Raw genomic sequence first — 72,089 nt, 5'->3', positions numbered from 1 at the left:
TATAGTCAATAATTTTTGATAATAGTGTCAAGAATACAAAAATGTAAATGGAACAGTCTCTTCAATAAATGGTTTTAGGAAAACTGAATACATGCAAAAAAAATGAAACTGGACCCACTCTACACAAAATCAATTTGAAATGGGTTCAAGACTTGAACATAAGACCTGAAACTAGATTTCCTAGGAAAAAAAAAACATAGGGAGTAGGTTCTTTGACCCTAAACTTGTAAATGATGATTTGAATTTGCCAGCAAATTCCAAGGAAAAACAAACACAAAAAAAAGCAAAAATAAAAATATGGGGGCGTATCCAACTAAAATGTTTCTGGCACAGCAAAGGAAACTATCAACAAAATGAAAAGGCAACCTACCAAATGGGAAAAAATATTTTCAAAACGCATATCCAATAAGTGGTTAATATCCAAGATGTATAAATAATTCATACAACTCCGTGGCAAAAATAAAGAAATAAAAAATAAATAAATAGCCCAATTAAAAAAGGACTTGAATAGATCCAGATGGCCAACTGGTACATGAAAAGCGGGTCAACGTCACTCACCATCAGGGAAATGCAGATCAAAACCACAGTGAGATATCACCTCCTCCCTATCAGAATGGCATTATCAAACAGACAAGACAGAATAAATGTTGGTGAGGAGAAAACGGTTCCCTTTTTTTTTTTTCAGTACCCTTGTGTACTGTTAGAGGGAATGTAAATTGGTGCAGCCACTATGGAAAAAAAATATGGCATTCCTCAATAAGTTCAAAGTAGAACTACTATGTGGTCCAGGAATCCTGCTTCTGTGTATATCTCCGGAGGAAATAATATCATCATAACGAAGTGCTGTCTGAACAACTATGTTTAGGCAGTATTATTCACCATAGCTAAGGTAGGAAATAACTGAAGTGCCAGTCAATGTATGAATGGATATGTAAAATTATATACATATATAATATATAGAAATATATGAAATATATTAATATTAAGCATTAAATAGTAAATGTTAAAGTAAATTATAAATTAATGAAAATTAAATATTAAATAATATAGTATATATACGATTATATTAATAATAATATTAATAATATATTGATCTATTTTATATATAATATATTATATAATATATAATATAATATATAATATAATATATAATATATTATATATAATATAATATATAATATATAATATAATATATAATATAATATAATATATAATATATATTATATAATATATAATATATTATATAATATATTATATAATATAATATATATTAATTATTTAATTAATATGATACTTAATTATATAATATATTAATAATATACTATATATTCTATTATATATATATATAATAGAATTATTATTCAACATTGAAAAAGAAGATAATCCCGTTCTTTGCAGCAACGTGGATGAAACTGGAGGGGATTGTACTAAATGAAATATGACATAAAAAGAAAAAGACATGATATCACTTCTATGTGGAATCCAAATAAAAATCTAACTTATAGAAACAGGAAGTAGAAATGTGGTGGCCAGGGGTTGGAGCTACAGGAAAATAGGGAGAGATTGGTAAAAGGGTACAGCTCTCAGTTATAAAATGAATACAGTCTGAGGATAATGTATAACATGGAGACTATGGTTGACAATACGGTTTTTTACAATTAAAACTTGTTAGGAAAATAGAACCTAAGTATTCTCACCAGAAAAAAAAGGTAATAAGTGATTTATGTGTTAATCAACTTAATTGAACAAATCCTTCTGCAATGTGTGCATATACAGAACCTTCATGTTGTACACTAAATATATTCTAATTTTGGGGCGCCTGGGTGGCTCAGTCGGTTAAGCGTCCAACCTCAGCTCAGGTCATGATCTCACGTCTCCTGAGTCCGAGCCCCGAGTTGGGCTTTGTGCTAACAGCTCAGAGCTTGGAGCCTGTTTCAGATTGCGTGTCACCCCCTCTCTCTGCCCCTTCCCTTCTCGTGCTCTGTCTCTGTCTGTCTCTCAATAATAAATAAATGTTAAAAAAATTTAAATATATTCCATTTTTTTTTCAGTTATACCTCAATAAGATTGAAAGAAGAAAATCATTACCCTTTGACATGGCAACTTCTTTCTTCTATTATCCAATAAACAACAGGAAAATCAGGAGATTGTTGCCATATGGGTTCCAAAGAGCCTCGTGGGTCAGGTGTGCTAAGACTGGTCAATTTGGGAAGAATCCTATTTCAGATTGTTTTTGTTACTGTTTTGATTTTTGATTTTGGAAATTCTTGTCAAAGCTACAAAAATCAATTTAACTTTCACTGTAAAAACACATTAAGAGGGTGAAAGTAACGCTTAAAGAGACAGATAATTATTTAAAGATCATTAAATCAGACAGATTATTTCCTATCACAATTAAACTTTCAATCTCTTTTGTGTACCTGGTGATCACGTGAACACACACACATACACACTACTGTGTGCAGAATACGAAATTTTATCAGGTGCTACACAAATACTCCGAAATGATAAGAGTTGGACGTGTTCTCTTCCATTCTTAATAGACCAAATAGGTAAAGAAACAAAAACCAGTGACTTTCCTTGGACTCAGAGAATGTCAGTGTCAGAGCAAATCAAAATACTAAAATCTGGAGAAATATAGGAATATGAGGAGGCCCAGATTCACTTGTCTAGAGCACAAGTCTGAAGCCATATGCTGGTGAGAACACGTAAATGATGATTTCGGCAAATTCCTAGAGGCTGACTCATCCGAGAGTAAGAAATTTCCAGGGGTCTTCAGTCAGAGGGACAACAAGATATTTATGGCTTTTACCTCCAGGACACTCACTGGGTTCTCACATTAAAAAGTCAGGAAAAATTTACTCATGCCTTTGGCAGGGAGGGAAGATAACTATTTTGAATTATGCCCAGTACATTCTCAAAACAAAGGCCTACTCTCCAGTGAAAAATACTTCACCAGAATCATAGCTCATGTAGTCAGAAGGGAAATTACCAATTCTAGCTCCCCTGCACCTTCCTGAGTCACTCAAGGGTAAGAAAGATTTACGAAGGTCACATTCTGGGAATGTAGCCTTCCTAAAAGACCCAGATTTAACCATAAAAATTATAACCTGCTTCCCCCCCACTCCTTACCACACATTAACTCTGGCGTAATAACCGTGGCCTGCAGCCAAAAGCCAAAAGAGATGCAGATATTACTTAAGAAGGAGTTCTTAGGGAAATCCAAAGAAAACAAGGAAGACAAAAACAAAGACACCAAAGGAATGGGAAGCCTCTGGTATCAAAAGCTGCGGCAAATGTTAAAGGCAACGCAACTCCCAGCCAGACGAATATAAAATCTCACACTAAAGAACGATCCCTGCTTTCCAATATATCATAGCTAGCTTTTCATTAAAAAAGAAGATTACAAGTTATACCAAAAGGAAAGAAAACTAGCATGGAGAGACCAAGCATGCATCAGAAAAATACTACATGTGATATAGAGTTCAGTATTAACATACCAGGAAGTTAGAATAACTGTGAATAATATCTAAAGAATGCAATGGAAAAAGTTGACAACATGCAAAAACAGATACGGAAGGTAAGCAGATACATGGAAACTATTTGAAATCTAAAGGGACGTCTGGGTGGCGCAGTCAGTTAAGCATCTGATTCCTGATTTTGGCTCAGGTCGTGATCTCATGACCTGATCTCATGTGAGTTCGAGCCCCGCGTAGGGCTCGGCTCTGGCAGTGGGGAGCCTGCTTGGAATTCTTTCTCTCTCTGCCCCTCCTCTGCTCATTTTCTCTCCCTCCCTCCCTCCCTCTCTCTCTCTGAAAATAAATAAATAATTACATAAATAAATACATAAATAAATAATCATTTTTTAAAAAAAAAAGATAACCTAAGGAGAGGCACCCAGCTGGTTCAGTCAGCAGAACATGCAACTCTGGATCTCTGGGTCCTGAGTTTGAACCCCTTGTTGGCTGTACAGAATCAAAAGAAACATGACAGAAAACAAAATCACTGGAGCAGAAAGGAGGAATGCATCTCATAGGCTTATTAATAGACGAGGAAAGCCTAGAAAAGAATCCATGAAGTGGAATAAAGGACAAAAGAAGGTTACCAAACTGAAATAAGTGGAGGAAAAAATTCAAAAGAAGAGAACAGATTATGGGATACTTGCAGCCAATTACAAATGGTATATTAATACTTGGAATATCAGGAAAAAAAGAAAGACACAATGAAGCAGAAATAATCAAAATAATAATGGCCAAGTAGTGGTGAAAGTTAGTGGCAGATAGCAACCTACAGAACCAGATAGCCCAGAAAATAGGAAACAAGAGAAACACTCCATACTCAACACCTGGGAATATCATAATCCAACCCCAGAAAACCAAAGACAAAGAAAAGTCTTAGAAAATCAGTTTGCTGGGGAGGGGAGATCTTACCTCTAGAAGAAAAAAAAAAATGAATTGCAGCAGGCTTCTTTTTTTTTAATTTTTAACAAAGGTTTATTTGTTTTTGAGAGAGAGACAGAGTGCGAGTGGGGCTTGAACTCACGAACTGTGAGATCATGACTTGAGACAAAGTTGGACGCTTAACCGACTGAGTCACCCAGGCGCCCCTACAGCAGACTTCTCATCAGAAAGCACGCCAGTGAGAACAGAGCAGGGTAAAATATTTCGAGTGTTAGTAGAAAAAAAAAAAACTCCTCAATCATAAAATTCTATATCCAGTGAAATTATCTTTCCAAACCAGAGGAGAAATAAAAGCTTTCTCAGCAAACAAAAAACTGAGGGAAATCATAATCTGCAGGCCAGCCCTATGGGAAAATAGTAGAAATTTTTCAGTGAGATGGAAAATGGATCTACATTAAAAAGAAGAAGAAGAAAAGAAAGAAAGAAAGAAAGAAAGAAAGAAAGAAAGAAAAAGAAAGAAAGAAAGAAAGAAAGAAAGAAAGAAAGAAAGAAAGAAAGAAAGAAAGAAAGAAAGAAAAAGAAAGAAAGAAAGAAAGAAAGAAAGAAAGAAAGAAAGAAAGAAAGAAAAGAAAGAAAGAAAGAAGGAAAAAAAGAAAGAAAATGTTTTGGAGAAATAATACAGGATGGTAAAATAAAACATCTTATTTTTCTTATTCAGTTGATCTAATCTAAGAGATAATGTTTAATCCAAGTAATGATAGTAAGGGATTGTGTGATCGATGCTGATGAATAAGGGAACTAAATTATAGTACCTAATAAGAGAAGAGATGGAGGGATTTGGAATGTTCTTTTAAAATGCACCCACACTACCTGTTAGTTGTTACAGTGTTCTTTGAATGCAGACACAGATGAGTTGTAAATATATCCAGTAAAACTTTGGGTTGGGAGTAACTTGTTTAATGAGTGTTCCACAAGACAAGCAAATATTTCTAATAAATGTTAACTTAATAAACGAGCGATGTCTTGCAATATGAGTTGTACGTGACACCGAACATCACATGATCACAGCTGAGCCAATGGTTCTTGAAATTCGCTCTGATATACACTTTTGGATTACAAGCATGTTTCGGAAATGAATTATGCTCACAAACCAAGGTTTTACTGTATTTGCAAAGTCTAGGGAAAGTACTAGGAAAACTAACTGGTTTCCTTCAGAGCCAAGAAAGTTACCGGTGATAAAGAGGGCGTCTTATCCAACAACAGCAGATTACACACGTTTCTCACCCTTACATCATTCACCAAGATGAACCACATTCTGGGCCATAAAACACACTTTAACAAATATAAAAGAAAAGAAATCATACAATGGCTGATCTCAGACCATAATGGAATTAAGCCAGAATTCAACAAAGATAGCTAGAAAATCCTCAAATACTTGGAGATTAAAAAACACACGTCTAAACCAGACTTGAGTCAAAGAAGAAATCTTAAGAGAAATTAAAAATGTTTTGAGGGCCGCTTGGGTGGCTCAGTCCGTTGAGCGTCTGACTTGATTTTGGCTTCGGTCACGATCCCAGGATCATGGGATTGAGCTTGGCATTGGGCTCCTTGCTGAGCATGGAGCTTGACTGAGACTCTCTCTCTCTCTCTCTCTCTCTCTCTCTCTCTCTCTCTCTCTCCCTCTCCCCTGCACCACTCATGCTCATGTTCTCTCTCTCTCTCTCTCTCTCTCTCTCTCTCTCTCCCCCTGCACCACTCATGCCCATGTTCTCTCTCTCTCTCTCTCTCTCTCTCTGCCCCTGCACCACTCATGCCCATGTTCTCTCTCTCTCTCCCCCTGCACCACTCATGCCCATGTTCTCTCTCTCTCTCTCTCTCTCTCTCTCTCAAATAAAAAAAATCTTTTGAAATAAATAAACATAAAAATACAAAAGCAGTACTTAGAGGGAAATTTGTATCATTGAAATCCATGTGCCAGACACATGAAGACCCCAAATTCGTAATCTAAGCCTCTACTTTAGGAATTAGAGAAAGAAAAACAAGCTTTCAGTTGTACAATTTTTGTTCAGCTTTTCTTCCTAGCTTCTATTTATTTTCGGAGAGGACTTATTTCTTTTCTGAAACTTTTTTTTTTTCATTTGTTTCAAGGGCATTGGCAACTGCTCAATGAAGCATTTTTATTACGGCTGCTTTAAATTCAGTGTCAAGATAGTTCTAGCAACCTCATCATTTCAGTGTTGGCTTCTGTTGTCTTTTTTTTTTTTTTTTTTATTCTGTTTGAGATCTTCCTGGTTGTTGGTAGATGAGAGAGTTTCTGTTGAAACCTGGAAAGTCTTGTATTCCGTTTTGGGGCTCTGGGTAGTAGTTACACGTTCAGTTTTAGGTGGCTTGTCTGACACATCTCTGCCAGGAGAAAGGGGGGGCGGTCTCCTCGCTGCTGGATGGTCCTGGAAATCTGGGTTCCCCATTCAGTCTTCTTGGGCACCCAAGGAAGGGGGTCTCCCTTACTGCCGGGCAAGGCTGAGTGTCCCAGCTCCACGCACTGTCTCCACAGACACTGCAGTGCAGGTGGCCTCATGGCGGTGACTTCCTTGGCTCACCACTTGGCCTTCTCCAAGACCACTCCAGCAGGGTGAGAATTCCAGGCTCTCCACTTGGTCCCCACTGACACTGCGGGCGTAGGAGGGGCCTCATTACTGCCTGGGCTGTGAACATCACCTTCTCTGACCCCAGCTGAGCAGGGATTTGGGGATGCTTCATTGCTGCCCACTTAGCCCTAGTGTATGCGGGTGGGGTTGGGAGGGCACAGCTTCATCTGTGACGTTGGCTGAGGTAGACTTATTAACGTCCAGAAGTTTTTCTGTCTTTTTCAGCGGCCCTTTTCCAGGTCCTTTGGTTAGGAGTAGCAGACTTGGGGTGCCCGGGTGGCTCAGTCTGGTTTAGCAACCGACTCTTGATCTCAGCTCACGTCTTGATCCGTGGTTCGTGGGATTGAGCCCCACGTCGGGCTCTGTACTGACAGCGCGGAGCCTGCTTGGGATTCTGTCTCTCTTCCTCTCTCTCTGCCCCTCCCCCACTCTCAGTCTGTCTCTCAAAATAAATAAACATTAAAGAAAAGAGGAGGAAAGAGCAGTGCTGAGTCTGCATCCATTGATGGTTCTGGGTGACTGGTTCCTTCAGTTCCAAGTCTGAAATACATGAGGCAAAACAGAAAAATCTGAGGCTACTCACCACTACACCATTCTTTGGGACCCAAGGCCCCTGGAAAGCCTGCCTCTTCTGTTCCAACTTTTCAGGTCTTGCAATGTTTGCTATATCTGTAATGTTTAAGGACTGTAGTTGTGTTTAGCAGGAAGCGTGAGGACAGACAGAAAGCAGAAATCCTCCTCTGATGTTTTTCTCTCTAACTTAAAAGAAAAAAAACAGTAATATCCTGACATAGTGCAGAACTGTGTGTTATGGGAAAGGTTTGTGACTTAGAAGCTTAATGCCCAGAAAAGTCCGTTTCAGTTCTGAGAAAACCCTGAGTACATTCCTAAACATATTGCAATCCATGTTAAATCCAGAAAAACTTACCGAAAGTATTATTTAGTGGTGGAACTCAAAACAACATTTAACATAATAATGAAAAGTGGAGACTATTATCCATGACATGTATTCTGTAAAAGTACTGTGACTAGGGGCACCTGCGTGGCTCAGTCCATTGAGCATCTGACTGTTGATTTCAGCTCGGGTCAAGATCCCAGGGTCGTGGGATTGAGCCCTGAGTTGGGCTTCAGGCTGACAGCACGGAGCCTGCTTGGGATTCTCTCTCTCTCCCCTTTCCCCTTTGTCTAAAATAAAAACATGAAAAATAAAAACACTGTAACTATAACTAGCATTCCATTATCAATGTCAGCATAAAAGTGAGGATAAAATTCCTCATGTTGAAACTACAAGACATTAAAATTGAAATGTATAGAAATTTGCAGACTAAAATAAGAAAAAAGCTAAATATATGATCAGTTATTATCGAATACATATAGAAAATGTGAAGAAGTTTCTTAGCACTAACCATGACTTCGGGGAAAAACGAAAAGTGTTAAACTACCGTTTTGGAGCAAAACATTTTTTTCCAACAGGATATCACTTCATTCCACATAAAAAGTCAATCATGATGCAGGTTTGCTGATTTTTGAGATTGGCTCTGTGTGAAATCTCTTGAGTTCTTATAAATGAATTACATAAATATATGTGATGCTGGTGTGTTTGCCTCTTTGAAGATTAACATCCAGGGTTCATCAGGACTGGCACTTGCCCCGGGGGCCCACGCGGGCTGGGCTGTGACCCTCTCACTGCATCAGGCAGCTTCCTTCTGAATCAGGCAGTTCACGAGAAATGGTGTCTCTAATATCTTGATAAATTGCTTCTTGTAGTTTTGCTTTAATCCCACGCGCTTTTTTCTCCATTCACATTTGGCCACAGAACAGAGTCTTGAAAAGTGTGCGATGATCAGGTTTGCCTAGAAAGGCCCTGGAATAGAGATGGCTTCTGTTATCAGAACTACAGAAACTTGGGGCGCCTGGGTGGCGCAGTCGGTTAAGCGGCCGACTTCAGCCAGGTCACGATCTCGAGGTCCGTGAGTTCGAGCCCCGCGTCAGGCTCTGGGCTGATGGCTCGGAGCCTGGAGCCTGTTTCCGATTCTGTGTCTCCCTCTCTCTCTGCCCCTCCCCCATTCATGCTCTGTCTCTCTCTGTCCCAAAAATAAATAAAAACGTTGAAAAAAAAATTAAAAAAAAAAAGAACTACAGAAACTTGCTTATAAATGTTAATTTTGTGTCACTGCCTCTCCAGACTTTTTTTTTTTCCATTGGATGGCAAGTGTAGCAGTAGATAAGAGCATTGTGAATTCACAAAGGGCATTAGCTAAATTAGCATCAATTTTGCATGCGTTTCTGTGGCTGGGAAGCTTCTGGATAAGTCATTATACTCCCTGTTGAGGTGTTTTAGCAGATTGAATGACTTTTACACCTGAATGATTCAATGCCCCGTTATCCTGACCATGCGGTGATGTGGCTTAGCCTCCAAACTCAACCATCTGCCCAGAAATGGCCATGCTCTTCCTCTCTTGCTCCCACCATTCTGCAGTTGCTCTTGGCCATTCTGCTCAAAGTCAGCACGTTGACGCGTACTTCCTAACTTTGTACTCGGCCTGCAAAGCGGCGTGAACTTAGATGTGCCGCGGAAGTAATTGGACTGGAGAAAACTCGTCCGGTTGTCTCCTACGCAGTCGGGGGCTTGGAGCTCCTTCAAAGCCAGAGCTGGGTCTTCTGAATCATGTTCACTTCTGACACCACATCGAACCCTCACGGGGCACAAAATAGAGGCTGATTGTGTAAAGTACCACTAGCCGATTACCCTGCTATCCACCACACAGGCTGGGAAGGGGATTGAGGAAATTGAACATGTGTAAAGGGAGGAGAATCGAATGGAAATTCTTATTTCGGGATATCCTGTGTCTCAGTAAACAAACCAACAAAAACCAGACAACAACTATCGATTAGCTGATTTTTCTATTGAGCTTTGCAAGTTGAAATGACCATTTCAGGTTTTTTTTTCTTTTTTTGTTAATTTATTTTTGAAAGAGAGTGTGCAAGAACACACACGAGCAGGGGAGGGGCAGAGAGAGAGAGGGAGAGAGAGAATTCTAAGCAGGCTGTCAGCCTGGACCCCGATGCAGGGCTCAGTTTCTCAAACCATAAAATCATGACCTGAGCCGAAACCAAGATCATGACTGAGCCACCCAGGAGTCCTGAAATGACCATTTCTTTATTATTATTATTTACATCTGACCTTATTTTAATCATAGTATGATTGCTTTCACAGTATACAGTGACATCTTCATAGCTCATTTGTGTTACTAAAGAAGTATATTTCACATTCTATGCAGGCATTTACAAAATTCTATGCAGGCAACTCCAATATGAAGTGATAAAATTATAGCATGCAGCTATGTGTTTTAAAATAAAAGTAAAACGTGTAGATTAGAAATATACAATAGATTTAATGGTTTCTAGACAGACTCTTATAGATGCATGTATCTTCCTGTATAAGAATCATTATTAACATGCAGTATTTCCTATTTTAGTGACTTGTGAATGTTTCATATAGAATCAACGGACAGTTGGATTTCATCACGTTGAGAATGTAAATTACCAAAAGTCGGCTTCAACACTTAGTCTTATAAAGAATGGAGAAGATTAAGAAGTTGATTCACTGGTTAGGATTGGGCTTGTACGGTGTGCTATTGTCCAAATATATCCCCCCACCCAAATTCACACATTGAAATTCTATGCACAACATAGTGATGATATTAGGAGGTGAGGCCTTGGGACGTGGCCAGGCCACCCCTTCCAACACGTAGGGATACAGAAAGAAGCTGGCAATCTATAACCCAGAACCTGCCCGACCTTGGACTTCCAGCCTCCAGAATGTGAGTAATAAATGTTTACTGTTCATAAGCACCTTAAGACGGATGCACGCACGCTAGGAGGCTGGGGGGGTGGGGGGAGAAAGGTTTTGAAAGGAATCCATTTTCATGCTTATAATTTGCATTACATGTATTACCATTAACAGCATTTCAATGAAGCCAGATCTGTGTAGAGGGAAAGCCTACAGATAAGGCAATCCTTAGAAACACAAGGATTGAAGGGGGGCGCCTGGGTGGCTCAGTGGGTTAAGCGTCCGACTTCTGCTCAGGTCATGATCTTAGGGTTCATGATGAGTTCGAGCCCCGCATCGGGCTCTGTGCTGACAGCCGGCTTCATATTCTGTATCTCCCTCTCTCTCTGCCCTTCCCCTGCTCGTGCACTCTTTCTCCCACAAAAATAATTAAACTTAAAAAAATATATAGAAGTAATGCAAAGTCCTACTAAGAGACGTAAGAACTTTATTAGAATTGCCACTGATATTCATTCTGGAGCAAAGAAAACATTCACGGTCTGTGTGGTGGAAATTAAGGTTGTTTGGGGGAAGTCAAAGCCCATTTCTGTTTTACTGTCTCTCCCTGCTCTGCCACACCTTCATGTATCTATTCAAATAGCTCATCTTGTCACAAGAATAAATAGACCTTTTCAGAAACTGCAAAAACAAAACAAAACAGAAAAAGCAGAAACATTGGTGCTTATAACCGTGAAAGTTCTCGAATGGCAATGACAGTCCCCAATACAGCATTGTGCAATTGAAGTTTGCACCGAGGACAGACCATGCTTGTAGTCTGCTCACAACACTCACACACAAATAGCGACTAGGTGGGGATGAGAGTTGTGATCAAATGGATTACAGTGATCGTTCCATAACGTACAGGCTTATCAAAACTTCGCGCTGCACACCTTCAAAATATACGATTCTTATATGTCAGTGTCACCTGAATAAAGCTGTTAATAAAATCCACTTCCATCAGGCTCTGGCTAATTTCTCTGGGCACTTTTGTTCTCCCGCCAAGCAAGCTGAATTCTTTCAAGTTCTCAACTGGAGGCTCACTCAGTTCCCAAGGTGGTACCCCCGGAAGAAATGTGTGCATTAGTGGCCCGCATCCCTCTACTCTAGCGCCCTCAGACTCTACCCACACTTCCTCTGCTGCAGACCTGTTTTCTTGTCTCTTCCTTGGCACCGAGTTGTGTGCACTACTCACAAGGCTGCAGATTCAAGTTTCCCGGGATGCATTTGATGATGAAGGGTCCACTTCTGTGATAACCACACAAGCTACTTCCTCTCCCACAAAAATCATTGTTCTACTACTTTTTCTAGCTTTGCAATCTTTCCGGTATTTCATCCACGAACTGGGAACAATGCCCTAACTATTCAAGATTGTCGTGACAACTCCAGGTCGGTCTAGATCTCTGATTTTAGATAGTTTACCTGTAAATGGTATTTGAATTCTGTTCGTAGGGGAAGAAGTGTGAACATTCTAGTCCCGTGCAGGGGAGTGATTTGGTTTGTATGGGTGGTTTTCAAGCCACTCTCTTTTCCAAGGACTTGCTCTCTTTCGCATCCGAATAGAAGTAGAATAACATAGGACTTAGACGTGGACCATCTGGAGACGGGCTTCTTGGTTTTGGATTATTGGTCTGCTTTGAAAAATTAAGTGGACTGTCTCCTTTCATTTATTGACATTTTTATTGAGATAATTATAGATTCACATGAAATCAGAAGAAGGAAAATAGATTCCATGTACGTATTGCCAATTTCCTCCAATCGGAACTCTTATGCAAAAAGTATGGTAATAATATCACAGCCAGGATATTGACATGGACACAATCCACCTATCTTTTTCCAATACCCCAGTTTTACTTTTGTGTATTTGCTTTTGTGTTCGATTCACTATACAACTTTCATCACATGAGCGTGTCTTGTGTCCACCACATAATGAAGATATCGGACAGATTCATCACAACCCGAGGTTTCGTGACCACCCTTTATAACCACTTGCCTCTCTCCTAATGCCTGACGAAATGTTAATCTGTTCCAGAATGGCATTGCTTTTTAAATGCTATGATCATGCAATATGTAACCTCTGGGAACTGGATTCTTTCCGTCAGCATGATTCCCTGGAGATTTATCCAAGCTGTTGCATGAATTATGTTGTTCCTTTTAATTGCTGAGAAGACTCCCGTCGTTGGTTTGTACGAATGTTTGATTAACCATTCACACATTGAAGGACATTTGGGCTATTGCCGTTATTGAGCTATTACAAATAAAACTACACGGAACCTGCATTTATAGGTTTTTGGGTGAGCATAAGATTTCATTTGTCTGGGATAAATGCCCAGAAGTACAATTTCCAGGTTTTGCCACCTGGTAATTACATACATACATTTATAAGAAACTGCCCGTATTTTCCAGATTGGCTGCACCATTTTACTCTTTGACTAGCAATGTCTGGATGGAAGAATTTCTCAGCATCCTTGCCAGAATTTCGCAGTATTAGTGGGTTTTTTTCTTTTTTCTTTTTCTTTTTTCTTTCTTTCTTTTTTTTAGTAATTCTAATAGGTGTGTGGTGATACGTCACTGTGGTTTTAATTTGCATTTCCCTCATGGCTCATCATGTTGACCCTCTTCTCGTATGCTTATTGGTCATTGTATATCTTCCAATTTTCCAATTGTTTTCTTGTTGTTGGGTTCAGAGAGCTCTTTGTATATTCAGGATACGAGTTGTTTAATAAAAATATGATTAGGAGGACAAATCTCTATGTCTTTAATTTGATTTGTTATCTTCTTAACCAAGTCTTTTACAGAGCAAAGTTTCTAATTATGATGAAGTCCACTTCATATTTGTTTTCTTCTATGTTTTGGGCCTAAATTATGAAGTTTTTCTCTTAGGCTTTTTCCTAAAAGTTTTATAGTTTTACATATTACATTTAACTTTATGATCCACTTTTGGTTAATTTATTTTTATTTTTTATTAATATAATTTGTTGTCAAATTGGCTTACATAAAGCACCCAGTGCTCATCCCAACAGGTGCCTTCCTCAATGCCCATCACCCACTCTCCCCTCCTTCCCATCCCCCATCAACCCTCAGTTTGTTCTCCATATTTAAGAGTCTCTTATGGTTTGCCTCCCTCCCTCTCTGTTTGTAACTATTTTTCCCCCTCCCCTTACCTCGTGGTCTTCTGCTAAGTTTCTCAAGATCCACATACAAGTGAAAACATATGATATCTGTCCTTCTCTTACTGACTTACTTCAAGTTGTGAGGTATATGTCAAAATTCATTTTCCCCCCCGTAGGAATTTCCAAATGTTTACAACACTGTTTGTTGATAGACTACTTCCCTTCATTAAATTATTAGGTTTCTATGTCAAAAATTAGTTGGCCATATTTATGTGAGTTTATTCCTGCATTTTCTTTTTTTTTAAGTTTATGTATTTATTTTGTGAGAGAGAGAGAGAGCACATGAGCAGGGGAGCGGGGGAGAGAGGGAGAGAGAGAATCCCAAGCAGACTCCATGCTCAGCACAGACCCCAACTTGGGGCTCGATCACACGAACCCTGAGATCACGACCTGAGCTGAAATCAAGAGTTGGCCCTTTAACCAGGCACCCCCGACTCCCCTATTCCGCATTTTCCATTCTCCAATGATCTATTTTTCCATTAGTGCCAGGATGTCTTGGTACTATACCCACAAAGTAAACCTTGATACAGGATAGAATAATGTTGCTCGCTTTAGGCTTGTGTCATTGTTTTAGTGGTTTTAGTTCCCTCTCATTTCATACAAACTTTAGAATAACCTTGACTATGTCCATGAGAAGCCATGATGAACTGTGATATGAAACCCGTAGTTCAATTTAGGGAGAACCAATCTTTGCTATGTTGAATATCCTCCAGTCCAAAAAAACACTAATATGGGTCTCCATTTAGTGATGTCTTCTCTGATTTCTGTCTTCAGCGTTTTGTAATCTTCAGGACATGTGTTCTTTACTGGTTTTATTTATTTTATGTGTAAATATTTCTTTACCTTTGGTGCGAATTAGGATGGGATTGTGCATTAAGGTTGGTTTCCACATGTTCGTTCGTATCAGCAAATAGGAATGTAATTAATTTGTGTGCTGATCTTACACCCATCCTACTTGGTGGTTCTAGGAGATTTTTTTTTGGTAGATTCTCTGAAATGTTCTACGTTGTGTCATCTGCTCTTAGAAACAGTTTTATTTATTGCTCATAGAAACAGTTTATTTATTTATTTATTTATTTATTTATTTATTTAGTATGGCATTAGCTTTCAATTTTTAATAAATCGCCTATCAAGCTGAAGATATTTCCCTCCATTTCTAACCAGCTAAGGGTTTTTATCATGAATGGGTGTTGGATTTGGTCAAATACTTTTCTGTGCAAATGGTATGATCCCAGGAATTTATTTTTTTAAGCCTGTTGATAGGGAAAATTAGGTTTATTGGCTTTTAAGTGTTAAACCAGCCATGGATATCTGGAATAAATCACACTCGGTCATGGTGTATATATATAAAGATATATAATGTATTAAGTATATACATTAAAAACATGCTGGATTTCATTTGCTCATATTTTGTTGAGGATTTTTTGCATAGAAGTTCATGTTAGTTATAGCTTTCTTTGCTCTATCTTTGATTTTGGTATCAAGGAAATACTGGTCTCAAAAAATGAGTTGGGAAGCATTTCTCTTCTTCTGTTTGATGGATGGGATTGTTTAAAACTGGTGCTAATTTATCGGGGCACCTGGGTGGCTCAGTCAGTTAAACATTCAACTTCAGCTCAGGTCATGATCTCACAGTTTGTGAGTTCTAGTTCCCTGTCGGGCTCTGTACAGACAGCTCAGAGCCTGGAGCCTGCTTCAGATTCTGTGTCTCCCCCTCTCTCTGCCCCTTCCCTGCTCGTGCTCTGTCTCTCTCCGTCTCTCAAAAATAAACATTAAAAAATAAATAGTGCTAATTTTTTCACAAATATTTGGTAGAATTCTCCCATGAGATCATCAGGGCCTGGAGATTTCTGTATCACAAACTTTGGACTCAATTTCTGTAAATGGTATAGGGCTGTTCAGATTATCTATTTCATACCGTTGAATCTGGGACTTTGGTTTTCCAGAAATTGTTCTATTTCTTCTAAATTTATGAACTTATGAGTTTATCACTTTCATAATATTTCCTTCTCTTTTCAATTTTCACAACTATAGTGATATTCTCTATTTCATTTTTGATATTTGTGATTTCTGTCTTCTCCCTTTTTATTTTTGTCAGTCTTAATACAGCCAGCATAAATTCGCTGGAAAAGTTCTTTGAAGAAATACCTTTTTGTTTCTTTGATTTTTTTCTCATTTTCTATTTTCAACTTTATTCATTTATGCTCTTATCTTCATTATTGCTTTTTCCTTCTCTTTGTTTTGGGTTTATTTGCTTTTGTTCCTAAGTTCTGGAGGTGAGAGCTTAGATTGTCAACAGGAGTCTTTCCCTCTTTCCTAAAGTACCCACTCAACACCATCAATTTCCCTCTCAGCATTTAGTGTATTTTCATTTTAGTGTCCTTTCCTCTTATTTTCATTTCAGTTTCACTCCAAGTTCCTTTAGAAACTTTTTAAAAACTTAAACACTTTTTTCCCAGCTTCAAGGAGGTGTAATTGACAAATAAAATCCACAGCTTTTTTTATAATTAAAACTTTTTAAAATTAAAATCACACATTTTGACAGTTGTATTTTCATTTTAATTCAGCTCAAGTACTTATTTATTTACCTCGACACTTCTTTGACACAAGAATGATTTAGAAATGTATTTAATTTCCAGGTTTAGAAATTTTCCCGTTGTCTTTCTGTTACTGATCTCTTGTTTGATCCTCTTATGATGACACACTTGGTATGACTCAAGCATTTTAAATCGATTGATGTTGTTTAATGACCCAGGGTACGTTCTGTTTTGATGAATGTTCTTGTGATTAAAAAACAGTGCATTCTGTGGTGGCTGGGTGGGGCAGGCTAAAAGTATGCATTAGATGATGTTGGTTGTGTTCGGGTCATCCTTCTTGCAGAGTTTCTGTCTAGCGTTCCATCGGTCGCTGAGAGAGGACTGTTGACATATTCAACTATAGTTATGGATTCATTTATTTATACTGTTGACTTTATCGGCTTTTGCATGACATCTTTTGCAGCTGTGTAGTTTGGTGCACACACATTTAAAATCAGCATGTCAGGGCGCCTGGGTGGCTCAGTTAGTTGAGCGTCTGACTTTGGCTCAGGTCATGATCTCACGGTCTGTGAGTTCAAGACCCGAATCAGGCTCTGTGCTGACAGCTGGGAGCCTGGAGCCTGCTTTTGATTCTGTGTCTCCCTCTCTCTGCCCCTCCCCCACTCACACTCTGTCTCTTTCTCTCTCTCCCTCAAAAATGAATAAATGTTAAAAAAAATCAGTATGTCTTCCTGATGGATTCTTTTATTATTAGGTAGTACCTCTCCTTGCTTCTAGTAATTTCCTTGCCTCCAAAGTCAACTTTATCAGATATTAATATACCCTCTCTTGTCTTGCCTTTATTAACTTTGGCACAATATGCAATTTTTCATTCTTTTACTTTCAATGTACCTATGCCATTGAGTTTGATTCTAGTTGTTTACAAAAAGCGAAAATGTGGGTGAACTTTATTTACTCTGCCAATCTGTGTCTTCTGATTGGTACATTCAGACCATTTAATTTTAAGGTAATTATTGACAGGTTACTTCTTAAGTCTGCCTTTTATTACTATTTTTTCTCTGTGTTTCTTCTGGTTAATTTTTGTCTGTTTCTTTATTCTTGTGTTCTTGTGGATTACTTATCATTATGCAATGCATAACTCCATCTTGATTTTTTGAATGTATCTCTGTATATTTTTTGTAGTGGTTTCTCTAGGCGCGTGCGTGTGTGTGTGTGTGTGTGTATAAAACTGGTGTCAACATCTTACCACTTTGAAATAACTGAAATCTTCACTACTATTTAGGTTTCTTTTTTTTTCCTTTTTTAATTTTTTTAATGTTTATTTTTGAGCAAGAAAGAGAGAGCACGAGCAGAGGAGGGTCAGAGAGAGAGGGAGACACAGAACCCGAAGCAGTCTCCAGGCTCTGAGCTGTCAGCACACAGCCCGACGCGGGCTTGAACTCACAGACTGTGAGATCACGACCTGAGCTGAAGTCGAACGCTTAACCGACTGAGCCCCCCTCAGGCACCCCTCTATCTTACCCACTTTTAAATATTCACTGTCTCGAGTGTCACACAATGTTAATATTTTTGTTTCAGTCACTAATACGATTTACAAAATTAATCAGTTAAAGGTTAATCTACTGTATATAAAAGCAATCTACGTATTCATGTTTCTAATTGTTCTGTTATTCCTCCCTGATGCTCCAAGAATTCTCTTTTTTAAAAATTCTCTTTCTCTTTGAACAACATCCTTAACTAATTTTTAGGGTTAAATCTGCTAGTGACACATTTAAAAAACTTTCCTTTATCTGATGATGATGTTCTATTTCCTCTTCATTCATGAACTTTTTTTTTTTTTTTTTGGCTAGATGTAGAATTTCGTGTCGACAATTCCTTTCTTTTACTGTCTAAAACCATCGTGTCACTCTTTTCTGGTCCGCCTGGTTTCAGAGGAGCTGTCCACCAACATTTGAATTGTTATTCCACTGTAGGTAATCCATCTTTTCTCCTGGGCTGCCTTCAAGATTGTCCCTTGGTCTTCCATTTTTATAAATTCAGTTATGAGATTCCTCAGTGTGAATTTCTTTAGTTTAATACTGTTTGGGGGTGTACTCGTCTTCTTTACTCTGAAATTTTGTGCGATTTGCCATAGTGGGGAGCTCCCCACCATTATTTCTTCAAATACTCTCAGCACCTCTCCTGGGACTATGACACTAATGATGGCTTTTGTGGCAGTGCCCTGCAGGTTGACTCTGTGCTGGCTGTTGCTCAGAATGGGATGATCACGGACTCTGTCTTCTGTCCTGTCCACATGAATGTAGATCGACCTCACACAATTTTTACATTGCTGTTATTGCAATGTTCAGTTTACAATTTTTACTTAGTTCTTTTCTGTAATTGTTATTTCTTTACTATTGTATTATTTTCAAGAGATACAAGTTTGGGAAATTTCTGATAGTTTTTTTTTTTTTTTTTTTTCCCCCAAGTATGTGTCCCTGTTTTCCTTTGGGTACTCAAATCACAAATATATTTAGGTCCTTGAGTTATTCCACAGTTCAGTGATGCCTGGATGTTTTTTCTGGACTGTTTCCCTCCGCATGTCATTTTGGATGGTTTCCACTGCTATGCGTTCAGTTTCACTCATCTTGAATTTCACTACCAACAAGGAAGTTTTGTAATGTCTTTGTCCACTTATTCTGACAAATGTTTCATTTGTAGGTTAGGCTCAACGTATTGCTTTTTTAAAAGTGTATTTATTTATTTTGAGAGAGAGAGAGCGAGCACACAAGCAGGGGAGGGGCAAAGAGAGAGGGAGAGAGAGGATCCCAAGCAGGCTCTGTGTTGTCAGCGCAGATCAACACGGGGCTTAATGTATTCTTTTTTCTCTTCATCGTATTTCCTATTTTCTGCATTTTGATGGAGCTAGTAATCATTCTTGGTTGGTAGATACTGTGAATGTTACCATGTTGGATGGTAGATTTTTTTTTTGTAATTTTATAAATATTGTTAAATTTTATTCTAAGACTCAGTTAACTTATTTGGGTATAGTTTGACCCTTTTAATGTTTGCTTTTAAGCTGTGTTAGGAAAGATCAGCATTTGGTTGAGGACTAATTATAATCCGCTCTTGGACCAATAATCTTCTGGGTAGCCTACTCAAAGCTTCTGTTGGAAACATGGGCTATTCCTTGCCTTGTGTTTTCTCTGGCCATTTTTCTCTCTCATCCATTCCTTTGGTCCTTTTCTTGGCTCGGAATTAGCTTTTTTCACACATTCTAGTTATTGTGAACACAAACTTTTTCTAGCCCTGTGTCAGCTCTGTAACTAAAGATTGTTCTGACACCAACCTCAGCCCATGTCTTCATGTGCGTGCACTGAGCAGAACTTGGCAGACACCTTGGAGGAAGTTCTGCACATGTCCAAAGCACTCTGGCTCCACAGGGTTCTCTCTCCCAATACTCTGCTTCATGACCTCGATCCACTTAGCTTTATTAGACCATCACCTCTGCCTTCTCCATGCAAAGTATGCACTGTACCCTCCCTGGGTTCTGCTGTCTGTGAGGTGTCCCCAAAACGCTGTAGGCAGTACACTGGGGCCATCGCTTCCCTCCCCTCATCTCTTTCATCCACTTTCATGCATCACCACTCTGCCTCATGGTTAATGTCTGAATGCCAGTGTTTTGGGCTGGGTCTGTGTCACCATCACCATCGCCATCAGTGTCATCATTAAGATTCTTCCAGGTGGGAGAGTGAATCCATTCTCTCCTCTTGGTTGAAAGCGGTACTGTCCTCATTCATAGTGTTTTCATCAAGTTGCATTCGTCGTCAACTGCATTCATCGTCAACCACATTGATCGTCAACCTCATTGATCATCAACCACATTCATCATCAACTACATTAATCGTCAACTGCATTCATGAATGCTCATATTGTCCAATATTTGTCCAACAAATTTTCTTGATATGGGTGCCAATGTCATTTTGATTGATTCTTTGTTTCATAGCACTGTATTTCCTACCTCAGGCTGGTCATCAGTCGTTTCTCAAGTGCCATGAGTTTTGATTCAGAACTTCAGAAGTTATAAACGAAATCTGTTATTTTAAATACTGTGTTGCCTTGAGAAATTCACTTAAATTATCTCAGTCCGATTTCCCCTTCAGTTAAGCCAATAACCTCTTATTTTGCTGTGTGGTTGTGAAAGAGAACAAAATGAGATATGAAGCATATAATAAGCTTTGAGAGAAATTCTGATATTTAATATATTCTTAACACTCATTTTATATGTATATGCTTATGTGTGTGTGTATGTGTGTGTATGCACATATTTCAGAGATGAGGCTATGTTTCATTAGTTATAAGAATCAATGTGGGTTTTTTTTTTGCCACTGGAGTTTTAATTGTCCAATTGCACCAACAATTATTTATAAAAAATATATCTTTTTCTCACTTAAAAAAACTTCTCAGGTGCCTTTCTTTATTCTTTCGTTTTTTGCATTCAGATAAGTAGGCACATGATGAATGGTGTCTGCATTCACTAAACATAATGTGCATTAATCTCAGAGTCTGCTGGGTTATTAGTGTTGTGTCAATATATCAAACTCCAACATCCATCTGCCCATCAGAATGTATTACACACTTCACAGCACTTGAGACAGAAAACCAATATCAAGTGACAGGGTATCAGGGCATCTTTAATGTCTGACATAATTCTTTCTCTGCCACTTAATTATGTTAGGAATCTTTTTTATCCCTTTCTTGGGGCTTAATAAATTGAAAATCATTAATAGTTCATATACAGCCTATCCATTGTTTATTTCTTTGATTTTCAGAATAATGTTGAGCAAAATTTCTTCACTCAAAACCGTTTTCTGAGTAGAAAATTATTATCCAGTATATCTGTACTTGGGTTCTTAAAATGTCTGTTCAAAGCTCCAAAGAATGATGAGAAGAAAGAAATAAAGAAAGAAAAGAATTTCCACAGAAGTGAAAACAAACAAACAAACACTTTAAGTCCAGTTTAACACCCAGTGTGCTCAGTTATGTGCGTTTTGCTGGGCACAGGAGGATTGTGGTAAAGACTGGAAAGCAATTGGTCAGAGGTCACACACGCTTCATAACAAGGTGGGAGAATGAAGCTAAGGGTGAATTTTCTCTGTTCATCTCCTTTTCTTCTTACGCTTCCAGCCCCAGTAGACACTCAATAAAATTCCAAACAGGTTCATAGGGATGGGTTCTTTGCCAAAGGTGCCCCTGGGACATGCTGTGTAGCCCTCTCGGCAGACACAGTTAGGGAGCCGATAGTAAGAGCAGGATGGGACACACAGAGGAGGCAAGGAAGAATGGGGAACAACACTGAACAGGACTGAACGCTGAAGAGGGAACAGGTAGCTCCGTCTTTGCTGGAACCTCATTAGGCACATGTGTCATCATTTTACAAATGAAAAGACTTGTGTGGAGAACCTCAAAACCAGACAAGATGGTCTGTAATTGGTTGTTTCCTCCCTCTCCTCACAAATAAAAGGGTCGGAAATAACACAAGAGGTCTGAAACAGTAGCAGAGGACCTTGAGTCCAACCGAAGAGGATGAGCTAGACCCAGCATTTCCTGACCCCCCAACATAGTGAAATACGGTAGCCCAAGTAGCTCATCCTTTTCCTGGTTCAAAAAGGGGGCCTGCTGACAACACTGGGCAAGCCTGACGAACCTGCCAGAAAGAAGTGGTCACTGACCCTCACCCTGAGACATTGGGGGGGAGCAGCCCCATAAGGGGGACCTGCTATCGTGTCATGGAAGGATTTGAAAGTGTGGCAATAGCTACTACTCAAAGTAATTAACAGAATGAAACAACAATTGTATTGAATCAACAGAGCACCATTGAACAACGGGGCCTCTCGGGAGGACAACCGAATTCATAACTAGAGTCTCTAAAGGAGGGGCACAAATATGACAAGAAATCATGGCTGAGATTTTTCCAAAGTTTGTCAAAGACTGTAAATCCCAGGGGGAGGAAGCACGTAGGACATAAGTAAACCTTCAGAGAGAAGGTAATAATGACACCAAGTAGCATCAAAATCAAATTCCTTCAAACCCATGATAAAGAGAAAGCCTTACAATCAGGCAGAGGATAAAAGGCACATTATGCTCAGAGGTACAAAGGCTGGAGAATAGAAACAGACTTCTCACCGCGGATGATTCAAGACAACAGACTTTAAAGGCACTGAAAGAAAGGTGGGTCACACTGGAATCTGGCACCCAGTCACACGCCTTTCAAAAAGCAGAGGGAAACAAAGACTCCACAGACCTACAAAGGCTGAGATTTCATTACCTGACAGTTGTGCTAAAATGATCGCAAGCAATCCTCAGGAAAGAACCACGTTTATCCTGCATGGAAATTAGGATTTAAATGATGCTGCGAATGGCAATTATATGAGGAAATGTAAAACTTTATTTCTGATTTTCAAAATCTCCTCTAAAATGGGACAAGGGGGGGGGGGGCCCAGGGTGGCTCACTGGGTTGAGCGACCGAGGTCAGCTAAGGTCGCGATCTCACGGTTGATGAGTTTGAGCCCTGCGTCGGGCTCTGTGCTGACAGCTCGGAGCCCGAGACTGCTTCAGATCCTTTGTCTCCCTCTCTCTCTCTGCCCCTCCCTAGCTCGCTCTCCCTCTCACTCAAAAATAAATTAACATTAAAAATAAAGTAAGAGATAACCAGTTATTGTATGTATGTAGATATGTATTTCTTTATTAAAAATTTTTTTAACGTTTATTTATTTCTGAGACAGAGAGAGACAGAGCATGAGTGGGGGAGGGGCAGAGCGAGAGAGGGAGACACAGAATCCAAAGCAGGCTCCAGGCTCTGAGCTATCAACACAGAGCCCGATGCAGGGCTCGAACTCACAAACCGTGAGATCATGACCTGAGCTGAAGTCGGTCACTCAACCAACTGAGCCACCCAGCTGCCCCTATTTCTTTATTTTTTAAAGGTTTACTTATTTATTTATTTATTTATTTATTTTGAGAGAGAGAGAGAGAGCACAAGTGAGGGAGGGGCACAGAGAGACAGAGTCTGAAGCAGGCACCAGGCTCCAAGCTGTCATGATGCAATTATTTTTATAACCAGTTATTTAAAGGAAATAAAAAAGTAATGCATTTGAGGTATGTAATATACATAGAAATGTACAAAACATTAGGGTGAATGTTTGGGGAGGAGAAACAAAATCATTTCACGATTCCTAGAAGTACATAAGGAAATATAATATTGCGTGAAAGTAGACTGTAGTTAAGTTAGACACGTATACTATAAACCCTAAAACGACCAGTGAAGCAACTAACTAAAAAGCAATAGCCAGTACACCAAAAATAAGAAGGTAAAACGTCATCACAAAAAACTTGCTTACCCAAAGAAAGAAAGGAAAGAAGAAAAGGGAACAAATCACTTGTGTCAGTAATCACACTGAACACACATATTATCCTTTTTTTAAGTTTATGTATTTTGAGAGAGAGAGAGTATGTCCTTGCGGGCAGGGGGAGAGGCAAACAGAGAAGAAGAGAGAGAGACTCTCAAGCAGGCTCCACACTGTCGGCACAGAGCCTGATGTGGTGTTCAAACTCAAGAATCATGAGATCGTGACATGAGCTGAAGTCAAGAGCTGGGTGGATGACCAACTGACTGAGCCACCCAGGAGCCGCAAATACAAATATTATCTAAACACTAGATTAATAATCAGAGATGTTCACATTGGATGAAGGTAGGATTTGACTATATGCTGCTTGTAGAAAATCAACTTTAGATATAAAGACACAGAGAACTTAAAAATTGAATGACTCAAAAGTATATACCATTTGAACATGAATCTAAAGAGGTGTAGAGTTCTAATTTTTTCTATTGTAGAGAAAGATAGAGTGGGGGAAAGAGGCAGAGGAAGAGAGAGAGAATCTTAGGCCATGCTCAGCATGGAGCCCAATGGGGGGCTTGATCCCCTGACCCTGGAATCATGACCTGCATCAAAATCAAGAGTTGGATGCTCAACCGACTGAGCCACCCAGGCACCCCACGAGTGCTTGCATGATTAAGGAAGAAAATTACTTTTAGAGAAAAGAATATTGCCAAGAATAAAGTGGGTCATTTTTTAAGGAAAACAGGGTCAGTTTGTCATGAGGACATAATCATAAATGTGCGTTCACTTAGTAACAGAGTTCAAAACACATGAAATGAAGTCTGATAAAAATGGTCGTAAGGAGACGAATCCATTTTGTTCCATAAGAACAATCCACTTATAGTTGTGTGTTTCAACAACAAGAGAGAGAAAATAAATAAGAATACAGAATGACCTAATAGACAATCATGCAGCGATGTTTTCAAAAACAGAATAATGCATATTCTGTTAATGTCCAGCTAGGACATTCTCCAAGATAGCCAATATTCTAGGCCATAAAACCAAAATCTGTATTTATCAGGGTTCTCCCAGAGAAATAGAACTGTGTGTGTGTGTGTGTGTGTGTGTGTGCGCGCGCGTGTGTGTTTATTGACAGAGGTGGGAGAGAGAGAGGGAGATTTTATTTTATTTTTTTTTATTTTTTTTTTCAACGTTTATTTATTTTTGGGACAGAGAGAGACAGAGCATGAACGGGGAAGGGGCAGAGAGAGAGGGAGACACAGAATCGGAAACAGGCTCCAGGCTCCGAGCCATCAGCCCAGAGCCTGACGAGGGGCTCGAACTCCCGGACCGCGAGATCGTGACCTGGCTGAAGTCGGACGCTCAACCGACTGCGCCACCCAGGCGCCCCGAGAGGGAGATTTTAAAGAATTGGCTTAGGTAGCTGTGGGGGCTGCAAATCTCTAATCTGCAGTGCTGTTTGGAAACCCTGAAAAGAACTGATTTGGTAACTCGGGCTAAAAGCAGGCTGGAGCTCGAATCAACAATTGGAATAAAATTCTAATCACACAAATTATGTTCTCTGATCACTATGAAATTACATTGTAACTCAACAAAAGAAATTTATCTAGACAATCCTCAATATTTATAAACAAACTATAACATGGATCTAAGAATGTACTCAGAGGAAAATTAGCAAGGAGTTAAGCTGAAAGAAAATGGAAATGCAACATGTCAAAAGTGTGGGGCAGAGTTGAAGCAGCACAAAAAACGAAATGTTTGAATGACTACCCGAGAAAAGGAGAATCAATGATCTCAGCTACCAACTCAAGAACCAAACACAAGTAAACCAGATTAAACACCATGTAAGAAGCAGATAAGAAATAATAAAGATCAGGGAAGAAATCAATGAAAGAGTAAACAGAGGAACAATAAAGAAAATTAATGGAACAAAAAGCTGATACTTTCAGGAGGTAAATAAAATTGATAAAAACCCCAGGTAGACGTCTGAAGAAAATACTATTTCTGAAGAAATAGTCAATATAAAAACTGAGAACTTTGGCATCACTATAGGTTTTACAGATGTTAAAAGAACAATAAGAAACTATCATAAACAATTTGTCAGTAATAAATTCAGCAACTTAGTTGAAATGAACACATCCCTTAAAAACACAAATATCCAAGCCTCACTCAAGAAGAAACTGAAAACTTAAAAGGAACTATATTAAAAAAAGAAACCTGTTTGTGATTAATAACCTTCCAACAAAGAAAACTCTACACAAAGATGGCTTTCTTGGTGAATTATACATAATACCTAAGGAAATGATAATATGAGTTTTATGCAAAATGTTCCTGAAACTTAGAAAGAATGAATACTCCCAAATTTACTCTATGAAGCCTGCATCATCTGAACAGAAATATAGGGGAAAAGTATAAGAAAAAAGTTCTGTATATTATTATCTCTCATGCACAGATATGTGCAAAAGTCTTAGCAAATCAAACCAACTGAGTGGGATTAATCCCAGGAATGCAAGGTTTTAAATCAACTGATGTAATTCATCATGTGAGTAATCTAAAAAGGAAAACAAAGCAACCATTTCACGAGTTAGAGAAAAAATGTGAAAATATCCAGCATCAATTCCTGATTTTATAAAACTTGAGAAATGTGAGAGTCTAAGCATATTTTGTCAACCTGCTAAAAGGCATCTCTGAAACGTCTGTGGCTAATGTACCAAATGGTAAAAAATTTAGTGCTTCCCCCTTAAGATCACAATGTGTCATGCTCCTAAGACTTTTATTGAACATTGTGCTATAGACTCCAGCTGGTACAGTAAGGAAAATAAATAAAATCACAGATGATGTGAGCATCTATGGAGAAAAACTCCCTAAATCTACAAAAATGCTACTCAAACAAATAAATCATTTTAACAATGCTAGGTGCATATTATAAAACCATTACAAAATATTAGACAAATTAAAGAACATCGAAATAAAAGGAAAGATATACTGTGTGTCCACAGACTGGAAAATTCATTAGTGTTGTGGTGTTAGCTCTCTCAAAATTAATGAGCAAATTCAGTGTAATGCAGATTAAACCCTCAGCAGGCTTCTTTGCAGAAACTGATAAGAGTATTTAAAAATTCCCCAGGAAGGGGCACCTGGGTGGCTTAGTCGATTAACTCCGACACTTGATTTCGGCTCAGGTCATGATCTCCTGGTTAGTGAGATTGAGCCCCACATCGGGCCCGACGCTGACAATGCAGAGCCTGCTTGGGGTTGTCAATCTCCCTCTCTGTCTGCCCCTTCCCTGCTCGGTTTCTCTCTAAATAAATAAATAAATAAATAAATAAAGTTAATTTAAAAATCTTCTTAAAAGTAGAAGAAAAAATTCCCACAGAAAAGGCAAAACTAATTTGATAAAGAAAACCATGTCCATCAACTGATGAATGGATAAAGAAATTGTGGTTTATATACACAATGGAATATTACGTGGCAATGAGAAAAAATGAAATATGGCCTTTTGTAGCAACGTAGATGGAACTGGAGAGTGTGATGCTAAGTGAAATAAGCCATACAGAGAAAGACAGATACCATATGGTTTCACTCTTATGTGGATCCTGAGAAACTTAACAGGAACCCATGGGGGAGGGGAAGGAAAAAAAAAAAGAGGTTAGAATGGGAGAGAGCCAAAGCATAAGAGACTGTTAAAAACTGAGAACAAACTGAGGGTTGATGGGGGGTGGGAGGGAGGAGAGGGTGGGTGATGGGTATTGAGGAGGGCACCTTTTGGGATGAGCACTGGGTGTCGTATGGAAACCAATTTGTCAATAAATTTCATTAAAAAAAAAAATAAAGTCAGCAACTTTTAAAGTAAAAAAAAAAAAAAAAAAAAAAAAAAAAAAAAAGAAAACCAGAGCTGAAAGAGGTATCTTTTGTGATTTCAAGATTTCCTGTAGAGCTCAAGTGACCAAGAGAGTCACTTGACAATAACTCAACAGAACAGAGTAGTTGGTATAAAACCCGTGAGCACATATATGGTCAACCGATTTTCAAGAAAGGTGCAAAATCAGGGGTGCCTGGGTGGCTCAGCTGGTCAAGCGGCTGACTCCGGCTCAGGTCATGATCTCACAGTTCATGGGTTCGAGCCCCATGTCAGGCTCTGTGCTGACAGCTCAGAGCCTGGAGCCCGCTTCAGATCCTGTGTCTCCCCCTGTCTCTGCCCCTTCCGGGCTTATGCTCTATTTCTCTGTGTCACTCTCAAAAATAAATTTTAAATTAAAAAAAAATTAAAGAATTAAAAAAAAAAGAAAGGTGCAAAATGAAATGATATGGAATCAAGTTTCATGTTCTCGACAAATGGTGCAGGAACAGTTGATTCTATCTGGGATACGAAGTGGGCTGTACCTCTTACCGGACAACATATGCAAAAATTAACCAGAAGCCTTGGACTACAGAGATAAATGCAAGCCTCAAAGCTTCAGCACTTCTATAAAAATTAGGAAAAAAACCTTCACGACTTAGAATTTGGCAAATTTACCTCTCTTTATATACAAAAGCAAAATCTGTGTAAAAAAAAAAAAGAAAAAGAAAAACCGAAAAGGTAAATGTATTCCCTTGGTAATGGTAATGCACAGTGTGAGGCTGTCCTTCATTTCTCTACCTGCAGGGCTCAAGAGAGTGTACACGGTCTTGGACAGAGACCGTCCCTTTGCACATCATAGTTGACAGTCAAAAGATTGCCTGTTTCACCAACTGACCCCTCATCTGTCTGCCTGGAGGCCTCGGAGGGAAGTTGAGATCCAGAGGGAGCCATCGTTGTTGCGGAAAGCACCTGTCCGCGGGACCCCATGCCTCCCTGAACAGGAGCCAATTCTGAACAATTCTCAATTGTTACAGTCTGGAAACAGGAAGAGTTAGGGCATCCCCCAGAAAAGGAAAGCAGAGGCAGAGGCTTTCGGGACACAAAAGAAGTCATCGGAGGTCCCTGGCTATTTTTGAGATCTATGCCCACCTGGCACACTACTTGAAGAACCTCCCAGGGAGTTTTGGGTAAGGAATGGAGAAGCCTCGGGAGTTAAGGATTTTAAGGAGATCAAGGGATTGCACAAACCATCTCTACCAGGCCGGGAAATAATCTAACATATCAGAGACAGTAAGTCAGTGGTAAAAGACCCAGTGCTGTTTCATTTAAAAAAATTTTTTTTTATGTTTATTTATTTTTGAGACAGAGAGAGAGAGAGAGAGAGAGAGGGGATGGGGGAGGGGCAGAGGAAGGGGGAGACACAGAATTGGAAGGCTAAAGTCAGAGGTTCAACTGACTGAGCCACCCAGGCGCCCCAGCCCAGTGCTGTTTGAAAAGTCGACAATGACCGTGGTGTATGTTAACATTCCAGAGTCCTTTTTGCAAGATTTAAACCCCTTTGAGCGCCTGAACATTGGACCCACTGGAGCCAGAGAACCGATGGTACCGAGCCTTGCTGGCCTATGATTTCACTCAACGAGGACCCGGACTCTGTCAAGGTAACATGACCTTTGCATCAGTTCTAGATATACCCAAGGCCCCTTCCCAGATATACGCACACCTGTAGCTTAAAACTTCCCCACTTTTGTTGTTTGGGGAATCACTGCTTTGGAAGTTGGTCCCCAAGGTGATCTCCTTCTTAGCAGCAGCAAATACAGACTATGTATTTTGTGTGACAACGTCTGCTGTATTCTCCACCTGTTACTTTGGCAAGGCTTGAACTCACGTCAGTCCGGTTACAACCACCATGGTCTGCATGGAGGCACTCGGACCCAATTCAGCACACCCTTCAGTTCTGGTCTGTGAACAGAAGATGCCCAGAACCCCTGGACCCTCCTTCCTTCTCCAGGCCTACTCTCCCCTGGAGTCTGCATATCACCCCTTCCTCAGTCCCTACCCATCTCCTAAAATCTTTCCACTCCAGAACTCAGGGCGAACACTTTCCTGTGTCCTTCAACTCAGATTTAGACAAAGCTTTCATTTTCTAGCTCCAAGGAAAACATCTCTCCCTGTAGGACCCAGACCTGGGCCTTGATCTCAGGACCCTGAGATCATGACCTGAGCCGAAGTCAAGAATCAGATGCTTCACAGACCAAGCCACCCAGGCGCCCCTAAAAGCGAGCTATTCTTGATCCCATGTCCAACTTCGAGCCACTGCTCTATTTTTTGAATTTGTCTTGGAGCACGAGTAGACAAAGCTGTCTCCACAGGTTCAGTTCTTCTCCAATTTTCATTTGAGCCCATTTTTGCCTCCCTCACTTCACAAACGCTGCCTTTATCACGTCCAACTATACGCTGATGCCTCTGAAAATTGCATTTTCAGCTCTCACCTCTACCTTGAACGCTAGCTTTCCAAATCCTATTGTCACACTGAAGCTCCCCGGGGGAGTTGGGTCAGAGTCTCAAACCCAACGTCACAAAATGAGCTCCCGATATGGCCACAGCCTTTTCCGCTGATGGCACGTCCATCTTTATAGCTGCTCACTACACACTTTGACCCAGCCTCCTTCCCAGCATCTCATCTGGGCCACCGGGAAACCCAGTTCAACTCTAACTTTGAGGAGGTCGGGAACCTACCCACCGAAGATCCCCCCACACCTCACGGATCCAAACCACTTTAAAGTCCGCTCAACCACCGCCCTCTTTCTCTTGGCTCTAGTCACACCCGCTCTGGCCCCAGCCCACTTCGGGCACGCTCTCCTTCCCTGTGCACACCAACCTCTAGGGCCCAAACTCTGGGTAAAGTTCCATTTCTTTTCTCCCCCAAAGACTGGCAAATCTCAATATTATATAAACACTACCTACCTGGGATCTGACTAATGAAGTCCAATCCCCAAAAAGGGAAGCAACAATTGCAAGATGAAAGGAGAAGCAACCTTCTTGCATCCCCCTCGCTCCGGGTTCGCTGTGTCTGCTTTAAGCACCAGTAGCCGCCCGAAATGCTGTTGCACTGAATTATTTTAGGAAATTACCTACTTTCTCAAAGAGCATGTTCATTTGAACAAAAGGACTGTGTATTTTCTTTTGTGATTTCCCCCAGTGCCTCGCGGAGCAATAGATAAACAGAAAGCGCACAACGAGTATCTGTGGAACTGAATTGTATTTAATAAACATTGCCAATCACGAAGACAGAAAATGTGCTGGCAATTAGCCGCTGTGACTATTTGAACCAAGTTCCAATGTGGAGCCTGGGAAAAGCTTTCCAAAGGTAGCTTTGCCAACCCAATTATTTTTGAAGAGATTGTAAAACGATTTTTATTTATTTATTTATTTTTTCAAAATATAAATGATCCCATCTAACACACAACAAAAGCAAAAGTAAGAATTTTTGCTTTAAAAAGGGGTCAGCCCAATTACGTCAAGTCCAAGTCAAAGGATAACCTTCAGTCTTTGCAGAGAATAAATGCGAGCTCTAATCCCGCAAAGATAAAGGAAATAGGCAACCGGACAGCTTTTGAAGGTAAAAGACGGATTTTCTAGTGAGAGATATGCAAATTGACAGGCACATTTAAAAGTCTAACATAAGCTTCAAAGATCCAAGATCATCCCTCATGTACAAAATTCCCAGGGGAAAATAAATACCTGATGACTTAAAAAATAAATAAATACGAGAGCATGTTGTTTTCGAGCCTGAGGCTATGATGTAAACTGAGTGTGTCAGGATTACAACAGCAAGAAAGGAAAACTTAGTGTGAGACATCATATCCAAGAGGCACCACCCTTTGGATGAGAAATCTGTAATTTAGGGGCGCCTGGGGGGCCCAATCGGTTAAGTGTCCGACTTCGGCTCAGGTCATGATCTCACAGTTCCTGGGTTCCAGCCCAGCATCGGGCTGTGTGCTGACAACTCAGAGCCTGGAGCCTGCTTCAGATTCTGTGTCTCCCTCTCTCTCTGCCCCTCTTCTGCTCACACACTGTCTCTCCGTCTCTCAAAAACAAATATTAAAAAAAAAAAAATTTGTAACAATTTTTTTTTTTTGTACAGAGAGAGAGTGGGAGTGGGAGAGAGGCCCAGGGAGAGAGAGAACTCCAAGCAGGGTCCACGCTCAACACAGAACCCAAAGCAGGGCTCGATCCATCTCGTGGTCATGAGATTATGACCTGAGTAGAAACCAAGAGTCAGATGCCTAACTGACTGAGCCCCCCAGGTGCCCCGTAATGAACTTCTGAAGTCACACTGAGCTTGCCTGAAAAATCTTTGCAAATTGTTAAGATGCTGGAGAAGAACTATCTCATTATTTTTAGCTGTTCGCAGGAAAATAATTTCAGGCCTGGCCTCCAAAATATAGCAGACAGGGATGTCAACCAAACAACAAAATATTCGGGAAAACTGTTAGAATTACCATTTCCAGAATTCTATAAACTAAGCGGAAGCTTACGGCAACCGGGGAAAAAATTAATGAAAAAAAAAAAAACCCCACCAAAAAACCCCTAACATCTTAATCGTAAGAACAACATATCTATGGTATTTTTATCTTACTCTGGCGCTATCCTCTGCCCCCCAGATTGTAGGAGGCTCTGAAGTCGGCATCCCACAGTCACAGTTAGGATAGTGATACCGGAAGGAGCCGAACAGACCTCATTGGCAAAGAATTACAGGGTTTTTTTTGGTTGTTTGTTTGTTTCCACCTGTCTCATGGCTTCTTGGAGGACAAGGTCAAAGGGTTTGCTTTTATCTCATTTTACTCAAGTGTCTCCAATGTGAGGCAACCACCCCAGGGAAGATTTGTAGAAAATATGTATAGTTCAATATATCTGTCACCGCTGCCCGGACCCGCAAATAACAGTCAGGGAAAGCATCATACTAGCCAAAAAGCTTGGAAGAAAAAGCTAGAGAATGAGATTGTTCAGGGAATAAGGGCTTTGAGGTATTTCGACACGTTCCTGATAACCTGCAAGTCACGTGCGTGCCCAGGAATGACACAAGCAGCCTCTGGGTCTCACCTCCAGATGATATTCGGGCTTTGGGAAAGCAAGATGTGAAGACACAGGCAGAGTTGAAAACTGACTGAGCCCAGTTACAGAATGTCCAGTCGCCAGCTGACCACGGACCACTAAGACACAGATATCAGTGACTACATTCAACAAGGAATACATATTTAACCAAATCCGTTTTGAAAGTCACCGCACAACTATTTGCTGAACAACACTATAAATCCCATAGAGACATGCCACATGAGAACGCCAGAATTCATATTCTGGCTAAATGCACATGCATCATCCTCTCGATGGGACATGAGTTACACCAGAAAATATTTTCTGGTAACATTTTAAGATCTGAAATTGTAATGGCATGGCCCCCAACTCAAGTGATAAAAGAAGGAAATATGGAAAAGTCATCGAGATGTGGAAATTCAACCACACAGCTGTAAATTAATCAATGGGTCAAAGAAGAAATCAGAAGGGCAATCAGAATATACTTTGAGATGAATTAAGATGAAAACACAACAAAATAAAACTTATAGAATGAAGTGAAAGCAGTAGTTGAGGGAAATCAATCGCTATCAATGTCTACTTAGAAAGAAATCTCGGGGCGCCTGGGTGGCTCAGTCGGTTGGGCGTCTGACTTCGGCTCAGGTCATAATCTCAGGGTTTGTGAGTTCAAGCCCTGTGACGGGCTATTTGCTGACAGCTCGGATCCTGGAGCCTGCCTCGGATTCCGTGTCTCCTCTCTCTCTGCCCCTCTCCTGCTCACACTCTGTCTCTTTCTCTAAAAAATAAATAAACATTGAAAAAAAAAATTTTTAATCTCAAATCAGTGACCTAAACTTCCATCTTAAGAAACCAGAGGCGGAAAAAAGCAAACTAAAACCAAAGCAAGCAAAAAGAAGGAAATAATAAAGATTAGAGTGCGCGTGAATGAAACAGATATTAGGAAAGCAATAGAAAAAATAAATGAAATTCAAGTGGATTCTTTAAAGAGATAAGCAATATTGACTGGCTTTTAACAAGACCTACCCAGGGGGAAAAGCAGGTAAGACTCAAATTAGCAAAATCACTTCTGAAAGTGGGGGCATTACTATTAACCTTACAGAAATAAAGAGCAATATAAAGGAATACTCTGAGCAATTGGATACACGGAACCAACTCTATAACCTAAATACACTAGAAAAATTTCTGGAAGCACACAGACTACCCAAAGTGAATCAGGCAGAATAGAAAATCTCAATAGACCACATTTTCTTTATCCATTCATCAGTTGATGGACATTTAGGCTCTTTCCATAATTTGGCTATTGTTGAGAGTGCTGCTATGAACATTGGGGTACAAGTGGCCCTATGCATTAGTACTCCTGTATCCCTTGGATAAATTCCTAGCAGTGCTATTGCTGGGTCACACAATGGAATACTACGTGGCAATGAGAAAAAATGAAATATGGCCTTTTGTAGCAACGTGGATGGAACTGGAGAGTGTGATGCTAAGTGAAATAAGCCATACAGAGAAAGACAGATACCATATGGTTTCACTCTTATGTGGATCCTGAGAAACTTAACAGGAACCCATGGGGGAGGGGAAGAAAAAAAAAAAAGAGGTTAGAGTGGGAGAGAGCCAAAGCATAAGAGACTGTTAAAAACTGAGAACAAACTGAGGGTTGATGGGGGGTGGGAGGGAGGAGAGGGTGGGTGATGGGTATTGAGGAGGGCACCTTTTGGGATGAGCACTGGGTGTTGTATGGAAACCAATTTGTCAATAAATTTCATATATTAAAAAAAAAAGAAAATCTCAATAGAAACTACAACAAGGAAGAATTAACATCAACCTTCCCAAAGGTTTTTCAAAAAAGCATAGAAGAGGATAGAATATGTTCTACCTCATTCTGCCGTGCCAACATGAGTCTGAACCAAAGTCAGACAAAGACAGTTTATAAAAATAAAAGTACAGACAAAAAAAACCTTATGAATGTAGATGTACAACTCCTCAATGAAAGATTAGCAAGCTGAAACCATTAGTATATTAGAAAGTTTAGAGGGGCACCTGGGTGGCTCAGTCGGCTAATCATCTGACTTCAGCTCAGGTCATGATTTCATGGTTTGTGAGTGCAAGCCTCATGTCGGGCTCTGTGCTGACAGCTCAGAGCCTGGAACCTTCTTTGGATTCTGTGTCTCCCTCTCTCTCTGCCCCTCCCCCTCCCCCGCTAATGCTTTGTCTCTCTCTCTCTCTCTCTCTCTCTCTCTCTCAAAAATGAATAAACGTTAAAAAAAAGAAAGATTAGGCGCCATCCCCAAGTGGGATTTATTCCAGGAATTCTAGGTAGGTCAACCTCTGAAAATAATAAATATAGTACACCATCTTAACAAAATGAAGGGGGACAAAGATGATCTCACCAGACACAAAAGAAAGTTTTTGACAAAATCTGACACCTTCAAAAAGTAGCAATGCTCAACAAACTAGGAATAGAATGGAACTTTCTCAACCTGGTTACAAACATCAATGAAAGACCCACAGCTAACACTATATTTAACGGTTAAAAACTGAAAGATTGCACCCCCCCTGCCAAGATCAAAACTATGAAGAAAATGTGCACTCTCATCATATTTACTAAACAGTGTACTGAAGTTCTAATCATGAGCATTAGGCAAGGAATAAAAGATCACCCAGTTGGAAAGGAAAGAAGTAAAATTATCTCTATTCGCACATGACATGATTTTGTTTAAAGTGTTTGCTTTTGAGTTTTTGTTTGGGACAGGGCATGATTTTCAATTAGAAAAGACTAACAAGTCTTCTAAAGACTAGGATTAGAACTAACAAATGAGCAAAGTTGCAGGCTACAAAAGCAATAAACAAAAATAAGTTATTTAAAAAAAATAGTAATGAATTCTCAAAAATGAAGTTAGAGAAACAATTGCACTTATAATAGCATCAAAAAACGACAACAACAACAACAACAACAACTTTGGAATGAATTTAACCAAACAAGTGGAAAACTTGTACAGTGGGAACTACAAAACACTGTTGAAAGAAATTCAGAAACACAAATGAAAGACGTCCCGTGTTCAGAAATAGTAGTATTTAATATTGTTAAGATGGCATGCTCCCCTATGTGATCTAGATATTCGATGCAATGCCTTTCAAATCCCGTGTTTGCCTTTTTGCAAAAACTGAAATGTTGATCCTGAAATTCCTACGGAATTTCAAGGAATGTAAAATAGTCAAAGCAATCTTGAAAAAAGAATAAAGTCCCAGAACTCTATTTCCTGATTTCAAAACTTAATTCAAAGCTACACTAATCAGATTAAAAGAATATGTTACTGGCTTAGGGACGTATATGTAGATCACTGGAATAGATTTGTGGGTCTAGAAATAAATGCATACATCTATGGTCAGTTGATTGTCAACGAGGGTGTCGAGACCATTCGATGGGGGAAAGAACCGTCTTTTCAACAAATGGCTGGGGCTACTGGATACACACAGAGTGGACCCCTACTACGCACAATGTGCAAAAATGAATTCAATGGATGGAAAGTCCAAATAGAAGAGTTGAAATAATAAAAATCTTGCAAGGAAAAATATACAGACATTTTCATGAGTTTGGATTTGGCAATGGATGTTTAGATATTTCATTTAAAAAAAAGAGACCCGCAAGCAATTAAAAAATAGGCATATTGGAATTTATCAAAACCAAAACATAATTATTTTTTGTTGTTGTCAAAGAACAATACGAAGAACCCAAAAAGACAAACACAGAATGGGCGAAAATATTTTCACATCATATTCAGAAGGGTCTAGCAACCAGAACACATTAAGAACTCTTAAAACTCCACCATAAAAAAAACAAATAAACCAAGTACAAATGGGGAAAAGATTTAAACAGACATTTCTCCAAAGAAGATATACATTAAAATAATGTTCAACAAACACATGAAAAGATGTTCAAATCATTAATCATTTGGAAAATGCGATCAAAACCACAATGAGATACTATATAACACCCACCAGGATGGCTATCATCAAAAAGCCAGATGACGATATATTGGCAAGGATGTGGTGAAATTGAAACACTCATACATTGCTGATGAGAATGTAAAATTATGCAGCTGTTATGATAACAGTCTGGTAGTTCTTCAAAAAGTTAAACACAGAATTACCATATGACTCAGCAATGTCACTCCTAAGTATATATCAGGGAGAACCAAAACCATATGTTTATAGAAAAACCTGTACGTGAAGGCTCATAGCAACACTACTTAAAATGGATGAAAATTGGAGACAGTGCAAATGTTCGTCACTTGAGGAGTAAATACATAAAACGTGAGATGCCCATACAGTGGAAGGTTAGCGAACCATACAAGGAAATGATGCCTTTGTATGTGCTACAACATGGATGAGCCTTGAAAACATGTTAACTGAAAAGACACAGATACAAAAGGTCACATACAGTATGATTCCGTGTCTATTTAATGTCCAAACTGGCAAATTCATAGAGATAAAAAGATTTGTGGCTTCCAGGGCCTGGGGAGAGGAGAGAATCTGGACAAATTGTTATTATGTACAGGGTTTCTTCTTGCAGTAATGGAAATGTTTCAGAATTAGGTAATTGTCGCACAACTGTCGCACAATAGCAGATATACTGAAAATGGCGAATTTTAGATTATGTGTGGTATAGTTCAATAAAAAATGCCAATATAAAATATTAAGGAACTTGTAATATTTAACTCCTAATGTCAAAATGATGGATATAAAATTTGCTGATGGAAAGCTTGCAGTTTTTTGTTCTAAAATCATGCATGGCGACTAGCTGAGGAGATATATTGAGGTATTTTGGGATCATAATTGGTACAGGGATGATCTAGAGGTCTTGGGGCTACTAAGAAACTGGGAGCCTCACAGCACCCAGTATTGAGAATCCAAAGGAAGTTTTGCCCATTGGAATCTGAAATATTGGATGCACGGGACATAACCCAGGATGGTTGTCATACTCAATCTACTAATGGAGATTCATAGGATAAGTGTAATTTTCCAGAGCCTGTAATATTTTGAGATGGATGTTCCTTTAGATGGATGGTATCTTAGCAGCCTTTGGGCTGCTATAAAAAATCACCATGGGCACTAATCCCATGTAGGAGGATTCTATCTAATTATGTCCTAAAGTCTCCGCCTCCAAGTATCACCCCAATGGGGATTAAACTTCAACATGTGACCTTTAGAGGGACACAAATATTCAGCCCATAATGGACAGTAGTATCCATGTGCATAGTGAGGATGCCGACATCAGGAAAGGGAATTCGGAATTGAGGGTCAGGTCTACACACGAACAAATGGTGGCTTCATCCAAAGTAGCTCCACACTTATTATTTAGAGGAGATTCTGCATCTTAGGAACGTGAGGGAGCCACAGTCATTTCTGGGAAAGTAACGGTGAGATTCAAGTCTAAACCACAAGGCACATCCTCAAAGGTAAAAAGCCACGGTAATTTGTGATCACCGGCAGTGCATTGTGACATACAACATACAAAAACAGTTGGGGAAACTTTAAGACAGAACAACTAAAAAGTGGTTTTCAGTGAAGTCATGTTCACAGCAGAGAGAAAGGAGGGTGTTTTCAACCTTCCAGTACTGGCTGTTCACTAATGAGGTAGGGTGTTAACAGGATAAGGTAGGTAGAATTTAGCAGTATTGTGGGGTGCTTGGTAAGTGACATTTGAGAGGACTGATAAAAAGGAGGCATTAGGAATCTTTATTTGATTTTCGAAAGGATATACACGAAAGCAGGAAACACGGACTTAATGTACTATGTCATAAGATAGGTCACGTTCCAGCAAATGCTCATTCACGGCATCCAAACCAGGTAGGTAAAGATAAACAGAGGCTAAATCTCCAATTTACAAGTACTGGATAAAATAATTTCTAATGTAAATTTCTTGACATTGATGTTGATTATGTAAGTATGCACAGTAAGCTTCCTTGAAATTACAGAGGACAAAACTTCCCCGTTGAAAACGTCTATTTGCAAATAACTTACATTTTGCATGAAAATCAGTTGGTTCCATAGGGGAAAAAAATGGAACAAAAGGACCATACCCAGAAACTCACCCTGAAAACAAACAAAAGGTGATGCAGAAATACACTTTGCCCTCAATAATCAGAAAAGCAATAATGTTGAATGAGAAATATTTTGAAAATTTATATCCAATGCTAATCCTTCAACACAATGATGATCCACTGCCCTGGCCTTTCCCCCAGCACAGTGTTATACAATCGCTAATTTATACTCTGTCTCTATGGATTTGCTTATTCTGGACACTTCCAGTAGATGGAATCATACAGTAGGTGGCCTTTGGGTCTGGCTTCTGTCACTGCATGTTGTCATTGTGCACCCATATGGAACATACACCAGCACTTTGTTCTTTTCTTTTTCATGGATTAATAACATTCCCTTGTGTGGCTATCGTACGTTTGTTTCTCTATCCGTCGGTTGGTGTAAGTTTGTGTTATTTCCACATTTTTACTATTATGAGTAATACTGCTGTGCAGACTTGTGTACAAGCTTCCCTGGAAGACTATGGTTTCAGTTTTCTCAGATAGATACCTAGGAATGGGTTTCCAGATTATTTGGTAACTTGCTTCACTTTGGGGGGAACTTTCCTACAGGTTCACGCAAAGGCAACGCCATTTTCTATGCTCACTGTGAATACTTGAGGATCCCGATTTCTACGCATTCTCATCAAGACTTGTTACTGTCTATATTTTTTTATTATAGTCATCCTACGGGATTTTACATGGTATTTTATGGTGGCTTTGATTTGCATTTCCTTAATGACTAATGATGTTGAACACTTTTAATCATTTTTTTTTATTGCTGGGTTTTAATGTACCATATATACTTGCATGCTATATCCCCAGCATATACATTATTTGGAAATATTTTCTTTGTTTCTTTGGACTGTATTCTCACTTTCTTGATGGTGTCCTTGGACTCTCAGAAGTTCTTAAATTTCGTGAATGGCAAATTGTCTACTGTGTGTTTTTGAGACTTGTGTATGTGGTGTCATATCTAAGGAAACACTGCTTCAGATCACAAGGGGGTTTTACTCATTTTTGCTGTAGGATTTTTATGGCTTTAGCTGTTCCATCTAGTTCTTGTTGGTTCATAAGCTTCCTCCCATATGGATGGCAAGGAGAGACCAAAGAAAGAGGCAGACCATTCCAGATTGTTCGGTGGTAGTTTTAGCAGCCAAGAGAACTTACTTAAGATGCTTGTCTTAGGAGGTCACAATAGGAGTAAATCTCCTCAACTTCCTGCCAGAATCTTAAAAGTGTATATAGAGTCCTTCACTAGCTCTAATCACATGTACCATCCAGATGGTCTCAACGACACCTTACTCTCTCATGACTTTGTCCTAGGAAACAGCTCCCAGTGTGGGAATGTTGGGTAGAACACACATTCCAAGGGCATGAGAGGGGGGAGGCACCCCCAATTGCCCAAGTCCAGCTTGTAGGTCCACTGGTGACCACACCCTCTGTGTGACCTCCACCACTGCCCTCCCTTGTGATCTAGTCATACAATCTTATACATGCCCCTTTCCCACAATGTGCCCTGAGAAGTCAGCAAGGGGTTTCATTAGCATGGAGGGGGCCTGTTGGGTGGCAATCTGGTCACACTGGTGGGAGGTCCCACTGCAAATTCCAGGAGATCATTCCTTTCCAGGGTGTGAGGGGGGTTGCTGTTCTCAGCAGCACAACACATTGATCCACGGTGGGAGCCTGGTGACAGGACCCTCTCCTGTGACATCCATGCCTTTACAGCAATCGGGTGCCTCAGCCAGGGTCCCCAATGTGGCATATGAGGCAACAGCCCTACTGGACAATCTTGCAAATGTATGAAAGCCTGGGACAGTACTGTAGTCCCCTGGTTATGATGGTTTTATCTGCTGGTAACTTAATCTGCTGCCTTAATATTCCATTTTTCCTTTCCACCAGTCAACTCTGCAGCTCAAGAGTTATAGGGGAGACAGAACCTCGTTTGAATGTATGTGTTTTTGCCCCGCCTTGTACACCATGACTTCTGAAATGTGACCACCCCCCCCCCGGCCCTACATACCCTCCCTTCACTGTCCAGTTGATGAGGATACCCATAAATGGTATTCAACTTCTGTAGTCCCCTAATGGTGACAGTCTGGTTCGCATGGTGACAGGGTGAAGCTTGGGTTAGGACCGAAGCAGCGTTCACACAAAGCAGGGCATATTTAGAATGCTTACTCAGAGAAAAGGGGCCAATGAAACCAATTAGTCAATCCCTTACCTGCTAGGAACTCTGGTGGATGGCCCCAAACTCCTTTGATTGTTGCCTTGGGTGGTATTTAGAGCACACAGGACATCCTGTTACTGCATTAACCAAGTCACTGTATTCTGGAGGTGAAATCAGCGTCTTTGGCAATACGCCATTTCCCCCAAGGCACCATGGTGGCCCCTTTCCCTATAGAGCTGATCTGCTGTATCTCCCACAGGGTCGTTGCTAGGGCTTGTACCCAGGCTAGGTCATCAGCTTGGGGCTGTCAGTGCCTTGTGAACCAGGATGTGGAAAACAGTGAGGACACCCTCAGGCTCTCGCAGGCTGACCCACATGTCTTTTCATATGTCCTGACCCCACCAGGACTCACTCATGAGAACATGTTTTGATAAGAAGGGAAATTCTTGCCATGAAATGCTGTTCCTTCCTTAGAGGATCTACCTGGAGACGTGCTGTGTATAGTATTGGGAGCTTGGATCTATGCGCTTGTATAAAGTTTCTGCCTGTTTCCAGAGCCGGGCCCAAATCCCGTGTCCTTCCGTTGACTCTGCCCTAATGCTCAACCCAAAACCCATACCCTCTGGGACCCCAGACACATCTAATGCTTGGAAGATGCCAAGAGTTTTAAGCTTCTTCGCTAGTATTTCTGCCTTCTCAGAAATTTCTTTGGTGTTTCTTTACCAGCTGGCATAACGGATGGAAGCGCTGTGCCAGGTGCAGAATAGAAGTCCTCCGGGACCCCCAGGACCCCCCAAATCCCCACCAAAGCTTGCACGTCTTCCATATCCTTAAGGATTGAATAGGTTTGCATCTTGTCAGTCACAGCTTCTGGGACAACGCGTGTCTTACCCAAACTAACGACTCCCCTAAACCTATGATGGTGCATTGGCTTGATTTTTCTGCAGGCTTAGCGCCTATCTTCTCCCTTGAAGATGCCCAAGCAGGGTGTCTCACAGCAGCCGCAAATCTTCACATGGTAGCATTATATCGTCAATGTGATGGGCCCACGTAACTGATGAGGAGAGCAGGGACAGATACCTGGCCTTGGTGAAGTTGTGTAGGTGACCTTGGAGAATCACAGGAATGGTTGGTCCGTCGTTGCCCCTCCTACATGAAGGGAAATCAATGTGACTCAGACACCTACCCATGTCGTTTTCATCTCCTTGAAGAACACGTTTGCAAAAGCCCCAGAGTAAAACAATACCTATCTGCAAAGGACAAAACGACCACGATTAAAGATCTGATGAGAGGGCGCCTGGGTGGGTCAGTCGGTTCAGCGTCTGACTGTTGGTTTTGGCTCAGGTCATGGGCTCACCTGCGTAGGGCTCACCCTGACAGCAGGGAGCCTGCTTGGGATTTGCTCTCTCCTTCTGTCCCTGCTCCTCCCATGCGTGCTTTCTCTCTCTCTAAATAAATAAATAAACTTAAAAAGAAAAACAGATCTGATGCGAGTTCGTTATAATGCAATGGGCAAGGGAATTTGTTTATTTCTATGACAGCTTTTTAAAAATACAGATGAGAATTATGACTGATCACATTACATCAGGGCACATCAGATTCTTAGGAATTTTGTACAATTCCTGGAACACACATATTGATAACTTTCATACAAATATAATCTGAAGAAAGTTTCACATCACTTCTCCCTTGAGAATGCTTCCTGAGAAAGTTAGCATACCAAATAAGCCTGATTAGCCTAACATCTTTCTTCTAGAGGGAGACAGAACAGATTTTTAGCGAAGTTCCAGGAAAATCCCAGGTTAATTCAAAGGTCAGAAAAACTTCATTTAGAATTTGACTGGGGGGAGGGGAAGTTTGTCAAAAATATCAGAGGTTGAGGGGCACCTGCGTAGCTCAGTCAGTTAAGCACCTGACTCTTGATTTCAATTCTTGGCTCAAGTCATGATCTCACGGTTTGTGAGTTCGAGCCCCACGTCGGGCTCTGTGCTGACAGTCCGGAACCTGGAGCCTGCTGCGGATTCTGTGTCTGCCTCTCTCTCTCTCTCTCTCTCTCTCTCTCTCATTCTCTCTCTCAGAAATAATAAATGACTAAATTTTATTTTAAAAAGATGCTAATTTTTCTTCAAGCCAATTAGGTAGTTCTTTTTTTACAAATCGATTTTGAAACACCCTCAAGAGATAAAAAAAAATCACTATACACAACAGATACCCATAGACATTGCATAGACACACAGAGTCCTCCTTGGTCTCCTAAAATTTTAGCTAGGAATCAGGTGTGACAATGTAAAGGTCTCTGATTTCTAAATACGGCTGGATCCAAACCGTGTCTCTGGCAGATGGGACAAGTTAAGTTCATCCACTCACAGCACTACAGCTTTTTACATATATTTGTGGAGAAGACTTTTAACACCTGTACTTGCCCTTGACCAGCAATCTCACAAAGGCAATGGATGGATTCTGGGCAGGGCAGCTTTCATAGAGGTCTGTATTTTAAATAGCTTCCCCCCTACCCCTGAAGCCCCACCCACCCCACCTCTTTTTTTTTTTTTTTTTTTCCTTCTGACTGAGGCAATCTTGGGCAGTATTTTAGCCATTTTCACGGTGTTTATGTTCCAAAGATATAAGATTTACAACATCAAGAGACAGAAAGCAAGCAAGTTTTCTCCTAAGGGATGTAGGGCTGTATTTCTCCATTATCAGAAGCCTAGGGTAATTACTATTTAAAATTTCCCTTGTCTTAGGGACCAGACAGCATGGGGGCACTCTGTCTGTCTCTCTGTCAATCATCACAGACTCTCCCCCTTTTTTGTCCTAACTTCTTCAGGGTTCTGCCTCTTAGCATCCTGATCAGGCTTAGCATAGGAGCTTGGACCTTAATTTATGGTGCCTATGACCTCCTGGCTTTGCAAAATGGCATGCTGTCCCCTCTCCCGTGCGTGTCCTTTCTTGCCTGCCAGCCCTCAAGCCTGTGGAGTAGTGGGCACCTCTGCATCCCCCATCCTTCCTTAATCTCTCCTCTTCTAACTTGTATTTATTTATTTGTATTTTGAGAGAGACAGAGACAGAGACAGAAACAGAGACAGCAAGTGAGCACAAGTAGGGGAGGGGCAGAGAGAGACAGAGAGGATCCCAAGCAGGCTCCACACTGTCCACGCACAGCCTGATGCAGGGCTTGAACCCACAACCTGTGAGATCACGACCTGAGCCGAAACTAAGAGTCAGACACTTAACCCACCGAGCTACCCAGGCGCCCCTGGAGTATTGCTTCAAAGTACGGAATTTATTATAACACCAGCTACATTCATTGCCAACTGGTTTGTCATCATTTCTGGTCTAGTCTTTGCCACCAGTAACTGTGTCTCATCCTTAAAGAGTAAATATAACACAGACATGAAGTTCATTTTTTTTTTCCACGATGGCCATCCAAATTTAGGTACTGGGAGTCGGGGTGCTAGTGGAATAAATAATAAACATGTGAAAGCAGCTTTGGAACTGGGTAATAGGTAGAGGCAGGAAGAGTTCTGAGGCGTTTGATAAGGAAAAAAAAAAGCTTTGATTGCCTTGAGGAGATTATTAGTAGAAATATGGATGTTAGATGTGCTTCTAATGAGAGCTAAGACAGAAATGAAGAAAATGTGATGAGACCTGATGGAAAAGCCATTTTTGCTATAAAATGGCGAGAACATCCCTGTACTGAGTCCCAGAGTTTTGTGGATGGTAGACCATGTATGCATATGTAGTGAGATTTCTTTTTTCTTTGTATATTTTTGAGACAGAGAGAGAGCGAGGGAGAGGGGTAGAGGGAGAGAGAGAGAGGGAGGGAGAGAGAGAGAGAGAGAGAGAGAGAGAGAGAGAGAGAGAGAGAATCTTAAGTAGATTTCATGCTCAGCATGGAGGCTAATGCGGGGCTTGATCTCACAACCCTAGGACCATGACCTGAACCCAAATCAAGAGTCACACGCTCAACCGACTGAGCCACCCCGGAGCCCTGTAGTGAGGACACTTCCAAGCAAAATGGTCACAAGTGGCCTTGTTTCTTCTCGGTGTTTAGAGCAAAATGCAAGAGGAAAGACATGCATCGAAGGAGAAACCGTTAAAAAGAAACATACTCTTCATGATTTGGAAGAGTCTCAGTCTGTCTTGACAGCATGATCCAGAAACAAGGCCAATGATGTGGCTGGACAGCCTTGTGCTGAAGAGATTAGCTGTGTGACTCATGGATCCAATCAACCATCTCAGCAGAAGCCAGACGCAGAGATGCTGTTACCCAGGAAATATCCAGTCTTGTCTGACGATTTGGCCTGGTTTCAACTGCACAAGAGGCCAACGAGTGGTTTTTAGAGTTTTATACCATCAGCCACACTGCCAGCCTGCCTGGACCAAATGGGACAGAAAGGAGATAAAAGAAAGAAAAAAAAATGACTTCAGGGCAAGAGCCAGGGCTACGGAGCCTGTTGAGACACCACTGTCACCATGGGCTGAGAGCCCCAGTCAAGAGAACATGGCCACCACCCCACTGGGCCTGGGGGACATAATACAGAGCCAAAACAGATCATCTTCAGGCCTTAAATCAAATGGAATTTTCCCTGTCATGTTTTGGACTTCCTTGGCACCCTTGACCCCTTTCTTCCTTCCAACTTGTCCCTTTTGGTGTGGGAATGACTCTCCTATGCCTACCCCACCATTGCATTCTGGAAGCACGTTGCTTCTCGGGTTCACAGCTGGAGAGGAATTCAGCATGAATCACAAATCACACCTCAAGTCTCAGTGATTTCAGTGATACATAGATGAGATTTGGGACTCAGACTTGATGCCAGAGTGTGTCAAAACTTTCAGGAGTGTTCAGATGGGTTGGATGTGTTTCGCATGTAAAAAGCACACACAAGGGCGCCTGGGTGGCTCAGTCGGTTAAGCGGCCGACTTCCGCTCAGGTCATGATCTCACGGTCTGTGAGTTTGAGCCCCGCGTTGGGCTCTGTGCTGACAGCTCAGAGCCTGGAGCCAGCTTCAGATTCTGTGTCTCCCTCTCTCTCTCTGACCCTCCCCCGTTCATGCTCTGTCTCTCTGTGTCTCAAAAATAAATAAACATTAAAAAAATTAAAAAAAAGCACACAGATTGGGGTGGAGGGGGCAGAAGGTAGAGTGTTATGGGTAGAATTGTGTCTCCCCCTCCCCCCAAATTTATATGTTGAAGTTCTAACTCCCGATACCTTGTAGGTCAGAATGTGACCTTATTTGCAAATAGATTCTTTGCGGATATAATCAGTTACCTTCCAATAGGGTCACAGTGGCGTAGGCTGGGGCCCTAAAGCAATATGACCATGGTCCTTATCAATCAGGGGAAGTATGGACACAGACATGCACACAGGGAGAACATCTTCTGAAGATGAAGGCTTACCCGAGGTGGTGTTTCTACAAGTCGAGGAAGCCCGGGGATTGCCAGCCAGTCACCAGAAGCTGGGACAGAGTCATGAAGCAGGTTCTTCCTCACTGCCTTCTAAAGGAAGCTTGAACTTCTCGTGTCCAGACTGTGAGATGATACATTTCTGTTTCATAGTCACCCAGTGCATGCTGTTCTGTTACGGGAGCTATAGCAATTTAATGCAGATGACAACCAGGCAAGAGGAGAGAGATGTGCTAGACGCAGCATTCACATGAACACAGTTTGCAAATTGGGTGTTCGTTAGTTCAGATGGCCTGTCTGTGATCATAAGATTCGTTTAAGAAGCTGTGTCATCGCAAGATTTCTTTTCTTGGGCTTTACTTTGTTTCTGATGTCTTTGTATAATATGTGAATTAATATTCCGATGTTATCAACAATTCGCACTTTAAGAAAGAGAATCGCACTTTATATGAGGTACAGTAATTCATATTAACAAATTGGCATGTTTTAATTTACACCATCAGTTCTGTGGGTGGCTCAAGAGCAGAGTAGATATTTCCATACACCGTATTCACTTTTCAAGATTTTTAAGTGTGGGAGTTGGAACAAATGCTGCATAATTCTTAATCTTTGACTCTGATTAGCGAGATGTTTGGTATGAGCAGCACATATGGGAAATTTATTGTCTATAAGTTCTATTTCCCCCACAAAAATATTTAAAAAATTAAAAGAAAGAAAACTTGCCCAGAATCAGAGCATGGTCCAGCATGCAGTCTCAGGGACCACAGAGATTTCTGCGATTTTGGTCTCAATGATGTAGTCCTTTATTTTTCTAGTCCAACGACCTTCAAACCTAAATCTTGGACCAGGTGTTTCCACTTCCAATATTTCCTTATTTTGAGTTTCAGCCTCTGCTTGACTATCATGTTTCCACGCTCAAGTCATTTTTCATTAAGAATCATCCACTGTCCAGCCTGCATAAAATCTGTCATCGCTCTCCCTGCTTCTCCCTCTCTCCCTCCCTCCTTACTCGCCTGCCTTCCTTCCTTCCTTCCTTCCTTCCTTCCTTCCTTCCTTTCTACCTTTCCTTTTCCTCTCTTCCTTCCTTCCTCTCTTCCTTCCTCTTTCTTTTTCTTTTGCTTTACTGATGACACTACAGAATTCTGTTCCAAATTACGAATCTTCTCATTATATTAGTTTGTGTTTGGGGGTTCCTGCAGTAAGCAAATAAATAGTAGAACTACTCTTTGTTCTTTTGTCACAGAGCCAAGCCAGAGATTGACACAGCAACGCTCAGCACACAGTTAAGTGAATAAATACATAAATGCAAACTTAATTCTTTCATAGCAAAAGAACTTGCGGGAATAGCTTAGTGTCGTTGTCCTTATAGAAAGCTTAGCTTCCTAAGAATCGAGTGCTTCCCATAAGGGAAGTTCTTCTTGATCTCTTACATCTGGTGTGGCCAATTAGTTTTCCTTTAAAAGTTCCTAAGCAGCTCTTGTCTCTAATTACAGACATACAGTACCCCACAGAGTGTAGACAGATATTACTGGTCCCAGTAGTTTCTTTCTGCTATCAAGAAAATGACTGTCTAGGGTCTTTGGGCGGGGGGTGGCGGGGAGGGTGTGTGATTAGGTCACAAGAAAAGATCCCTCATGAACAGGATTAGTGCTGTTATCAAAGAGATCCCAGAAAATTCCCTTGCTCCCTTATACTATGTGAAGACACAAGAAAAAGAACCAGGAAGAGAACTCTCATCTCAATAATGAAGATCACCCTCGCCTTGGTCTTGGACCTTCCAGCCTCAAGAAATGTGAGAAATAAATTTCTGTGTTTGTAAGCCACTCAATCTATTTTGTTATAGCAGCCCAAACAGAAAAAGATCTTAGTGAAGTTAATAGATTTTATGCATATTTAAATTACAAATAAATATATACGTTTACTTTCATTTTTCTGGACACAAATTCACTCAACATAGAAAGACAAGTAAGATTGTCCATTGAATGTTCCACGGACTCTTTGTTTTACATGTTTTATTATTTATTTTTGAGAGAGACAGAGCACGCCTGCGAGTGCATGCACAAGCGGGGGAGGGGCAGGGAGAGAGGGAGAGAGAATCCCAAGCAGGCTCTGCCCTGTTAGCACAGAGCCCGATGTGGGGCTCGAACTCATAAACCTCAAAATCATGACCTGAACTGAAATCAAGAGTTGGATGCTTACCTGACAGAGCCACCCAGTCATCCCAACTCCATAGACTTTTTAAATGTTGTTTGGCAAAGAACAAGCTGGCATGAGGGATCCCCTCCAGCTAATAGGACTCAGTTTCCTAGGGACCCCTCTCTGGAACCTCTTGTAAGGTTCCTCTGAAGAGCATGGCATCCAGGAAGTCTGCCTTCCCTTGGACGCCTGCCCCTGCTTTTTGCCTACACAAAGATAGAACACTACTGGACAGAGTAGCTCTTGGGAAACAAAAGACCCATGTCGTATGCTGATGTGCCCTAACCCAACGCTGTCTGATGCCATGAGGGACAGTGTGACGGCTCACTATTCTCACCCAAAACAAGTAACTTCATTTTTAGTTCCTTTGGACATTCTCATAATTAAAACCATTCCATATAAAATATTTTAAATAATTGTGTTGAACTACAGTTTCACCAATGAGATGGATTTTCCCGGGGTAAATAACATGTTTAACCAGCTCAAGAGTCAAGGAAAAGAACATTAATGATATTTTATCACCTTCTCATCAGGGTCCATCTTTGTCACTGTTCCCCGTTTTGCAGAAGTAAGGACTTCCAGGACTTCTTTTTTTTTTTTTTTTTAATTTTTTTTTTCAACGTTTATTTATTTTTGGGACAGAGAGAGACAGAGCATGAACGGGGGAGGGGCAGAGAGAGAGGGAGACACAGAATCGGAAACAGGCTCCAGGCTCTGAGCCATCAGCCCAGAGCCCGACGCGGGGCTCGAACTCCCGGACCGCGAGATCGTGACCTGGCTGAAGTCGGACGCTTAACCGACTGCGCCACCCAGGCGCCCCAGGACTTCCAGGACTTCTAATTCAATAGTATATGTGGCTACTTTTAAACCATATACGATAGCCATGTAAGGAGGCTGACTGTATAAGCAGATTTCTTTTTCTGGCTTGTTTCATGCAATATATGTGTACGAAATTGAGTTACATTTTTTTGTAATATGATAAAATGCACTCGTCTAGTTAATGAGTCACTTTCAGCTCAGAGATATTATGAGTAATGCAGTGAGCATATTTGAGTTTTGGTGAAGATAAGTTTGCATTTTTGTTGGAGTGGAAGTTGAGAACCACACAGCAATTCAACTTCCATAAATATTGCTGGTTTTTCCAAGATGGTTGCACCAATGTATGTTCTCATTAGCAGTAACTGGAAGTACCAGTAGATAAACTTTTCTGCACATCCTTGACACTTGAATTTCAGCCGTTTTGATGGAAATGGTGTGGTGATTCAGGGCAGTTTTAACTTGCATTCTTCTGTGACCAATAAAATTTTGGGGGCTTTTGGCTATGCCTGTTTGTGAATATCTATTTTTCTATTAGGTTGTCTATATTTTCTTTATTGATGTGCACAACTGCAAAATATTAATGGTACACATCCATTGCTGTATACAGGTGTTACATATATCTTCTCTCACTCTGTATGATGATTCTTATTTCTCTTAAAGAAGACATGTGATGTGGGGCACCTGGGTGACTCAGTCGGTTAGGCAGCCAACTTTGGCTCAGGTCATAATCTCACAGTCTGTGGGTTCAAGGCCCACGTTGGGCTCTGTGCTTGCAGCTCAGAGCCTGAAGCCTGCTTCCGATTCTGTGTCTCCCTCTCTTTCTGCCCCTCCCCTTCTTGCTCTCTGTCTCTTTCTCCAATAGTAAACATTAAAACAAATTAAAAAAAAAAAAAGAAGACGTGATGAAGTTATTAATCCGAATGTAGCCCAGAAGTGGGCAGAGTTTTTACCTGAGGGTATGAGACTAAATATTTTCAGCTTTGAGGATATACACAGCCTTGATCACGGCTACCTAACTAGGCTGAGGTAGTGTAAAAGCAGCCATGGACAATATATAAGCAAATGAGTATGGTTGTACTCTAGCAAAATATTATTTCTGACACTGAAATTTAAATTTCACGTAATTTTCAAGTGGCATGAAATAGTTTTCTTTCTAGCTGTTGGAAAATGTCACTGAGGGTTGATGGGGGGTGGGGGTGTGGGGAGGGTGGGTGATGGGTATTGAGGAGGGCACCTTTTGGGATGAGCACTGGGTGTTGTATGGAAACCAATTTGACAATAAATTTCATATATTGAAAAAAAAAAGGAAAATGTAAAATCCGCACCCCCCCAAAGAACAACAACAAAAAAATGTAAAATCCATTCTGATCTCAAACATGGTACAAAAATACATGAGTTTTCCAATCCCTAATATAGTATAATACATAAAACATTTTATGTATAGTTAATGATTCAGAGTACCCGTTTATGGACTTCTTTGCCTATGTACATCAATTTTAATTTTAGCTGTTCTGATCAATTTATATTAATAATTCAGTGTTGTTTTACTCTCAAATTTTTGTTGGTTTTCTGTTGACTTACAGATTATTGTGTATATGAAATGCACAAGCACTCAGTCAACTATATTAATCACAATTATTTTAATGCCTACATTTAACAGTTCCATGTAACTAAACCATCTGTTATGCTATTTCTATTGTCTGTTTTTCTCTAGGTTTTTGTCACTTGATCTATTATGGTTGTATGCCTGGTAAGGTGTTATTGACTCTTGACTAGGAGAAGTGAAAGAGATAACCTGGATTTCTGTCATGTTATTTTCTCCCAGCAGGATTTAATTTACTTGGTTATCCTTCTAATCCAATGTGTTAATTAGCTTATTAGATGTGGTTTTCATGTTTTCTTTTTTTAGATTATCTATTTCTGTTTATTATTACTTGCAGATGGTAGCCCTTCATGGGTTTAAATGAAAACCTTGGGTGTTTCTCAGTGGCCCTATTACGTTGATAGGACTTGGACTTCATGCTTTTTCTGCTGGGATTATGAGATAGCAAACATCTGCTCAAGTTTTTCAAACTGAAGGTGCTACCATGAATTGCCAAATGCTTTGTATGGAAAAGCATAGTTGAATTTTGGACTCATTTCTGCATTGCTTGTATTTTTGGGATCTTGATCACTCAGGTCTTTACTGTAAGACCTGTAACTCTTCAGTCCATGGGAACAGACTTTATTGTTTTCAGTGATATTCAGATTTTCTAATAGTTTTCAGCAGGAGTTTTAGATTAGTGCAAGCTAACCCCTCATGACTAGAAAACAGACCCTATTCTTTATGTAATTATGAGTGCTATTTTTTTTACTGAATATTATATTATGTAAATTTTGTGCACTTTCTTTCAAATTGAATACTAATTGTATGCATTGTTACATTGCATGGATGCAAATTCTCATTTCAAAAATTTAACGGTTGTTTTCTGGGGTGCCTGGGTGGCTCAGTTAGTTGAGTGTCCAATTCCTGATTTTGGCTCAGGCCATGATCTCATTGTTCATGGGATCGAGCCCCACATCTGTGCTGTCAGCACAGAGCCTGCTTGGGAGGTTCTCTGTCTCTGTCTCTGTCTCTGATCTCTCTCTCTCTCTCTCTCTCTCTCTCAAAATAAGTAAATAAACTTAAAAAAAATGTTTCTACATTGGAGTCTTCCTAGTTGGATTCTTAAATGTATTGAAGTTTGTGATTCCTTTCTTTTTTCCAATCTCTCTCTTTTTGAATGAGAATATCTACAACTTTTATTCAACATATTCCCCACTATTGTATGATGGTTTTTCCCCCCAATTTTCTAGCTTCATACGTCCATAAATGGAAAGGAATTTTGCCCCAGGATGGATTATACCAAATTTTACTCATACTAGAGTTAGATGATGAGACATGAGAACTTTAAGCTGAGCATGCTTAGATAGAATTTTGGACATGAGCTGATGTTGTAATGAGCTGAGACTTGCGTAGATGTTGGCATGAGGTGAATGTATTTTTCGAGTAGAGTGGACATGAATCTTTGAGGACGAGAAGGCAGACTATGGTATTGCTGCAAAACGGTTCGCCCAAGATGTTCATGTCCTAATGTCCTGACCCTGTGAATATTTCTTTACAGGGCAATAGGAATTTCACAGCCATGATTAAGTTAGAGATCTTGAAGGCACGCCTGGGTGGTTAAGTGTCCAGCTCTTGACTCCAGCTCAGGTCATGACCTCATGATTCATGAGATCAAGCCCCACATCAGACTCCGTCCTGACAAGGCAGATCCTGCTTGGGAGTCTTTCTCTTTCCCTCTCTCCCTACCCCTCCCTGCTTGCTGGAGCTTTCTTTCAAAATAAATAAATAAACTTTAAAAAAAGGTTAGAAGTCTTAAAGTGAGATTATTCTGGATTACCTAGGTAAGCCTTAAATACTCACAGAGGTCCTTATAAAACAGAAGTAAGAAGGTCCAGTGAAAAAGAGGATGATGTAATGATGGAACAGAAAGAAATTTAAAGGTGCTTTCCTGCAGGATTTTGAGATGGAAAAAGGAGTCATGATCCAAGTAAAGCCGAAAGAGGGAAGGGAATGGACTCTCCCTTTGGGCCTCTAGAGTCATTGTGGTCCTGCTAACACATTTGATTAGGCCCCGTGAGATCAATTTCAGACTTCTGCCTTCCAGACTGTGAAAGAACAAATTTGTGTTTTTGCAACTAGTCGCTATGCTATCATTTGTGATGGCAGCAACAAGACGTTAATGCAGAGTCAGATACGATATGACTCTTTCTGTTGTTAATTTGGGAAAAATTCTCGGATAAAAAATATGTTATCTCAAGTACGCAAAAAATACTTTCCGATTTGTTGAGTAAGGTCCTTTGCTATTCATTTTAATGAATGCAGGGATGGATTGTGTAGAACACAATAGCATGCATTATGTATGTCTTATCAAATGGTTCTGATCAACATTTACCTAGTTTCAGTTGTTCTGACTTCTAAAAATGTAATAAACTGGGTGTCTGGGTGGCTTATTTTGTGTCTTACAAAGTGCCTGACTTTGGTGCAGGTAATGATCTCACGGTTTTTTGAGTTCAAGCCCTGCGTTGGGCTCTGCACATACAGTGTGGAGCCTGCTTCGGATTCTCCCTCTCTTTCTTTCTGCCCCTCCCATGCTGACACACACACCCTCTCTCTCTCTCTCAAAAATAAATAACCTTAAAGGATGCCTGGGTGGCTCAGTCGGTTAAGCATCCGACTTAGGTTCAGGTCATGATCTCGCAGTTCGTGAGTTCAAGCCTTGCGTCAGGCTCTGTGCCAACAGCTTGGAGCTTAGAGCCTCTCAGATTTTGTGTGTGTGTGTGTGTGTGTGTGTGCCCTTCCCCTGCTTGCACTCGGTCTCTCTCTCTCTCTCTCAAAAATAAACATTTTTAAAAAATTTTAAATAAATAATAAAATGAAAATGTAATAAAATGTACACATTTTCTTTCCAAAAGTTTCTTAATTCCATTTTTTGCAGCTCTTATCTGCCTCCTTTCCTCTTCACAATCAAAATACTTGATCTCAGAATGTGTTCATCTGATTACTCCACTCTCCTCAAAGCTGTTAAATTTAATGGACATGCTTTAATTTATAATTTATTACTCATGCATAGATGACTTTATTGATTACTCCCTTCTTTTTAAACTAGTTTTGTTATGAACCTAAGACTTAATATGGTCTTGGATGTTTTCCATCTCTGACCCACTGTTCATTGTTCATTTGGAAAATAATTTTCACTTACATGGACATTACATGTTAGAAGTGTTTACAATTTGATTCAAGTCTTTTTCAAATTTTGTTTGTTTTTTATTTATTTAAATATTTTTTATGTTTATTTATTTTTGAGAGAGAGAGAGTGCACAAGTGGGGGGAGGGGCAGAGAGAGAGAGAGAAAGAGAGAATCCTAAGCAGGCTCTATGCTCATCTCTAATGTCACGTTCTTTTTTTTTTAATGTTTATTCACTTATTTTGAGAGAGAGGGAGATAGCACACATGTGTGCACAAGCAGGGGAGGGGCAGAGAGAGAGGGAGAGAGAATCCAGTGCAGAGCCCCACATGGGGCCCCATCCCAGGAACTGCATGATCATGACCTGAGCTGGAATCAAGAGTTGGACACTTAACCGACTGAACCACCCAGGTTCCCCTCTAATGTCATCTTCTGATTCTAAGATATCATCATTGCTCATCTGGATTGCAATTCATTCTCTAGGCTGCAGTCTAAATGAGATTTTCAAATGTACATCTGATTAAGCTGCACATTAATGGTCACAGGGAGTCACTTCCATAGGCTGTCATGGAACAAGTAAAGACTGAGTGTTATGACTCCTAGAATTTTTCCTAGTCCCCAATTTACTGGCCTCTCCAGGGCCACTTCTTCCATCTATTCCCTGCTCCCAACTCTATGTGACTTGCACACTTGTCTTTTTTTAGTTCCTTGTACCCTGTGTGTTTCCTCTGTCAAAAGGACTTTGGGCACATTGTCTGCTCTTCCCAGAATGGTTCTCCCCGATCTACTCTGTACCTTCCAACGGTCTAGCCCCACCCACTGTAAAATCTGGATACCTTCCCCAGCATCATTCAGACCTCAGTGTTCATATCCCTCCTAATCATGCCTTCCCTCAGCAAACATCATTCCTGACTTCTAGCACGTGTCAAACTGTAATATTGCAACCTACTCTTAATCATTTGCTTAGGATCAGTTTCGACTCACCTTGAGAACACTGGAAGCATAAGCCGAGGACACTTGCTTGCTTTTCCTTCCATACTCTGTGCTTCTTGTAATACTTGATACATGGTGGACACTTCCTAAGGCTTTAAGAATTCAGGAAAGGACAAATAGGAAAGAAAGAAAACCTATGCTTTACTCACTTTAACATTGATCTAAAACAAACCTTGATAAAACCTCAAAGTGACATTCCTTATACTCAGAATAATTATTTCACAGTTACTCTCTCTCTCTCTCTCTCTCTCTCTCTCTTTTGCTTTTCATACATGCCATTAGTTTAAGCCAAATTCACATTTTGCAATTCACAATTTTGGCAAAGAAGAGAAAAGCTTCCTTCTACTCAGATTAATATGTCACAAGTTATCTCTGCCATTCTCTCTTAACCTCCTCCCTTCCTCATGTTAATAATCGAAATGATTCCTGTTAAATCAATTAATAGCAAAGAGATGCACGTCTCTTCAAGCACACATGTCAGCATTTCACTTAAGAAGTCTTCTCTTTTTATTTTCGTGTGTTATTGCCAAAAAATAGATAATGGTTAGAAATCAGTTGCAAGGTGGTTAACATTTTTATACAGAACACATTGACAGATTAGTAGTAAGAAGCTGTATGATTTTTTAAAAAAAATTTTTTTTGGTCAACATTTATTTTTATTTTGGGGACAGAGAGAGACAGAGCATGAACGGGGGAGGGGCAGAGAGAGAGGGAGACACAGAATCGGAAACAGGCTCCAGGCTCCGAGCCATCAGCCCAGAGCCTGACGCGGGGCTCGAACTCACGGACCGCGAGATCGTGACCTGGCTGAAGTCGGACACTTAACCGACTGCGCCACCCAGGCGCCCCAGAAGCTGTATGATTTTTAAGAGATGGGGCTCTGGCTTCTAATATTACTTCAGCTGTTAGCTACCCAAGTAACTTTCTCATTTCTTGGTGGCATTTCTTCTCCAAACAGAAAAAGTTTAGATTAGATGATTGTCACGACCCTATGGCAAAGAATTGGCCCCCCAAAGTTTGTAGGGAAATAACTTGAAAGAATAATCGTGTGAAGGAAGTAGCAATCAATGGCTTAGTTCATAACAGGAGGGGGGGCCATATATCGGAACAAGAGGGAGCTAGTATACAGATGAGCTCTCATAAAATAGAGCATGTGACAGGTACTAATTTGTACTGAAAGGTCTCTGATCATCAATGAGAACTACTTACGTAACATTTACTTTATCATAAAAACACGGCAGCTATGATACCTTGAATTTTCATGGAAAAGTAGGCTATTCAAGCCATCCCACTGTACCAAAGTAGTATTTATTGCTTGCTTGATATTTGCCATGTCATTTCTCAGCTCTTCTGAATTATTGAGTTTAATCTTTGCTCTCTCTGTTTGATTTATGTGCACAATCCTCCTCATTTTATAATTTGGAGAACTAATGCTTCTAGAGTTTAAAGAACTGCCCAAAGGTCACAGAGCTCTCAAATGTTTTAAACGAAGGCCTTGGGTTTCGGATTCTTTTTGGGCATGTTTATACGGAAGTGAGTAGAGAGGTGAGGTGCAGGGGTAGGGAACATCCGTGTGGCATAACACATCTTCCCCTCCCTTGAGGGTTTGCAAACACCCAGAGCGACGGTTTAGGGGAAAGATCAGAGTTTTTGTCTTTGTCTCTAGTGTGTGATCTTGTCAACCATTTAACATCTCCAGACCTCAGCGGCATCATTTGTACCATAAGATGTTTGGCCTCTGTGAACTCTGAGGTTCTCTGAAGGTCTGCATTTCGATCAGTAATATCACTGCCCAGGCAAGGCTTTATCCGCTCAAATAAAAACCACGTTTCTAAGCACCGTGACTGTGATGGATGTAGAGAGGCTTCACTAAGAGTATAATTTATTGACACCACAGGTTATATCTCCTTGGTTTCTTCAGGAAGGACATAAAGCTGATAAATTGGTAGAATGTAAATTAGATTGTTTATACTTATTATCCGCAGAGAAATGGGACTTGCTTATATCATTAGCGTATTTTGTGTGTTTATCAATCAAACTTTTTTATCAAAACCCCTATTCGTTCATAAGAAAAGAAAGGCAGGGAAAAAAGGAGGACTTAACCAGCAGTGGAAAGGCTATTTCAAGAAGAACTGTTAACATTTCACTCTGGGATTGACTGCTACCTTTCTGGGCTGTGCTTCCCATACATTAACTGAATTCCATAATTTCCACTTAAGGAAAAAGCACTAAAAACTAGCATTTTGGCAAGAGTTAAACACTATCCTGGAGGCTTTTGGTGAAATCCCACTTCACGCCCACCAGGATGGCTACAGTGGAAAAGTCAGATAGTGACAAGTGTGGATCAGGACGCAGAGAAATTGAAACCTTCACGTCAGTTTGGTAGTTACATCAAATGACGCAGTCCCTTGGGAAAACAGCCGGGCGGTGTCTCAAATGACTAAACGTAGAGTCACCATATGACCAACAGCAATCCCGCCCATGGGTGTCTACCCAGGAGAAGTGAAGGTACACATCCACCCACAAACTTGGGTACAGATGTGTATAGCGGTGTTGGTCACAGGAGCCAAAACATAAAAACAATTTAAGTGCTCATCAGATAACAAATGTTAAAATCTGATAGATCTATACAATGGAATATTATTCAGCCATAGAAAGGAAGTTAGTTTTGATTCACGCTAAAATATGAATGCGTCTTGAAAACACGATGCTAAATGAAAAAGACCAGTCACTGGAACACCTGGGTGGCTCAGTTGGTTGAGCATCTGACTCTTGATTTCGGCTCAGGTCATGATCTCACGGTTGTGAGATGGAGCCCCGTGTCAGGCTCTGAGCTGAGCATGGAGACTGCTTGGGATTTTCTCTCTCTCTCTCTCTCTCTCACTCTGTCTCTCCCCTTCTCGAAATAAGCAAATAAACATTAAAAAATACCCCCAAAAGTAGAAAGAAACCAGTCACCATAGACCACATAGTAGATCATTCCATTCACATGAAATGTTCGGAATGAGGAAATCTACAGACACAAAGTGGATTTAATGGTCACTTAGTGCTGGACAGAGGGTGGTAGGGTGATGAGTAAAGCATATGAGGGTTGCCTTTATGTGACAGTGACAATATTCTAAAATTGACTGTGGCAATGGTTGTACTGTGAGTATCCTAAAAGCAAATGAAGGGTACACTTTAAATGAGTCAACTGTATGGTATGATTTATATATCGATAAAGCAATTTTTTTTTTAAAAAAAAGAAAAAGAATAGAAAACTAGGGGAGGTTTTTAAGTGGAAATCGAATCATTAGAACACTTTCTTAAATCTTTTTCCACTACTTTTTTGGTCAAAGTTGGTGAAGACATTCATGAACCCTCTTAAATATGCTCAGTGGAGGCCATTTGCCAGGAAACTTCTAGATTCTAATAAAGGTTAACCTTGAAACATAATCTTAATTGCTACCACTCACATGCTAGGAAACCCCACCAGAAGAAGCTGGGATAGGGGTGGATCAGGAGTCGCCGGGGAAATCTGTGCAGGAAGGGGCTTTATAATCAAGTATTTTTCAACTTGAATCTTACAGTCATCCCAGGCTCGGATCAATGGTTACTGGAGTCTAATAATGGGTGGGCGATCTCAGAATTTGAGGGCTTTTTCTGGTGTTGGGCAGCATCTCAGGGAGTTGTGTGCAGAGATCCCACACAGAGGGATCCTTTGGAAGGACCTTGCCCTGGATGGAAGGCAGTGTTACTCCATCTGATTCTTCGCTTTGGGCCTTGGCATGTCTAGAGGCTTGGGCCCTGCTACAGAGGGCCAAGAAAGCAAGGACTGATCTATGATGCCAGGACACAAGAAATGAGTGTGGTTTTCTAGAGGTTGGCTACAAAGCACCATGCCCAAAAATGTGATCCCAGAAGCTGGACTTTGAGAAGATAAAGACAGTGAAGACTGTTCTTGCAGAGAATATCAGAGAGAGAGCTTGAAAGGTATTTGTTACCTCTTAGGCTTTATCACACATGTAAATAAATCATCATCTGTGCAATTATTTTTCAGTATCTGCTAGCCCGCCTTATACCCACATTTGATTTATACTCATGAGGATAGAGAATTTGTCTTGTTTTTTTTTTTATTGTAGTCTGCTGTGCTTGATAAATAGTGAGGCAGCCAATAAATACTTGTTGAGTAAACGCATGAATGCTTGAATGAATGAGTAAACGAACCAGGGATCGATGTTCAAAGACAGACCTAGAACCGGCATCTTGACGTGCAATGAGAATTCATCCAGAAATGTATGACCTGCCAATTAGCAACATTTAAACACAGAACTAAAGATATTGATATCATTCAAATGAATAAAAGTAGGATGTATTTTTAAACACTTGGAAATGAACATGGGTTTTCATGTCTTTGTTCTTTTCATCAGCCCTAGAGTTTTATGGCATAGGTATTGTGATTCCCATTTTAAAGATGAGAAAAACATCTCATCAATGTGACAGGTCAGCGGACACATTGAGGTCTCCTGACCTCACAATTCGTGACGTTTTCCCTGCACTTGGTATTTTAGTGTGAAAATGTTCACAGAGGATGATGATGGTTGGAGGTGCAGGAGTGAAAACATTTGAAGTGGGGTAGGGCTCTCCCTTTTCTCCTTGGGCGCCTAGACCCCAATGTAGGTGTTGTTGTGACTATCCCCTGAAATCTCTCTCTTCCCCCAAAGCACCATCACCTCGGGCTTCTGTCCCTTCTCTTGAACAAATGACGGTCCTGTGTATATTAGGGTTGCTTGAAGGAAAAGGAAGCTGTTCCCAGTTATGAGTATGGTTCACTTAATGTTTCCCCACCCTCTACACCTATGTTGCATCCCAAACGTTAGGCAATAAAACATAGCAGGAAGTCATTCAGTCTCCACCTGGTGGAGACAGCAGACAATCCCATGTCCTTTATAACATGCCCTGTCATTGTTGAATGTGTGATAACTTCACATCACCTAAGACGTGCCTCCCAAACTCGTGGACATGACACGTGAGACTTTCTTTTTATTTTTTAATTTATTTATTTACTTTGTAAGGGGGGGGGGAGCTGGGCAGGGGAAGAGAGAAGGAGAGAGAGAGAGAGAGAGAGAGAATACCAAGCAGTCTCCACACTGCCAGAGAAGAGCCCGATGCGGGGCTTGAACTCACAAACCACGAGACCATGACCTGAGCCAAAATCTAGACTGAGACACTTAACTGGCTGAGCCACCGGGGCACCCCAGGAGACTTTCTGAGGCATAACCTCACCTACCACTTCTCCTGATGTCTTTCCCGGCTTTATCTCCCAAACCTGTCTTCTTCGGCCTTTCCTGTATTTGTGTCGAGGCAGAGATGCATTCCCCATCGACATTATCATGCTATTCTTGAAAGGTACTGTGTCTTGTTTGTTCCTTTCATCACCTAAGTATTAGTGCAGTCTCTGCCTATAAGAAGGGCTCAGAAAATATTTGCCATATAGTAGCTATTCAGGTTCAGATAAGAATACTTATTGAATAGCCTCCCTATGCCATGTACTTGGCTTGCTATTGATTATGGGAAACATGAATAGGGTGGTCCTCGATGGCCATGAATATGGATCCACGACTTCCTGTTTATTTTAATTAGGAAAACAGCCAATATGGCACCTGCATGACATATTTACAGGACTTGTGGGAGTCCTCAGCCCCCTCCTGGAGAGACTGTAGGTCTCATTTGTGGCCATGAGATTTAATGTACAGAAGTGACTGAGTGAGTAGGTGGTGAACAGTGCTATTTTGATTACTTTCCTTTCCCACCCCATGCAGGGCCCCGGACGAAGCATTAGGTTTGGCTTAGGAGATGGAAACAGAAACAAAGGGAAAGACTATTCCAAACCCTTTATTGGGATTTCGTCAAGAAAAGCAAGGTGGGGCAGAATAAAACAGAGGGATTAGCTGGTTGGAATGGCTTCAGAGGGCTGTGCACCGTGGATGGTGACTAGTTCCCTGGCGGGCCTATGATGACTCACAGCAGGGGGAACACTGGCTTGGGGGTGACATTTAGATAAAGGGGATCTTCAGGGCCATCCAGTCAGGGTTGGCTGGTTTGTGTATTTAAGACACGCTTCTTAGACCCCTTTTGCGAAGAACTGGTTGGCCTCGGGAGGGTCAGCCTCTCCTTGGCCAGCAAGCTCCTTAAGACCTCGACACATCACAAAATACAGAAAATAAAACTCATGATTCACGCACAGCAGGCAAACGTTCACCAGAATGCAGCTGGTCACAAAGGAGGATCCGGAGGAAGACGTCCAGAACAGAGGCAGATACAAATGACAGAGGCAGGAGACGAAGACAGTGAAGGCACTCGGGTCGGTGACCCATGGGGAACACCAACAAAAAAAGCAGGCACCTGTTTTTCAAGTGGATGAGCAGGTTACTAAAGAACACAGGCGGTGCCCCAGGCTTCCATGGAAAAGCGAGGAGTTTGTGTTGACACAATGAGGTGTTTTGACATGAAAATGACGGTAGCAGTGGCTGGCAGGAGTATGCACCTGTCGCGATGTCATTAGCTCAGGGTACATTTCTGGGTTGCAGACACACAGTGGCCGGCTGTCAGTGAACCAAAGATGGCATTTTCATTATGTGCCCCATTCTGCTGTGCATAGTTACACATCGAACGTTCCTGAGCTTCTCTGGCAGTTCCACGTTTTGCAAGGCAGCCTTTCACTTTGCAGATCAAGAGTGCGAAAGTCACGAACCAGATAGGGCTGCGAAGCAAGGACATGGGGGGTTTGGTCCAGAAAGAAATGTGAAATCTCCCCTCTCAGGTGATGCTTCGAACTCACCAGGTGGCACAGCTTCTCAGAAACCAGGCACAGGACACCTCAAAAACTATGCAACAGCGTCAAAAAAGATAGTTATTAGTGGTTGAAACCATACTATCCATTTATATCCATTCATCAATCTAACAAGCTATTAAAAAGTTAATTCACATGAATAGATGTTTTTCCAAAGAAGACATCCAGATGGCCAACAGACACATGAAAAGATGCTCCACATCACTCATCATCGGGGAAATACGAATCAAAACCACAATGAGATAAAACCTCACACCTGTCAGAATGGCCAAAATTAACAACACAAGAAACAACAGGTGTTGGTGAGGATGTGGAGAAAGGGGACCCTCTTACGCTGTTGGTGGGAATGCCAATGGGTGCAGCCACCGTGGGAAACAGTATGGAGGCTCCTCAAGAAGTTGGAAATAAACCTACCCTATGATCCAACAATTGCAGTATTAGGTATTTACCCAACGGTTAGAAACATACAGATTCGAAAGGGCACATGCACCCCGATGTTTATAGAAGCACTATCAACAATAGCCAAACTCTTTGGAAAGAGCCCAAATATTCATCAAGTGATGAATAGATAAAGAAGAAGTGATATATACGTATATATACATACATATATGGAATACATATACATACATATACATATGTATACATATACATAATGGAATATTATTTGGCCATCAACAAGAATGAAATCTTGCCGCTTGCAATGACATGGATGGAGCTAAGTGAAATGTCAGTCAGAGAAGGACAAACACTGTATGATTTCACTCATATATGAAATTAAAAAAAACAAAACAGATGAACATACGGGAGGAGGAAAAAAGAAAAAAGAGAGAAGGAAGCAAACCATAAGAGACTCTTAACTATAGAGAACACACTGAGAGTCTCTGGAGGGGAGGTGGATGGGGGATGGGCTAGATGGGTGATGGGGCTTAAGAAGGGTGTTATGATGAGCATGGGGTATGTTAAGGGATGATTCACTGAATTCTACTCCTGAAGTCAATATCGCACTGAAGGTTAACTAACTGGAGTTTTGATAAAAATTTGAAAAGAGATAAAGTTTATTCACGAGATAATAGTTGTCACTTAGAAGCATAAAATCAAACGGCACCATTCAAGTCTGTTATAAAATGGAAAAAACATACGCTACCTTTTGTAGAAGAGGAAGGCAAAATTAAACCAGAGCTGTGGGGGCAGGGAGGGGAGTGGGGAGCACTGGGAGGAGGTGTCATTTAAACGGATGCTGGACCAGGAGCTCACGAAACGCCGGTGGATCAAAGTCTCCTTACCTTAATCAGGCCGTTCATCTCTCAAGCCCTTTTCTCCATCTGTGAAATGGGGCTAAAAACCCTGCAGCCTGATTAATGCCGGGGAGGATCTGTTCCCCCACTAGCGAGTTACCAAGTTCGGCTGCAACAGGTGCTTGGATGCCGGGACGTGACCCAAGATCTGGATCCAGAGACGAAGCACTTTTCTTCATAACACAGCAGGGGCCTCAGCGGCATGTCCCAGCCAGGTAGCCTTGTCCAAGTCAGTTGTGCGTGACATGACCCAGGTAGATGCTGTGCTGGCCGTGGGGTTGTTTCTCTCACAGGTGAGGATCCTGGAGCTTGGGAAACCCACATCTTTCACCAAGAATAATCATCTGAACCTTGCCAAGATGGAGACATTATTTTCATTACACTGGACAGCGAAAAGCAACTTTCTTCTTCAGAGGGAGAGACTATTTTCCGAGACTGTTCACGAAACAAACAGCTTTGACTATGTAGATGAGGGGCGCCTGGGTGGCTCAGTCGGTTAAGCGTCTGACTCTTGCTTTTGGCTCAGGTCATGATCTCATGGTTCATGGGATTGAGCTCCCTTTGGGCTCTGCACTGAGAGCGTGGGTCCTGCTTGGGATTCTCTCTCCACTCTCTCTGCCCCTTCCCCACTCATTCTCTCTCTCTCTCTCAAAATAAATAAACTTAAAAAAAATTAAAATGTGAAAGTATTATGTAGAAGAGCTGCCAATGTCTCTTTCTATATGGAAACTTGAGACCTGTAGAGAATGATCTTCCCCAAACATCCAGCACTGGTCTTTGTGCCATCTTGGCTTCTGGTGAATTTTTCTAAGGACAGGCCATTTGCTCTGACAGTTTGATTCATTGGACCAAAAAAAGACTAAGACCCAATTTGTTCAATGTGTTCCATCCAGCACCTGCAACAGGACTTCCAGCCACAGAAAGAAAGCCAACCTACAACGTTGGCCTCAACTATGTCCCCACGGTGCATAACCCGCCCCCCCCCCCCGCCAAAGTTCAGATCTGTCCTTGAAAACCAAGAAGCTTCCTTCTTAAATATCTGGGTTGACCTTTCAACTCGGCGTGGAGCAAGGGTGTATTAGTAAATGCAAAGACTGCGTCCCGGATCCCAAGAAGTACGTTCAGGGCAATCCCATAGTCTACAGACCTTTCCTCGAAGCCCTTCTCAGCTCCAGTAACCAGGAAATTCTCACTTTGGAGAGATCTCTCTCATTATCTGAGTGCTATTGACCTCCTGTTGGCTTTTACTTAAATACCTAACCCTCTCGTGACCACCCTGAAGGTGCAAATCGCTGTGTTTCTGGAAGAGAGACATGCTACGGGCTGGATTTCACACACAGAGTGAGGTCACAGGGAGCACCTGGTGTGTGGAACTGATGTTTGCAATGGTCTCCCCAAGTGTGACGATAGCTTGGCAGTGTCCCCACTGTGGTTTCCTTGCCAGCTCGTAAAGTTCTGGGCTTCCAGTTTGTTGTTAGTAATTGGGATACGTTCTTGTGTTTCTATAAAGGGGCTGCCTGAAGGCAAGCCGTCCAACACATCCTGTGTGTCTGTGGATGGCACTGGGCAGGTGGCATTCATCGGCCACTGAAAGAGTAAGGGCCCCTCTGGGAATGGGGTGGTGACTGCATGCACAGGTGTTCCCAAGCATAGGAGCTGGGTCAGTCCCACACGCTTTCTTTCTTTTTTGTTTTAAAGTTTATTTATTTCGTTTTTGAGAGAGACAGAGTGGGAGCAGGGGAAGGACAGAGAGAGAGGAAGATAGAGAACCCCAAGCAGGCTCCGCACTGCCAGCGCAGAGCCCCACGCAGGGCTCGATCCCACGAACTGTGGGATCGAGACCTGAGTAGAAACCAGGATTGACACTTAACCAACTGAACCACCCAGGTACCCCTCCCGCACTCTTTTGAATAGACTTTTTGATGAAGTTGAGGGGAGATGAATCACACCACAGTCTGAGATACCTAGGAGGACACCTTCTTCGTCAGCTTAATATAGGTCGTTTGCAGCCATTCCTAAGAGCAGGTCAGGGTCTTTTCTTTTGTGATAAAGTCTCCAGGGGACAATTCTGAAGACACAGTTCTTCAACGTCCACCCCTCCCTCATAAATCCTGGGGTCTAAGGTGTTTTTTCCACAGGCGCAGGTGTTAATTGTCCACAAAATCTGGACATCGACACCCCTTTCCAGGGACTATAACTTCACCTTTTCCCCAATCATCCCCAAATTTAGCCTGGACCTGTCACCCGGAAGGGCCATGAGCAAGAGGCACGAGGAGACTTAAAAAGTTTAACTGGAGTTAAATTTATGTTTTCAAAATCCTTTTTTTCCCAGGGGCACCTGCGTGGCTCAGTTGGTCAAGTGTCCGACTCTTGATATTGGCTCAGGTTAGTGAGATCGAGCCCTGCGTCAGGTTCTGGGCTGACAGCGTGGAGCCTGCTTGGGATTTTTTCTCTCTCTGCCCTTCCTCTGCTCTTTCTCTCAAAAATAAACAAACTTAAAAAATTAACTAATTTTTTTTTGTCCTGGTTGTTGCCTAGAGAGTGACAACAAGCTTGGCCCGGGATGCCATTAAGGAAAAGTGAGATATGTCATTGCTGGGAATGGCTGGGATGGAATCCTAAATTCCCAATAAAAAAGTCTATATAAATCCCTTACCCCTTTTATCCTGATACTTACTTAGGAAGCAGCTGGGAGGGCATCATTCCTTTCTGGTGACACTCTCACTCGGCAACCAATGACCAAAGTGACTCCTGGTGCGTGGACCGCGAGAAAGGAGGGAAGTGGTTTGTGCAATCTTTTCTGCATTTGACTTTTGAGCAGGTCATTCCCCAGATTCAATAACACCAGGTAGCTGTGAATGGCAAGGAACACGAAAAGGCCACCAAATACCAGACTATCAGCTCATATTTGAGTGGCTTTTACAATAAACATCATGCTACTGTCAGATGTTAGATGGCCTGGAAAACTGAAAACATGACAGATTAGTCTCAAGGACCACCGTGGTATGGTTGGAGTCAGGTGACCAGACTGTCACAACAGCATGGGGTACTTGACGAAGCGTCCACAATGGGGAGGCGCCACCCTGGGGCAAGTCCAAGGTCAGGTGTGGTCTACAGCCAGGAATGGGTGGGGGGGGGTGTACCTTGTATCATGTGGGCTCCCTTACTGCAAGGCACACCGGTGTTGACTGACTTTTGCCTGGTTCACTGGTCTGGCCTTCAGAATCTTACAGTCCTCATCTGTATGGCGAGTCTGCTCCGGTGCGCGTCCTGCTGGGTCCCATGCTGTGGTGGTCCGGGCAGTAAGGGGGGCAGTCTGATCAGTGTAGCCTCATCAGCTGCTTGACTCCATTCAGTCTCAACTGATAACGGTCTCCCTCTGTGGACACATGAGTAACCCAGAGGGGACAGTCAGGAGCCACATTTTCCACAGTCTGCAGACTGTCTTTGAGGCTTAGGAATACTGGAAAACCTTGGATTACGAGTAACTTGTTCTGTGAATGTTCCGTAAGAGGAGCAAACGTTTCTAATAAATTTTAACTTGGTAAACAAGTGATGTCTTGCACTGCGAGATGTATGTGACACCGAATGTCACATGATCACAACTGAGACGATGGTCCTTCTCTCTCTCTCTCTCTGTGGGATTGTGTGTGATCGTGTCCCATGCTGAGATGCTTGGTCTTAGGCCATGGTGTTTGGAAGAAATCAGTGATTTTTCGGAAGATTGGAAGATGCCCACAACGGTCACTAGTGTATTTTCTGTCACTTCAAAGCACCTGTGGACAGTCCTTTGCTTTTCCATCCAAGAGTGAGCTTAGGAATGCTTTGCTTCATTCTACGTCAAGCTGCCTGTGGATATAGACCCTTTCCTCTGCTGCCTTATTGTCAGTTATAGCAAATACAGTCTATGATGAGAGTTTATTAACACTATACCATAGTCAACATCTGTTAGTGAGAGTGAAAGTCGTCCTACACAATAACCCTCCTCTCTCTTGTCTCCCTCACACCAGCCACAAAAGTCTTCAAAGGTAAGTGCAGGTTAATTTGTTTATTTTCTTTACATTTTGTATTTTCTTTGTTATTTTGTATTATATTACAGTACTGTAATCATTTTTACATGATGATTCGTTGTGGAACGAATCATCTGAGTTTCCATGATTTCTTATGGGGAAATTCGCCTTGATATACAAGTGCTTTACATTACAAGGATGTTTTGGGAATTAATTATGCTCACAAACCAAGGTTTTACTGTAATTTATGAGAGAAAAAGAAGAAAACAAGGAAATGCCATCTGTGCCTCAACGTTTTAACCTGAATTCCACACTAGTTTTTGAATTACAAAGACGAATAATCCCTTGCCTTCTAATTTCTGTATCTGAATTATCAAATCTCATAATTTGTCTGGAAAAGTTTGAAGTATTCATTCCTTCATATGTTGTAAGATTATAATTCTTATTTCTCTTTTATATCATTATAATAATTTTTCTCTGCAAGAAAAATCTGTCACACAGTCTTCAAAAAATAAGGATGTTAATGCCTCACTGTGAACTAGATTTCCAGAGGACAGAGAAATTTCCTGTTTGATCTGGATTGCATTTTCCTTAATTATTTGGCCTTGTCTATTTTTACTCAGTTTAAATTTATGGTCAGTGGAGACAAGGCTATAGAATTTTTGGCCCTCACTTTTACCCAAAATAATATCAGAGAAAACAGACTTAACAGAAATTCTAACAAATGAGGAAGCTCTCTCCCAGATCCTCCAGCAAGAAACATCTCACATCTTATTGGCCCCAAATCATTTCAATTAAATCACAGTCCACACATTTCCAAAGGGGACAAGAGTGGCTTTCAAACAAGCAGGCCTTTGGAGAGATTGGGATTCAAACCTAAGCTATATCCTGTCGCCTTAATTGGGAAGAAATGTAAAAAGAAAAAGGGAAAACAAGACACTGAGTAGATGAAAATAACAACAACAACAACAAAAACCCCCGCAAAACAAACAAAAAAACCCACAAACACACACACACACACACACACACACACACACACACACACAAAGAAAAACACACAAAAACACCCAATTTCAGATAGCTTCATTGGTCAATTAATATTGAGAATAATGATAAGGAATAACTACTCCCAATATTTCACAAATCTTTAGGAAAATACAAAGAATGAGAAATTTTCAAATTCATATATGAAGACGGTATTACACTGATTCCAAAGGCAAAGAAACCGTAAGAAAACTACAGAAAAATATTTCCCATACATATAAACATAAACATCCTTAAAAAAGGTATTCATAATTGAAGCTGGTTACTTGTAAAAATGATTTTTATTTTATGATTTGGTTGGATTACCTCAGGAATTCAATGTTGGTTAAAACATTCCAAAACTACATTAGCTGAATACAGAACAAAAACAATTTAGCCATTTTCTCAAATGCACAAAAAACACAGATGATAGCTTTCACCCATTTATGATAAAACTCTCAAAAATTCATGTTAGAAAAGAACACTCCAACTGATAAAGGGCTACACAAAAACGTGCAGGCACTATATTTCAGGAAGAAAGACTTGAACGCTTTGTCCTTCTGATTGGGAACAAGATGTCTGTTTTTGCTGTGGCTAACCAATTAGTTTGGACATTCTAGATGGTGCAACTGGGCCAGAAAAAAATAAAGAAAAGAAAAGAAAAGAAAAGAAAAGAAAAGAAAAGAAAAGAAAGTAATAAAAGAAAATAATAAAATAAAATAAAATGCGCCCTGATTAGAAATGTAGTAAAATTATCATTATTCACAGATGACACAAGCCTGCACTAAGAAAATCCCAAGGAATCAAAAAAAATATTAGAACAAATAATTCCTTTGGCAAGATCACAGGATACAGGATCAAAGCATACACTAATTATATTTCTGTACTCTAGTAACAAAATATCCAAAATAAAACTAAGACACTTCCTTTCACAAAAGTACCAAAAATAACAAAATGACTTATGAATACATTTAACAAAAGAAGTATGAAATTGGTGTAGTCAAAACTACAAAATAGCATGGAGAGGAGGTGTTAAGTAAATTTTTTTTTTTTAATTTCATTCATTTGTTTTTTGAGAGAGCATGCATGTGGGTAGGGGAGGGGCAGAGAGAGAGAGAGAATCTCAAGCAGGCTCTGCGCTGTCAGGGTGGAGCTCAACGCGGGGCTGGATCTCATGCGCCATGAGATCATGACCTGAGCCGACATTGAGTCAGGTGCTCAACTGACTGAGCCGCCCAGGTGCTCTAGGAGGAGATGTAAATAAATGGAGAGACATTTTCTCTTCATAGGTTGAGAGACTCAACCCTGTCAAGATGGCAATTCCTCTTAAGGTGATTGATAAATTCAAGGCAATGTTTATCAAAAGTTGATTTTAGGGGTGCCTGGGTGGCTCAGTCAGTTAAGCATCTGACTTCAGCTCAGGTCATGATCTCCTACTCTGTGGGTTCGAGCTCTGTGTCAGGCTTTGTGCTGACAGCTCAGAGCCTGGAGTCTGCTTTGGATTCTGGGTCTCCCTCCCCTCTGTCCCTCTGCCTCTCATGCTCTGTCTCTTTCTTTCTCTCTCTCTCTATCAAAACTAAATAAACATTAAACAATTTTTTTAAAGTTTATTTAAATTTATATGGAAATGCAAAGAATCTAGACTAGCCTCCCCCAAATTGAAAAGCATTTGGATTATACTTTTTGGTAGTGAGAAAGTACCCAATTTCAAAATTTAAATTAACAATAGTCAAAACAATGTGTTATTGACATGGGTATAGACACATATCTTAATGGACAGAAATGGAAGTCCAGAAATGAATCCTTAGACAAAAATGCTAAGATAAGTCAATATTTATAGAATGCTAATATTTCAACAAAACTACGCTAGAATCATTGGATATCAACAGACAAAAAAAAAATCCCCCCAAACAAAACACAGAAGCCTTGAATTTTTGCTTCACTCTAAAACCACAATACAAAGTAAAAAAATATGAAACCAAAAATAGATCTAAATTTAAGTGATAAAACTATAAAACTTCTTCAAGAACAGAATGTGAGAAAATCTTCATGACAATTGGAAGGGCAAAGTGTTCTGAGATTCATCATCATAAAACATGATCCATAAGAGAATAATTTGATAAATTAAGCCTCATCAAACATAAAGTCTTTTTACACTTCAAAGCACAGGGTGAGGAAAGGAAAGATGAAGCCACAGAATTGAGACAAAATGCTTGCAAATCATCTCTCCGATAAGACATAACCCAAAGATATCATCCCTCTGATGAGAAGCCACAAGGAAACTCACATCTTCATACAGGCAAGTATTTGAATAGTCACTTTACCAAAAAGATGGACCTCACCTCTTGTGTAGCAATGACATGTTTAATTTCCACTTATGGTTTCCCAACCTTTCTTCTGTGGCTGATTTTTCAATTCCACCCCACTGTGGTGGGAAAATATACTTTACATGATTTGGATCTTATAAAATTTACTGACACTTGTTTTATGGTCTCACATATGTTCCATCATAGAAAATGGCAGGAGAGTCAGGGGGTGGAGAGTTTGTGAATGTAGTGTCTTTAGCAAAGAACGACCAGCTGACGACGCTTGATGGTGGGTGGGTTGAACAGCATCTGGCAGTGAATGGTGAGTCTGTCCCTGCGCGCTGACACTGAATCATGCAAATGCAAAGGCCTTGCAAGTGTCCTTGAAACTCTAAGGCCAAATGATGGTGGCTATGTTTTTGTTAACGAGACCACCAGGCTTTCTTCACGAAGACTTTGCATTTAGCTGAGTTTCACGTAGATTTAAAATTAGCTTCTTCATAAAATGAAAGAGACACAGAATGCACTAGAGAAGACATTCTGCTATTGTTGAGTGGAATATTCTACAGATAATGTACGTTAGGTCGATAATAGCATTGGTTAAGTCCTCTATGTTCTGGTTGGCCCTCTGCCTACTTATTCTACATCATTCGGAGTGGGGGGTATTGAGGTGTCCAACTCTCACTGGACAGCTGACATTATTTCTTCCCATTTGTCACTCTGTGCATCCTATTTGGAGGATCTCTCTTCAGTACATATATATTTAGAATTGGTCTACCTCCTTAAGGGACCTACTTTATTTGTCACTCTGTAATGTCCCCTTTATCCCTAGTGACTTTTCAAAGTGAGTTGGTTTTGCTTCCTGTTTGCATAATGTATCTTTTTACCTCCTTTTACTTTGAATTATTTGTATCATTAAATCGAAAGGGCGTCTCTTACAGAGAGCATGGAGCTGGATCGTTTTTTTAAGTGTATTTACTTATTTTGAGAGAGAGACAGAGAGAGCAAGCAGGGGAGGGGCAGAAAGAGAGGAAGAGAGAGAATCCCAAGCAGGCTCTGTGCTGCCAGCATGGAGCCCGACGTGGGGCTCGAACCCACAAGCAGTGAGATCGTGACCTGATCGAGAGTCGAGCACTCAACCGACTGAGCCACCCAGGCACCCCGGATAATTTATTTTTAATAGTCTGACAATCTTTGCCTTTTGATTGGCTTGCTTATTGCATCGATGTTTAACATTATCATTGACATAATTGGTAATGCACAAGTTATTTAATATTTTTGTTTTCTAT

Source organism: Prionailurus bengalensis, chromosome A2, assembly GCF_016509475.1.
Source record: "Prionailurus bengalensis isolate Pbe53 chromosome A2, Fcat_Pben_1.1_paternal_pri, whole genome shotgun sequence".
Taxonomy (NCBI): Eukaryota; Metazoa; Chordata; class Mammalia; order Carnivora; family Felidae; genus Prionailurus; species Prionailurus bengalensis.
Note: the sequence above shows the minus strand (reverse complement) of the source record.